Source organism: Microchirus variegatus (assembly GCF_963457635.1).
Source record: "Microchirus variegatus genome assembly, chromosome: 22".
NCBI classification, from domain to species: domain Eukaryota; kingdom Metazoa; phylum Chordata; class Actinopteri; order Pleuronectiformes; family Soleidae; genus Microchirus; species Microchirus variegatus.
The window spans coordinates 14210217-14282305 of NC_139823.1; positions in this window are offsets into that span (position 1 = coordinate 14210217).

The following is a 72089-nucleotide window of genomic DNA, read 5'->3' on the forward strand; positions in this document are numbered from 1 at the left end:
AGTCTTCACCCACCTTCTTTTTGTGGCTCATCTCATTGAAAAAGACTTTGGGGGGAAATCTTTGAGGATTATGAGGAGCCTGTGTGTGTTGTCATGAGTGAAATCTATCTCCATTTGTGGCCACCTTAATATTCCACTACTGTGTGTGATGTGCATGGCATAAATCCGTGGCTCGGCTCTTACCGAGCTCATTTCTCACAGCCTGCGCATAAAAAATTGAAATAGTCTGTGGTTCTGGAGAGTGAAGCCAATGTGTAAATGCATGATACATGTATTCTCTTGAGTGTTCGACTCCTTTAAGCAGAATAATGTGGTCACTTCTTCTCTGGACATGAACACGGTGATGAACACAGTCTACGCATGTGTGGAGAGCACAGTTAAGTTTTGAGAAGTTACTACAATGTAATACTGACTAAAACTAGGAGGGGAGTCAAATACATATTCTTGAGGGCTCCTTGTTTCACACTTACCATAGTTTGATGTGCTGAATTCGTATATTCATATCCCATGAAGAATCTAGGAAGGAGAAGGAACTACACGGTGTCCAGAATGAGATTGTCCTCTCTATATGCCGTGCTTTATTGTCTTTTCCCCTCGAAATGGGAATATTATTTATAAAATTGGCATCCAGTTCTATTGAAAAAGACCTGAAACAAGCAATTAAGACCGTTATCTCCTCAGGGAAATGTTACACATTCTATGAGAAGTAGAAGTTCCTTCTTAGGATTCACTTTTCAAACATCCTTTTTCTTATACAGTCTGATTTTTTTCAATCCTCTCTTATTCCCTGATGACATGTAACTGCAGCTGACCTCAGTGTATCCTCATTACAGCTCCCAGTGTCTCGTAGGATACCGATGCACTCGCTGTCCTTTTACGTCTGCTATCCTGCTCTCTGTTATTCACACCTTTCTAGCTCAAGAGGGCAGAGGTTACGAGGAGACAAACAAACTAGCGAGTAATTAACTTTTCATGTCGGCAAAGCTTTTCTCGTTTAATTTGGCAGAAAAAGCCTCGGCGGCAGTAAATGTTCCACCGACGGAACCAATTCCCTCTGGTATCACAAACAAACTGGACAATGAGCCTTTTTTTAATGAAGTTAACAATACCAACCAAGATGAGCTGTGGCAACAAACAGTGAGAAGAATGTCTGCAGAATGTCGTGTAAAAATTAGTGCTGGGCAACCGCCGTTAACGGCGTTAGCGCTAACCCATGTTAAAGTATGCCTCGTTTCCATGATGACTGACCAGACAAAAACGTGTGCGACATCATTTTTACGTGACTCTCGATTGTTAAAATGAGTCTCTAAAGTAAAGTAAAAACAGAGGTAAACACACGCAGTACATTGGTACGCTGGTTATTTGTAGAGCTGCTCTTTTCGTTTAATAAACGGACCACTCCAATTCGACTGTAGGCGTTGCTAACGGCGCTAAGGGAGCTAACGGGTAAACGGTGCCTGGAGTTTTGCTAAGCATGACGTCACGCACGTCTTTTTCTGGTCAGTCGTCATGGAAACGTATCATGCGTAGTATTAGCTCAGAGAGTCTGTATAAAGACGGACATGGGGAGTAGGACAGAAGTTTTCCACCAGGTGGCGACTCCACTGGCTGCAAAAATAACAACATTTAAATTCAAGTCTATGGGAAAATGAGCCTCATTCTCAATTGATTGTAATTGATTTTCCTGAGGAGATAATTTGTCTTAAATGACTATTTTCAGGCTTTCCTCAATCGAACATGATGCTAGTTTTCTAAATCATGTTCCCATTTTAGAGGAATAGATAATAAAACATGCCATATGAGTGGACAGCAGTGTGTTTAACAGCTAGGTGACGGTATTATAGCAAATCTCAAGTTTATTTCTCAACTGGAAGACTACGCACCATTTTTTTTTTTTAATACACTATGTATCTGCTTGTGCGTGGTCCAGTGAAGGTGGAGCACAGTGCATACTATTACGCACCATCATTTGAGGACGGTCATAAAATGTCAAAACCAAATTTAAGGGCTGAAAGCATCAGTTTAACCATGAGGTGCGGCTCCCCCATTATGCATATGCTAACATTTGTTTTATCTACAGTGTAAACACTAACGACGTTCCGTGGGAGAATTGCTTAATTTAAATTAACTGCTCAGTGGTTGTCCTGTTGCCAGTGACTTGAGCCAAATGAATGCCAATTGAAACATCATTTAACTAACTTCCCCTGACTCGCCTCTCATTCTGTATCACACACACACACACACATACACACCTGCATGCCACCTGCAGCTATGAAGTGTATCACATTAATTACATCCAAACGTCTGTGACAGAGGAACTGGTGTGCTTTAAAAAATATATATATCAGTGCTTCAGGAACACAGTTCAGATTTAAGTTCACCGCAGCAAATGACCACCGGTGGACAAAATGACTCTGCAGTTTCCAGACGTCGCTGAGGGACGAGTAGATTTCCAGTGTCCTGCCACAGAAAAGACACAATGCACACACAATATAGGACGCTGCAACACGTGTGCAATTTTTTTTTAAATGTTAACCAATGTTTCTAATTATAATCTGTATGTAATTAGGTCAAAATTTATTAAAGCAATGAACACATGACGCAAAAAAAAAGGTCATCAGAATCCAGATTTATCAACTTGACCATTAAGACAGATCCTGACTGAATTACTGTGGCAGTGCAGAAGCACTTATTATTGTAATCATCATCATTATTATTACTCAATAACGCAGCTATTAATGGACATAAACTAACAGTTATGGTCACTAAAATACTGTTTATTTTCCGTTTTCTGTCGTGTAATCTTTGTTTAGGGAATATCGGGAAAACCGTGGAGGCAATTCAGTTGACATAATCCCAATAGCATCACTAAATGATTGCATTTTGCCTGAATTAAGTTCCTCAATATTTTTCTGCAGATTACATAAGTAAATTGTAGTTTGTGCAACACGGAGTCTGTTCAAATCAAATCAGTGATAGAATAGGTGGTTATTGCAGAAAATGTGAGGTGCCTCGTCGTGTCCCCGCCCCAGTCGCAAAACGTGAATGAGCTCCAGCTCCTGGGACTGTTTCCATTTAAACAACGGGGACACTGATGGAAAACAAGAGCGACCGTGAACACATTTGCTGTATATTCCGCTCTGAATGGTGTTACTCACGACGACAATAACCCAAGGCGCTTCCCTGGCTTTCATTGATCAGTGTGGCTGTTGCAACACGGTGACCCTCGTGTTGTTTGCCGCAGCAGAGGGGGCCTCGGAGGAAGGACAAGAGATAACGTTTGGTCTGTCAAGATATGATGGGTCAAGACTGACACATTTTACCACTTGGAGGAATTCTCCCAGCCAGTGAAAGTTTGCACCGCCTCAGGCGTATGACATTTTCCTGGTGTGCAGTCTGAGATATGGCAAATACCAAGTGGACAATTATGTGTTGAATACACACGGAGTTAAAGCTGTGGTCCTTTTTCCTGCAGCGTCCCCTCTCCGTCTCCCTTATTACAATTCTTGAATATGCAGCACTTTTTCAAACTCTGGTGTTTACAGCACAGCATAAATGTCGACTTACGTCTGATTTGCTTCTTTACTGCATTCCTAACGCCGTATCTCTGCCGACATATCTCCTCTTTAATGCTCTTCTGAAATATTGCATATCTTTTTGGAGGAATGTCTGGTTGAAAACATCTCCAGCTGACACACACACACACACACAAACACTTTTCCTCACTCGACATGTACCCACCGGCCAGTGGCAGACTGGACAGACTTTGATGAAACACTGAGTTGCTCTGGAGCCTTTGTCGCCACACATGAGGCGGCCAACGTCTTGGGCAATTGATTTCCAGCTGACAGTCAAGTGGGCTGCCTCTGAAAGATGACCTGTCAGTGCAACTCAGGGGAGCATATCCAGCAAGGCATCACACTGGGACATTCATGCGAAGGATGGCAGGTAGACACACATCGGAGACCCTGAGCTGGGCCTTCTCAGGGAGCCTGCTTTATTAATAGCCTCAGGTCAATGAAAGCTTCCTAACAAGCCAAGCAGACAAGTCATACTTTGTTTTTTTTGTTGGTCTTCAACTGGGATGTGCAGACGATGGCCTGTAATGTGAAAGTAGGGGATCCCAAAAATCATAAATGGGGATGGGAATCGGTTTCGTTTGGTCCGATACTGGTCAAAATCACTGGATCGGTTATCGAACAGAAAAATCCCATATATCGCGTGCTTCACTATGCACAGACTGTAAAAATATACAAATCAGGAAACCGCAAATCATGTTTATTCTTTATTTATTCTTGTTAGGGAGAACAGTATTTGTACTAACCCTAACCCTTACAGAGTTGGAGAATTGTGTCTTTGAAGCTTCGTAGTTCATAAATGGTCAAATCTACAATCTGACTAATATTGGCATCAGTAGATATTCAAGTTTGTGAAAAAAGTGCTATTGTTCCATCCCTAAGTGTGGTTGCCAAAGTTTCCTAAGGAGCTGTACACCCATCACTGTACATGTACACATAATGTGTATTATGACTGTCCTACCATCTTATATGTACAACCCTGATAAAGAACCATTTGTTCTATTTCAATTTCTCATGTTTCCTCCTTCTCTCATGACATATATAGCCATTGTATGACTTAATAGACTAACTTTAGTACATAAAGCCCCTTTAAAATACACATTTGCTGCAATATACTACAATGGTATTTGTTATTACCCTCAATCTGCTGTCTTGGATGTAGTGTTGACTTGGCATAATTTGTCTTGGGAGCAGTCATCGTCGTCCTCCTCCAGTCTCTCACAGATACATCCTTAGGGACCAGAAACTGTCCCTCTGATACTGAGCCATGTGTCTTGCTTGGCAGCTCGAGTCAGTTTCACTGTTTATCACTCACGTTCTTACACTGGACTCTCGCCAGAGAGGTGAAGGATGATTCCTTGACTGTGAAGTTGTAGCAACTAAAGCAGAAGTGGGTTAAAAAAAATACTATGGAGAAAACTGTGTTTGATATCATTCAGGTTACATTTGTTGAGACCTTTTGTTCAATCAAATGAGCAAATATGATCTTGGCTTTCAGTCGCAGCACAACTGATGAATGCAGCCTTTGGCTAAATTGTTATTTTGAGAAACCTTTGTTATTATGGCACATTGTTTTAGCTAATATTTTATCTAACTTCAAACCAAAAGAAGAAACCCGGTAGCTTCAAGAGTGAATGGCGTGACGCAAGTACTTATACATTTTCAGCCTTGTTCAATAGAAATATATACCACGGGGCTTATTTACACAGTCACGTCGTGCTTCTTGGATTGATTGCACACCTTTCTGACGTCAAAAGAGCCGAGTATAAAGCACCGCCTGTGGTTTAGGGATTGAGGTGCCATGAATCACAACATGCCCTCTTTGAGTTTTTCCTTTTCCATTTCCACTTCTTCTGAGTTCAGGCATAAAATAACCTAAAATAAAATACAGAGCCAAGTCCAAGCTTTAGCGACATATTTCACAGCTACATTTTGCCCATCAGCCAATATTTCACATTTTATTATACGCGTTATTACATATTACCTGTAAGTAAACATGTCCCATATCTTGTTAGAGGGTTGTGGGAGATGCGGACCATTTTTTTTCTGCAGGTAAATTATTTTATTCGGTTCTTCACAGAGTGAAGGTTGACTTGCTTTGTTTTTCCAATGTTCCAGATGTGTATATATATATCTTCCCTCTTTCATCATAAGTTTTATTTTGTTGCAGTGTCTTGGTGCTGTTTTCAGGGTTCAGTGCTTGGTTTTTTTTATGGTTTTGAAAGGAATTGATCTCCTTCCATGTGATCTTTTTCCTCTTCACACAGCTGGGAATGTTAACCCATCTCTGTGTATATCTGTTGACGGGACTCGTATGAACATAAACTCCATATTGTTGTAGACAGAGTATACTCAGGGGAGTGTGTGTTTGTGTGTGTGTGTTGTGCCTTAATTAAGGGGGTTAAGACTGAATTTTCTGACTCATCAGCTCCGTCAAAATCAAGCCGACTCTACCTGCTGTTTGGTCACTCCCTGTCTCAGCTCGGTACGCCAGCACTGAAGAGGCAAGGTCGGCCTTTTTTAATAAAAACATCATAAAAATCACTGCCATTATCCAGTTAAATGGTGCAGAAGATTTGGGCTTTAACAGGACTGCTTCTTCCCCCCCAAGTGCTGATAAATTAATTACAGGCAAAGTGGGAGTCACTTTTAAGCTAATCAAATGTTATCAAATGTGAGAGGGAGAGAGAGACTGATGAAGGTCACTCATTTCAGTGATCAAGTAAATGATGGCGTAAATACGACCTAAACTAATTCCTTCGCCTGCTGTTACAAACCTCATGGTCGCTAACTCCACACTGTGAATGAGCAGATGTCAGAGGAAGGATTAACTTTTCTTCTTCCATTCTTTACCATCTTACCACTTATTCTTTGAGGTTTGCAAACTGTGAGGATTTTGCGACCCACATTTAAACGAACACCAAAACCCTAAAACACAAGATTATATATAGGATGGAGAACTTCTATACGTATTATTCATTCCACGGAGCTGGTGGAGACTTTGAACTTTGAATCAGGTCACAGTCGCACTTTTGGGAATCACTGCCGTGTACTCCATTTAGAAATGTAATGACTTTCATATGAGAGCAGTTGTTTGTTAGTCCTGGTCTGAAATCCACAGGTGCAGCCAAGGATTTTAACGTTGGCCCCATTCTATACGACTGTCCCAAATAAGTCATGCTGGTAAACCAGGTCCTGGAACAGTATCTGCCAGTGGACTGCAGCACCTTTATTAATGTTTATATAATCATGTACACCTGTGCCGTGGCTGCTCTGACGCGCCAAAACTGTCTGCCTGGAGTCGAGATAAAGGTTTGTGCAGCTCCCAGTGAGATAAGTGTGTTAATAAAGTTGCTTCACACCTGCAGTTTGATCCAGACCCCAGAACATTTTTTTTTTTAATGCAGAGTTTTAGCCTGTTTACCGTCACTGTGACTTTCAGTCTTGCAAACAAGTCAAGAGATATTAAATCAGGGATTGAGAGGCCGCTCTTGAGACTGAGACGTTCTGATAATTCTGCATCGCCAGAGCTCTGTAAACCTAGAGAATAAAATAAGTTTCTTCTTTTGTCTTTAACTGTCTGTCGCTGTTTTAAGGGGTTCAAGCAAAAATGCATCTATATGCCAAATATTCTCATAATCATAATTTACATTTCCTTATTTATGAAAAAGAATCTGCCACTTGGCTAAAAGTCAGACTGTATCATGACTTTAAGCTTTAAGTTTACTTATCACATACAAAGAAATTCTGTTCTGAAATGTTCCTTTACTTCATTATGCTGAGGAATTCATGCCTTAACATGTCTTATTTTTCACACACACACACTAATCTGTGACTTATTTATTTTACCTCTGTATTCAACACATTCTCAATATTTAGCAGACGTGAGCTGTTATTACTGGTAATTAAAGATTAAAGTAAGCTGTAATATCTTATTAGTTGGATATTATTTTCTTAAAATCAGATTCTTTTTTTCTTGGCCAAATCTCGCTTTCTTGCTACAATTTTTCTTTTTAGGCAAAAAAAAAAAAAAAGACAAATTTCCCAGAAACACAGCTCTTGAAAATCATTTTTTGTCACAGTACAGGCTCTAACTTTAGTTTCATGGCAGTTTTCTTTAGCAAAACATGGCATTTTACAGGTTTTTTCCTCAAAATAAGGTCTCTACATTTCTGTAATGTCTCAACTTTTCCTTGTGAAGTGTCTTTGATGCATGCTTGCATATGCCAGGCTTCCACAACACATCCGGTAATGCAATTGATTTAATAAGAATACAACAACGAAAAGGCTGCGCTGAAAAAACAGATTGTGTAACAACAAAACTGTTCTGTGTGACATCTTCTGGCAACAGGAGTGGATAAATATATCTGTAAGTGCAGGCGTGTGCATGCTGGAAAGCTGTCAACTATCAATTTACCCCTGCTTTTCCCAAGAGAAACTGTTAAATTAATAAGAATGGATAGCTTTCTTGTCATATATATATACAAATTCAATGATGAGTTCCCCAAACGTACATCATGCAGAATGTCAGTGGAAATATATACGGAAATATTTATCCTAATTAAAATGTAAAATAAATAACGTATTCATGGAAATGGCAACAAATTTCAGTCACATTTTATTTGATATTAATGCATTAATACATTCATATAATGTATTGATATACTCATGAATTTTAAGACATTTTGTAGCCATCTGTTCTACAGAATATTGTAATCTGTTCAGTATCACAATACATTATTTGTGTTTGGTTTAGTGTGAGTCAGGACTGCAAATTTATTGTACGATTATATTTGTTTATGTGGTATTTAAAATCACATATACAAGTATTCATTTAAATGTGTATTTGTTCAAATGTAGCTCAGAGTTGGACAGAAACGAAGACTCGAAATCACTGTCGGCACACTTAGTGTCTCCACTCACCTCACCTTGAGCTCTGAAATCAAGATTGATGATGTGCATGACTCGGGAGTGCAATGACACCCCCGTTCTCCCCTCCCTCCTTGTCTTGGAGTTTTCTTATAAGCGGATACCAGGCTGTAATATTCAAAGTGACACTCAATTAGCCGTGCACTGGCTGTCGTATGCAGATTGATGGGAAGACTTTGTCCCTGAATGTGGGAACAAAAAAATGATCCAGAAATGGATCACACACACACACACACACACACACACACACACACACACACACACACACACACACACACACACACACACACACACACACACACACACTGTGTTGTTAATGTTGTGTCACAGCAGTGTGTGTCTGTGTTCTATTATGTCGTTTCAAAACTTATTTTGAATCTCCACAGAGCTCGACAAAGTCAAAATCCAAGAAACGGTTAAATGTCAAAGTCAAAAATAGACTCAAACCAGTTACCTGTTTTAATGACATGACTATGCCATTAAATATGATGCCCTGGACTTGATATGGGGAGGAGAGAAACTGTTATTTGTGGCCACAAAACACTGATTATTAATATTAATATCGTTCAGTCCCAAGTTTGACTATCTGGAATTAACATTTTGGCTTTAAGTTCAAGATATCTACATCTTTATTCTGGAACTTCTAGATCAAGATGAGGACAATTAAATATATCCTGAACTTGAACTATGACTGGTCATAATGATGCTGTGGATATCCGGAACTGAAATTATAGATTCTTAAATTCAGTAGATGTCTATAATGATAAACCCCATACACATGAATGGCAAAAGTAACACATCGGAAGTAGTCCGTATTAGAAAAACCTGAATTGCAGATATCTGTAAGTGTAACTCCTAGACTTTGTGATATCTAGAAAATCCAAAAACTATGGACTGGCAATCTGTCCTGGGTGATAATGTCAGCTGAGATTGGCACAGCCCCCCACGTGAGGGATAAAGCAATAGAAGACAGATGGACCGATACCGGAAAACAGAGAAATAGAGCTTTGCGTCCATGTACTTGTCATTCCAGTAGCCCTCAGGACTTCCGTGTAACGATGTGTCCAATCACAGACAAGATCCACCAGAGCCTCACATGTTTGTGTGACATAAGCTTCTTCATAAACGGTTGAATAACTGCCAGATCTTGCAAAAAGCAAAAGTTATCTTGTAAAAAATAGAGCAGTGAATATTTTTTTGACAATTCTACAGCCATAAAATCAACATAAATCCAGACAGCCTGATTATCTGGATGGTCATAAGAGGGTTTAATCATCCCCAGGACATTTGTATTTTGAGTGTTTTTCTTTTTCTTTCAGAGAGAGTGACAGTTTTGCTTGAAGTCAAGCACGGATGTGTTTGTCTGTGTGTGTTCTCAGTCAGTGCTTGGAGGACCACTTCATCCACTATAAATGAATTAGAAGCACTTGGCTACCCAGGCCTCCAGAGGGAACCTGAGTGGCCACTGTTGTAATTGCACTAATACTAACAACACAAAAACACTTTCCCACTCACTCTCATAAGGTCACAAATTAAATCATGAGTCTTAATTAATTGCAGAGCCTCAGGTGTAGTTCACTCTTTTTTTTTTTTTTTGATTTGTCACTGTGGTCCGTCCCTTGTGGGACAATGAAATACAATTTTACAGTAAGAGTAGACGAGGTGCAGAACACGCTGCTGCCATTCAAAATAAAATCAATAGAGCCGTTTTACTGCTGTTCAGTAGGAAGGCTGGTCATGAAACTCATCCCCTACACACTGTGACTGGTGAACTAATACATTATGAGAGAATTTAGCAGAGAATAGCCTTTTGTGTCATTGTGAAGCCAGCGGACAATGTTGCTTCAACATTTTAATATTAATATGTGAAATTGTTTTAATATGCAAAATGATGCAGGGCATTTAACCCTTAGTTCTCACGTGGTATAACACTTATATTCTTAAATTGTACAAATCATCAGTTTATGGTACTGCAGTGTATTGGTGTATTGTCAAAAAGATGTACCCAAGTCTTTATTTAGAGAAATCTAAACCTACATAAATAAACAAACGGAACATTATTGCACACAAACACCGCAGGCGTGACATCAGTGTGTATTTGAATACAGTGTACGTGAAGGCGTGAAGATCTGATTTCATGTGGTGGCAGGAAACATATTCATATTCAGAATGCATTTTAATGTTTTTAATGCCAGGTGTGTAATGTCGTACTTGGCGCTGCGCTGTCTGCATGCAATCAGATCTCTGAAGGATGAATGTTGAAACCAGGTCTGATTAGGAGAGGGGTGTCGAACTCGAATGACCTGGGGGCCGATGAGCATATAGTCTGGTGAAGAGAGAAAAAAACAATTTTTCATAAAACCAAAAATTACAACACGCTATTCCGCCGTGATGTCGTAATAACGATATTCGTGATGATATTTCTCTGATTTTCAAAATAAAAGCGCTTGTTTTGCTATGGAACGATATATAATTCACAAATGGTCACATTTATGGTGCAAGATGAACCTATTAATATCAAAAACAGAGAAATTAATCTTAAGTCGAATAAATAATAACATGGATAACTGTAATTAAAACACCAAACAAGCTTATATGCAACTTAATGTATGATGTAATGCAATTAATGTCATAATTACATCTGTAAATGTCTTAATATTACTATTATAAAAAATATTGTGAGCAAACCTAATTTCTGAATATCCTGAGTAGCAGCTGTCAGAGTCGGTGTTATACCTGTGGAGAGCTACTGTACATGTAGAGTGATTATCTATGCAAATATACTGTACATTATAAGAAAGCCAATGATGTGTACGACGCCCTAATTAAAGCTCGAAAACCTGTGTAAACTGTAATGTCAGCACAGCACGGGGTGCAGTTTAAAATGAGACGAATGCAGCACAACGCAACAGCACCACTTGTTACTGAGCAAATGACACGGTGACGTGATGAAATGCAGCACTTGTGGGACACCTGTGAGATGATTAAGTCAATTTTCCGTGCCATCCATTAATTGCTGACAGTTTGTCAACCTCATTATGTCAGTTTGCAGTTTGTCTGCAGAAGCCTGCATGTGGTGTAATGTCCAAGCTGCTGCTGGTCACCTGTTCTATTACTTTGTTGTTGGCACAGTAATTAAGAAGCCCATTATTTCTGAGCCTGCATAATTAATAAATGGACAGCTACGTCCAGATGGCTATTCCGTCTCCAAACCATTACTCGGCTTGTTGGAGCAGGACATTCAGCGCAAAACGATAAATAAAACAATAAATGAAGTCATAATCTAATGTGCTGTAAACGTATAGTTTTCGTTTTGATTTCTACGTCTAACTGGTTCAGAAATGGAAATAAGAAAATACTTTCTTGCTGCATTATGCATTATTCCTCCTCCCCGCTCGTCTCTGCAGTCTAAACTCCCCGGAGTCCACACTTGACCTCAGCTCTGTTAACCCTGACTAAGCTCGGTGGCAGTTACTGTTTTATCACCTAAGGAAAGCGCCAACTTTTCCTTCAATCCTCGCTAAAACTAATTAAAGTTGGGGCATCTGCGGCGAAGAGGGGGAGACGGCGAGAGCAGGTCTGAGTGAGTGATGTTAAGAGGGGAGAGATTAACAAGTGCAGGCAGAACACTGTCTCTCAGCTGCTAATCCTTAATGTCACAGATATGCAGTGAAGCTGCAGCCTTTGTCAGTTAAAGACTGCCTTCAGATCTACCTAAGCCTTTGTCTGCTGCCCTGCATCCTCCTCCCTCATACCCGGGCACTGTCCCCAAGACTCCTCACGACTCCTTGGATCAGGGATGAACACGGGCGCACTCACTTTTTCCAGGCGAGATGAAAGGCTGCTTGTGGTTTGAATGAAGCATATAGCACCAGATGGATAAAATAGTACGAAGAGTATGTGCATGCTGTGTGTGTGTCACCCCTCAGTGTTTACATGTCACAAAGTTTTGTTTCCCATTTAATAAAAAGTTCCACTTTAGCCTTGAGAAGTTCAAACGTCACTATGCTTTATTGAAAAGTATACAGAACCCAACAAAGAGTAGGATTTAACTCTAACGACATCTGAAATGGAGCTGTGACGAAGTGTCCGCAAGTGCCAAAGAAGATGAGATTTTCTTTATTCCACCTTTTATTTAACCGGGGAAATCCCATTGAGATAAATAACCTCTTTTTTCAAGGCAATCCTGGCCAAGACTGGCAGCAGCAAATACAAAACAGTGAACACAGTGACACATTTACACAGTTAAATCACAAACAAAAGACAAATGAAAACAAATGTAGAAGCGGATTATGGAAAACAAGTGCACGTTGTGGAGTCGGCTTAAAGAACTCTCAACTCTTGATTTAAAAACACAAGAAGCCATTTTCACCCAATTCAGTAAAAGGTAATCATCTCAAGACTTCAGCACTTTTAATGTGTGATTTTAGACGATTGGTGGTATTTTGTTTGTGTAGTTTTTCCAGCAGAAAGACTCGACTGGAGATCAATTATTAGGTGTCCACCATTTTGACCATATCTATATTTACCACTGTTTTATTTCAACTAATCAACAGAGAGGTTTAAGACCTTGAAATAAACTCAATGTCGTACAAGTTAAAGAACCACTGTGTAAAAAGTTGTCATCAAATCCCGTTTCCATGTCAAAATGTGAAACACAAACTCTGGCTGGTTTGTCCATTCAGGCTTCTGTAGGAACATGGCTGCACAATATGTTGAACTTTGCAATGACCTTAACTAAAGTATAAAATGAAATGCTTATTCTGTGTACTTTGAACAAACAAACGCATTCAATTTAGCCAATAAACCCTCTTTAATGTTACATACCGGACCTTTTAAGTCCTCCTTCCACCATCTAAAAGGTTGAGTCTTAATGTCACACGTATGTGAAAAGCTGGGCTCAAGTTGTTAAAGACTGCCCTCAGCTCTGCAGTATCTACACCACTATCTCTGTAGCATGTCTGCCTACTGTGGCCAGTGAGAGGTTATTGGAATCTATAACATAAATGTGTGGCATATGAAGACATTTTGGCTCCAAATGCGAGGCAGGAGAACTAGTTGGCATTACAGTTTATAATTTGTATCGCTCTCCTTGACACACTGAGCATCAATAAATTGCTTCCGAGTCTCCTAAAAAAAAAAAAAGCCCCCATCTTCCTGCAGCTCACTACATTTTTCCTTTCCCACTGTCTCTCGCTCTCTTGAGACGCAGCAGAGTGAATTACCACCAACAGCAGTTAGCTAATTGAAGTGGATCTGTCCATGGTGCTTAAAGTGCTCAGGGTCAGTGCCAGAACAACGATACAATAACAGTCAGTCTCACATTAACCGACGGGGGGTCCTCATTTCCAGGTGGCTGCTGAGAGCAACTTTTCCCTTTCATTTATTATAGCTCTATCAACAGTGCTGGTGTCTTTACTGTACATGAAATCTCCATAATTGATGGTGCTTATTAAGGTGCCTGCCCATGGATCTTATCTACTCTGCTGACTAAGATATACTGGATCCATTGAGTGCATTATCTCACTATGAGATTGGTTTTGATGGCCTCACTTAATGGGTCTCAAAGTGCACCGAGTTAATGAAATATTTGTGGTGGCATGCGCGGCTAACTTTGTGCCAGTTTTAGAGCTATTTTGGTGTTAGTTAAGGATTACTCTACCGGTTAAAGTCACTAATTTGGATATTGGTGAAAGAAAAAAATCTGATACTTATCCAAATGTCCTAAACATCACATGAATGCTTCACTAAGCGCACGCTGTAATGAGTGTGAGTGAGTGCTGCCTGCCGCACTGCAGTATTAAAGGTGCCATATTATGCAATATCAACTTTTTAAAAGTTTTAATTCGTATATGTGGGACTCTGGAGGCCCTACCAATCGCTAAAGTGTGAACAAAGATGTCTTTGTGGTCCTCCTCAGTTCAAGTACAGGAGATAAAAGACGCAATGTTGACTTCCATGCTCATTGGGACGTCACCATGCACAGAATTACTGGAATTGTTGTCTCACGAAGCTCCGCTTTGTCCTTAAAACATGCGAGAGAAACGGCATTTGAAAACCGGAAGTCCGCGTAAAGTTCTATTCTTGGCGCCACAGTGCAGCACAGAGTTCTACACAAACTTCCAGCCTCAGAGGATTTATGTGTCTTGTGGATACATGTTATATATGACACCAATGTGCCAGCTAGAGTCGGCAAATGGTCACTTTTCCAAATGCTAACTGCCGGAGCCTCAGTGATACTCACGTAATTTTCTGTGTCTCATTTGTATTTAAAGAGACAGGCACTCAAAACCAAGCATACTGAATACGGCTGTTTTGGCAGGGTGATTGAACTGCTGTGGTGCTTCATTCTTAAGGTATTTTGACCAAAGCATGTCACAGACATGTTCATTAGGACACCAGGGAACTAGGTTAACTTGGAGAAATAGGGTTTAATGTGGGATCTTTGAAGGTCCACAATTTGTATCGATGTATTACTTTAAAAATGAAAATTATTTGAAAAAAGCCTTGCAGGGTCATCCCTTGTGTTCGATTCATATAAATTCAAATCTGCTTTAACAATATTGCTCCAACCAAAAATAAAATAAGCTTTGCAAATGATATGAAATGCTTCAAGGAAACAAAACTGACAAAACCAAACCCATGTCTTCCTGTTTAAAGTGAAACAAATAATTCAGCGGTATAGTTACTTTTGTGACGACCCAATTTTTTGACTGCTGAGTGCTAAATATAGTACAGGTGTCCTTGTTAGAGGAAAAAAGCTATGACATGGAAATATATGAATTTTAAGTGTTAATTTGTTTTTTTGCTGCCTGCTTTGCTGGTTTTGTCTCAGTCGTTTACACTCAAACATTGTCTGGTAACTTAATGAGCTAAAGTCTTACATTTCTATTAAGGTCCAGAGGCCTTTTTTTTTTTTAAATGAAATGTGAGACTTGTTTTTCGTAAACAAGATGTCGGAAGTGCACGTTATTGACTGATGCTCCATGTCTTGACACTTTTGAAAATATATCTCTGTTGCTTTTATGGCTGTTGTGACTGTTTTAGTCTCTGCTAGCAATCTGTGACCACTGGACGTGAATGCTATTGCTCAAATAAGTGCATTAAAATGAAATTACACGAGGAAGTGAACATGACTCGCACTTCGGAAAACTGTTCGGAAGCAGATGTCCTAATAAATCCTGAAACTGTTAATATCTGTGGTGTATGTTGCACATCCAGAGTGACAACCATAATCCCCTGCAGGCCCCTGCTGCACTCTAAATCTTGCACTTAAAATATGTATCTGTTGTAAAAATCTCCAACCAGAGAGATGCAATAAAGATTTACTTTCATAGAAGACTAATTTTAGACTCAAGTGTCGGACCAAAAGTTTGTGCTTGCATGGTTTATGTAGTTTGTCTCCTGAAACTTTGTCTGGTGATAGCATTTTTCTCCCCATCAGATGTACTGTCCAACTGTTGGTTAGTTCCTGTGAATTTCCAGCACAGTAGGTTTGAGATGAATAGTGGTTCTTTTCATGTATAAATGTGATGCATATTCCTTGGTTTAAGTCGGTGTTTTCAATAGCACAAGTAAGAGAAAGCTAAAGGAAATGGAAGACCCAGCCAAAGGTCTTCTCTCCTTATATCCATTAGAAACACATATCAAGCTTTGAAAAGAAAGACAGACGGTGCTTAAGAACTTTCCCAATAATCGTTTTTTCTTTACTATCAAAGTGGTCCAGACACGGTTAAACTCAGACCAGGAGCTGCTGCGAGCTAATTTGTTATTCTATTTACTGTGCCGCATTGCCAAAATAAAAACAGAAATAAGCCAAAAGAAAACAACACACGGGTGTCCAAAGAGAACCCAGAGCTTTAAAAGACATCGCATTTGCTTTCTGTCTTGTCTCATGTTTCTTTATTTTTCACTGATACTGGTTCTAAAATAGGTGTTACTGATCTGGAGAGGATCACCAAGAATCTGTGAATTACATGAAAGTCTCTCAGGATGTGATTTACATGAACAAAGGAATAGTTTGAAGCACTCAACATTTAAATGGTAGTGCAATATGTCACCAGCTGTTATGAACGTCTTTGTTTAGGGTTAGTGATCACGTCGCGTCTGTTGGGTTTATGGCGTCACTCGTCGCGTATTCTGTGAAACTGCTTGGGCTGATGTGGAGAAATTCGTTGTGGCCAGAACTTTGAAAGTGTTCAGCAAGTAGGAAAATAGAGGCGAGAGAGTGCCTCATCCTTCATTATCATTAGTACCAGTGTCTCACATAGTGAGAATTGTTCAATGGTGCGTGTAGTTGAGGCTGTCAGTACACTCTGGCCTGCTACTGAACAGCTCGCGGAGAGTAGAGTTTACAGCTGAGATGTTGCAGGCAGGTGGATCGTGTTAAATATGCACCATGGTTCATTGGATACTTGTATGCTGTCAGGCTGTGTACCGGGCTCAGCCATTTGTTAAATCTCTGAGCACAAGGTCAAAAGTCTTGAATAAAGCTGAGCTGACGGCACGGTGATTCATGATCCTGATGTGGTTTGACACATTCCCTTCCCTTCTATATAACATCTTTAAAACCGTTTTTCTTCTCCTACGTTCATTGCACTTACGTATTTGCCACTCACGACACACCACAAGATTCCCTGAAAGAGCTACTCTATAGGGTTTTTTTTTCTCATAGGGTGGGCAGGGCAGATTCTATGCAGCATTTTTTTTTTAAATCAACAAAAGAACACCAGATGATTTTCATATCTGACTTTTAAAAACGTGGGAGACCACAGACACAACAAACTTTGTACCCGATTTTTAATGTTTTAAGCCCTAGAAAAGCATGACTTGATTATCCAGTGAAGAGTCAGGGATTCGTGATCTCACAGAAACCCGCGTGATTTAACGTGATTTCAGAATATAAACAGACTGTCGGTGTCATCAGTTAATAGCTGCTCGAAACGATAGTACGCAACATCCGTTTGCTGGTCAACTCGCTCCCATTGCTGATTGCGGGGTTCTGCTCACATCCCCAGTAACTGGTCAGTCGTCTAAAATCAGAAGGTGCCCACGATTGTCGGAAGGGCCAGATCTGGACCGAAATTTGGCCAGTTGTCCTCCAGTGTAGGGGATAGTGCGGGTCACCACAGAGGATGGATGTTTTGGCCAATTTCAGAATCTCCAAGCTTGTTTTTCTGTTGCTCTGCATAGGTCTCCCGGATCATTGGTGTGATTGGTTATAGATCTGTCAAATTGTGTACCGGTTTTGGGTAGTATACGTCTGTTGGTCAAGGCTGTTTGAAGTTGGAGGTGACTACGCCCTTTCCAGACTGAATCGCTGAGACTGAGATGCAGTCTGGCGTTAACCATGCTACTTTTGGGCAGAACAGCTGGTCGCCCTCTCTTCCTTTCTCATATCAAAAACATACAGGTTGGATGAAGTGTTTTTTTATTAACTGCTGCTGTTCACTTAGAACACTGTCCCTCTTTCAGTCTTTGATCCGTTGCTTTGAAGCTGATTTAATGATACACATCAGAATCACTGTCTAGACAATATAATACCCTTTCATTTGCAAAGAGACAGTAACCCCGGATTTGTCTGTGTTTTAAAATAACCCTTCAAACTTCATCAAACAAATAGAAGCATAAAAAACTAACACAAAGGGACAGTGGGTGTCAAATGCATGTCAACTGAAGTGACACCATCACTAAAGTTTGAACACTAAAGTTATTGTCCATTTAGTCAGAGGAGGATTGAATACAGATGATAAGAAGTGAGCTGTGAGATTACATGGGAACCAATTGCATAACAAGCTGTTTGCACCATCTGAAACATATTCCAGCTAAACATAGGATACTGTCGATGCCCAAGTCACTAATAAGCTAAGAAAGTGGCTTCATTTTCAGTGCAAACTTTGGAAACAATTGATTACATAAGTTGATTCAACTGTCAGAGAAGTTTGCTGTGAAGCCTCCAGAACTTCTGGCTGACAGTTGTTTGTTCTCGTCAGACATCACTGCAGGTCTACTTTGAAAGAAAGTGACAAACCTAGTTGCATCAGTTTCCCCCAACACCAGTTGGGATATAGTTTTATCTCCATCTGTGTTCATTACATTTTTTTTTTTTAAGTGCGTGGAAAATTCAGTCCCATTTCCATTTTTAACTCAACGTTACATATGTTGGTTCTTATTTTGAGAGTAGATGAAGTGGTCAGATAACACGCTTTCATGTCAGTTTGATTTTTTGAGATCAAACGGCGAACAAGATGAAACATTAATTTAATTGAAATTGCAGAAAAAGTAATTGCTATTAGACAGCGCTGAATTTGAGGCTGATAAGAACTACAGAAAAGATGCTTTTGCATTTTTAGTGCTTGGCTGCATATCACGCTATCGCACTGGTGGAAAATGAAATCCATTTTGAGAGGCAACTGCAGCTCTTGAGATAAAAACATCCCCCAAAACATCAGCAGACGGAAGAAACTGTCACTTATACTTTAACACATCAGTGAATTATCATTCTACAGCACATAAGGCGTCATTTAATAACGCAAAGCATGAAAATGCAGACATAAATAATGCAACGAGTTCACCTTTATTTCCCCTGAAGCTGACACTGCTCTGACCAGCCACAGATCAGATTAAGAGGTAACCACGACAACAGTTATTAGATTTTGAACACATTTGATCAGATTCATAGAAGCTCTTGGGTTTTTTACTAAGACTTCTGATCTCATATATGCATCTGAACCAGGATACAGACATGAGCAGACCTCTGTACTCATTACAGTATGTATATGACTGAATTACACATATAGATGGTTATAAATGAATCAATTAGTATGTGTTCACCATATCCACTTTTTTATCAATGGTCTATAAATACACATACATGGTCTTGGTCTTGTATGGCCGTTAGCATCCATAGCATCACTACATCCATTCATCCATGACTTCCTTTCTCTTCAGTTGTAAATTATGGATTTCTGGAGGTGCATCTGACTCTTCATTGTGTTCGGATGGAAGAGGTAAAAATAATTACCGGCAGCCAGCAGTTTCATTGAGTAAACTGTTGCTCTAATTACTACCAGCACATTTTTCTCAACTCGCTCTAATTAACATAATTTTCTTCCGTGAAACTGACAGAAACACTTGACTGTTTTTCTTCTTCCTTCCTTCCTTTGCTGATAGTAAGATTCTTATTTACATTAAACAAGGGCCACAAATGATTGTTTCCCCTGATCAACAAACAATGTGTGCATTTAAAGATGACAAGGGAGCAACACAATGATTCAGCCTATAATATGTTGCCATGTAGTAATAGATGAGAATTAGGTTAATGGTTGTAATTTAAAGGTAAAATATGCACAATTAGGCAACAATTATTGGACCATTCATACAATTCCATACCAATTGTGTTGGAGAACCAAAAGCATCAAAAAGAACAAACTAACATTGGTGGTCAAACAAGACGGCCTCCATAGAACTGACCTGATAAAAGGCTCATTCTAGGACAATGTAAAAGAACACAATTTCTGTATGAAATTCAGCACAATACAGTGGTTTTATCTTTAGTTTCTGCCAAATTAAAAATAACTTAATCTAAATTTTACACACTGGACTGGAGAAAAACGGAGCGGCCTTGGTAGAGCTCTGTGCTTTCTTCTTCTATCAATTTGATTAAGTTTTAAAAAAAACGGCACGTTTTACAGCGTTCTGATGGCTGCCAATGCATTTACTCTAGACGACAGCAGAAATTAGCTTCATGCCTCGTAACATTTGGCATTCAAGTCAAACTGCTCATCGTGGAACAATGCACCTAAGAATGTGTGTTTACAATTCCTTGTAATTACTTTTATGTATCATCTTCCATAAACTTTTCATGGTGAAGCAGTTCAATCAATAAACCGTGTCTCACTCAATCTTTACTGCATCAGGGTCCAGTAAATGTATGTTTAATGGGCCATAGTTCAAAAAGACCTGAAAAAGTCTGCGTGGGTTGTTGGTCAATACCAGACACTCTGTGATTGTTTTTGCCAATAGCTGAGGTTTGGTGCCATTTTTCTAGCTGAGGCTGTATTGGCCACAAAATAATTCACACTCGCATGTTGAAGAACAACGAAGCAAACATACGTGTGTCAGTGAATGAATTTCACCCTCAATTCAAAATATACTCCAAACAAAGTCTATTTTTTTAAAAAACCACTTTCCCTCTTCAGTCTGTTTGTTGCGGCTCACGCTGCATAAAAGCTGCACTCACACCATCAATTATCAGTGTTGTGATTTTGGTTTTAGTTGTTTGGATGGCCCAATATTTATTGCACATTGGGGAAGAGTAAACCCTGGTCACCAGTCTACCACCATCAGCTGGACTGGATGTGTTGACTAAAACACTTGAAACTACATCGTGGGCCTCCCTTTTGAGGGTTGAACCTTTATATTCTAATATATTCTTACAATAATATACTAACACAGACGCAACCCCTAGTATAAGGTTAGCCCGCCTCCCGCTTAATGTGCACCCAGCAATGGTGGACATGGGAGACGCCAAATCATCAGCACTTGCCAGCTCAACCATGCACTTACAACTGTGTAGTCTTTCACAGTCCGTGTGACCATCAGAAATTGGCAAAGTGAGCTAATGCTCCACTCACTCGCTCACTCACTCACTAACTGTCACCGCTTTACCCTCCACATGAGGATCACGGGAGGCTGGAGCCAATCTCCGCTGTCCTGGAAAGGTCACCGGTCCATTGCAGGGCCAACATACAGAGACAAACAGCCATTCACTCTTACATTCACACCTGCAGTCAAGTCAGTGTCCCAATTAATGTAATCATCAAACTGCATGCTTTTGGACTGTGGGAGGAAGCTACAAACTCCACACAAGAGTGGAGAATGAAGCTTTTTCTATATACTACACAGAGCATTTTCATTGTTACGAACAACATGTGACTCACAAGCTGCAGAGATGCCCCAAATTAAACAGACACAAGGTTCAGAAATTGGTTCCAACAAACGGGATCAGCTGCAATAAGCACCAATTTATTTTTGCGTAATGCGATGACTTGCATCAAATGAGCAATATTAATTCTGCAGCTCTGCTGTCTGCAGGCAAGAAAAAGGAAATTGTGACTCGGTAGCGGGAAAAAAATAGTCAAGCAAATGTGAGAGTGAGAGCGAATGTGAGAGTTGTGTGAGTTGGTGTGATGAACTGAAATGAAAGAGAGTGCGAGCCATTGCTTGAGTCAACTTGATCTTGTAAGCTGTAAATCTTTAATGTAGGAAAATGTTCTGAGGAAAAACAAATGGCAGCTTATGATGCATGAGCAGTTAAAATAATGAATAATGAAGTCTAACCCTCTCGTATAAAACCAACTCCATCTCAAACTCCACAATATAAGTTTTGAAAGCTGAGGGTCACATTTCAGCATTTGCTGTTTTTGTCTGGTGAAACCAATGATCGTGGAAAAACTGCATCTCACACTTTTATAACAGTACGTTACTGTGTCTGGCTTTGGTTATACCATAACTTCTTGCAACATCTGTTCATACAAAGTCATCCATCAAGCACCATCTTCCCTGTAGATTCAGCACAGGACCTTGGCTTAATGTGGAGTTTTGTAGAAGGAATAGCTCCAGTCGATGGACCAGTTCTGGAAGACGATGTCAGAGTTGTTGGACTGTGATTGATTTACTGGACAGCTGCCCACACTGTGCAGGTGTGAATCTTACCAGGACGTCCAGCCAACCATCAACAGACATGGCTAAGAATGTCTGGGGTATGAAAACACAATAAGTCATAAAAGTAGACTGAAGTCAAAGTCGTAACTAAAAGATCAGAGATTGTGCGAGTCCCATTCTGTCCATTTCATTCATTATATGGAGATTTGCATTCAGTGTGGGTTGGTGCTTGCATCGCTATGGCTATTGATCTTTGGGTTTCACAGAAATAAAACCCCCTTTTGAGTCATTGGCTGAAATAAATAGGAAGGCGTAAAAAAAAGATAAGAAGGAAAACATGAAAGGAAAAGAGGCTTAATAAGAAGAGAGAGGTGAGCACAAACAGAGTCCTGCACTGGTCCATAGTGGAACAACTACAGCTGTAAACCTCTTCACCACCATTTCACAATCATTCATTTAATATACTCATAGGGGAATGAGTCACAGTTTGCTGCATTGTCCAAACGAGCGGTTTTCAATACTTCCCCTCACTGACACTCTAAATTGGTAGGACAGGTGCAGCATCAACCATGCACAACTCTGTGTGACCATCAGAAGTTGCCAAAGTAACCTAGTGTCTAACTCACTCAGTCACTCATGCTCTACCGCTTTTTTCCTCCACATGAGGATCACGGGCGGCTGGAGCCAATCTTGCACAGGTCAGCAGACCATCACAGGGTCAAAGTACACATGCGGTCAATTAAGCTCGTATTTAAGCCTAACGGTCTGACAGCCTGGGTACGATTGGGGACTGGGTTCATTTGGGAATAACTTATCCTCAAGTCATGACTTATCTTTTGTCATTGCACCTGATCCTATGGGTCATTCATTCTTTCACTTTTTGAATTATTTTCTTTACATACTTTTGTACACTTATTTATGTTGAATTATTTTCGTGTATTATTGTTTTATTTAGTTTTATGCGAACATAGGACACATTTACGCTACAACAATGGGCTCAGCCATTTCTCCCGGCTATCGTTCTACACACATGTATGTTTTGGTTATGTTTACCCACAATGCCCTGCGTCGTAGTCCACTTCATGCAAAAACGAGAACCGAAACCTATGTTTTTTTAGGCCGACCAGAGTTCACTTCTTTAGGATGGAGGACCAAACCTGACGTAATAATGAATAAATAAATGAGGTGAACAGAAATAATTAAATACATAAATACATGTAAGTGAACAGAAGAAGTTTTATTTATTCCTGTATTTATTTATTTATTTATTTATTTATTATTACGTCAGGTTTGGTCCTCCATACTTTAGTGTGCATCAGTTGAACCAGTGACCTTCTTGCTGTGAGGCAACAATTCGAGCCACTGCCCCTCTGTGTGATTGCTAATGTCCAAGTGATTATTTCATTATCATCACCATTTATCAGCCTGTAAAAAGTGGAATACAGTAAACATAAAGAGGAAAGACAGCTGGATGAAAAAAACAAACAAAGGTGTTTATCCCCCCAGCCCCCCTGAAAAAATGATAGTGGGCAAAGAATAGAGCGGAGAATAGGATAGAAAAAGTGCCATACTCTAAGAGCAGAGGGGGAAATGAGACAAAGTATGAAACAGGCACAGAAGTTGTGCTGGAGCGCCTCGTTACTGCTGAGCCAACTTCTTCTCTCTTGTCATCTCTGAGAGCTAATTGGCACACCCAGTGTGAAAACTCAAGCCTGTGTTCTCATTCTAACACACACACACACACACACACGTTAACACATCAGCACAGGCACACACTTACAGCGGGCGGGAAAGAAAAAAAAAATTAAACGCCTTATTAAAACAACCGTTACATAAATTACATCCAGCTGATATACAACAAAGAGAATTGCTGACAAGTTGTTGCAAAGGCTTTTAAAACATGAGAAATAATAGAAATTAACTGCTTATCGGATTAAGAGTGAGCGGTTAAAGTGAGCTGTAATGAAAACTGTGCGATGTTGCTATGGTGATCGACAGTTTCACTCTAGTGCACGTTCATTTAGAACGTAGTTCATCTGTCAGGTGCACGTACACTTATAATTATTAATAAACACTGTTACATCATCCTGACTGCAGTTTTCACACCACGCACAAACGCTACATTGAACAGGGAATAATATGGACTAAAGCTAAGTTAAATTAACAGACACATAAGTGTGTGTTTTTATGAGTGTATAATCACTTTAAAATACATTTTCATAAGCCTGAACCTTTTATGTGCAGGGGCCTTGCTTGACGGAGGCAGCCATCTGGAGCTGCCATGTTTCTGTAGCAGCCCAAATGCAAATAGCCACAGCATGGAGGAAGCTTATTACGCAAACTAAGATGAACAATATCCTCTCTGGCATGCAAAGGCCACTACTCCAATCGAGTTCTCCATCGGTTACACCATGCAGTCTCACATTTAGTTCACAATACCAGCTATTTGTCATTGTTAGGAAATGTCCAAAAAAAATCCTAATATAACGTTATGAGCCGTGTTCTCCCTTACGGGAATAAATAACTTTAGAATTTTTTCGAAAACACGCAACTCTGGCTCCGTTATAAATGTCCTTGTTTAGGTGACAGGGTGTTTCTATTACTTGAAACAGAGCAGCAGAGCTGAAGGCTGAGGGCTATCAGGCAGCGGCTCTCACCTTCCCACATCAAGGAAAATGAGACTTCCATTACCGACTGACACAACACCTGCTGCTCCCGCATTCTCTCTATTTCAAAGATGCCAGATGCTGACACCTCAATCTCATCCGGCTTCTTTCTTGGAAAATGTACCCAGCGACATGAGCAAAATTTCCCCCCAAAGTGATGAGGCTGAGACTGTTGAGCTCTGTTTGAGGATAGGGCAAATGTGAAGAGGGATGGTCTGACTAGACCGGCTTATCAGAAGATTCAGTCCTCAGGTGACTGTTCAATCCTTCATTGGTGATGCCTCGGTGTAGCTTAAAGGCTTAACAAAAAAATGCATTTCATTTCAAAGTCATCTCCAGTAGAGATGGAAAAAAAAAGGGGCCAGTGAAACAGATGTACCAGATGATCAGTGATATGAGTGTTTTACAATAATATATATAATTTCATTTCTGGGAAACGTGAAATATGCAATATCTGAAAAATTGTTTGTGTTTGTATGAAATCACAAATGTGCTAAACCAAAAAACTCAATATGGTCGTTATGTTTATGTCGACCTTGGTTGTTTGAAGATAAAATGTTAACCTAATAGAGGACACATTACAATAATATATATATTAATACGTTGTTCTAATTGTGATATAATTGAATTATAACTGCATTGTAATTAAAATGGCATCACTAGGTTGTCCTCTGAACTGGAGCTTTAGCATTACTTTAAAGCTAAACTTCACTCAAACAGTATATTCACAACTATATTGTCTTTATTGAGGTGTGTCTTCATTATATTATGAATCACCAATTACAATTTTTAAAAAAAATCCATATTTGAGGGCAGACTTTTACGAGAGATCTCGAGTTTCCAAAAAATATGAAAAACAAATTATGATTTAAAAAAAAAAAAAAAAAACTCGGAAAACGCGAGATCTTGACTTTGAAACTCGAGATTAACATTTTTTTTTTTCTGTCTTTTTTTTTTTTTTCTCATGTCACTTAGACCTTAGCTGCCTCCTTTCTAGATCCGTCTTTTAGTTTGAAATTCAACCCAATGAGGCCTCTTTTGACAAGATATTATCTTCACCTGTGTTAACTGAAGCCTCGACACAATATCAAAACATTTCAATTCTGCAGCGTTGTTGTTTTTATTGCCGTCGCTCAGCAGTTTGATGAACTCCTGTTGTTCTGCTGCGCCCCTGAGCTCCAATGTAATGCGATATTTGGAGGGAAAAAAAAATCAGAGATGCCTATACTTTAAGATATAAATTAAGGATTGCATTATCTTTATAATGATCCCAGTGCCCCCAAATGTTGCCCCCTGATGCAATCATAGTGTCCAATGAATGAAAATGAATCACCTCCAACTGGTATTACGTGTTCCTCTAGGAAACTTATTCATGAGACCTTAATAATTCATCAACACTAATGTAAATGGTTGATAAATGGTACTATGACTAATTTATTATTATTGTAATATTAGAGCTGGAATTGAGTAGATGTTGGAAAGGAGGTTCTATTTTAAGTGCAGCACAGTCTGAATGGTTTGGCTGCAGAGGGAATGTTAAAAAACATGTTGAAGAAGAACCACCGCAGAATCATTTGAAATGAACTTTCTGAACTTCATACAGGGATCAATGGCAGTCTTCAGAAAGACGGAAAAAAACACGTAGTTTGTTATCGATCCACGGTATTTTCATTCAGGAATAATCTTAGTGCATAGCTCTGCACAGAAACACAGCACTTTCACCTCAGCGTGACCAGTTTTTCACCTTCCAGCAGCTGAAGTCAACCAGGTAAACATGCAAACAAAAAGAAATCAATGTTTTCAACTTAACACTAGGATTGTTTACTTGGACCCGGATTCAAACTCATTTACATTTAACCCTCCTGTCAGTTATCCTGACACCTGAGGGCTTTCACATTATTTCTCCCCCACGTTGGAGCTGACCCACCACCAACAACAGGAAACTGCTCCTGCCTCAGGAACTCGGCCTTTAATGGTGTATTGATCAAAGGTGAATTGAGTGCATGAATGGAAAATGGCAAAGGACAAATATTACAAACAACCTGGTCTTGGTTAAATGAAGGTTTGATCAATGCAGGATTAATTGCATCCCCTCCCATATCGCAGTAGAATAAACATGCTTGTGTTAGATCCCACGCTTGTACAGGGGGATAAATAAGCATCGTACCAGAACAAATCCATCAGATTTTACTTGTAATCTTCTATTCCCATCAACTCTGCTTTAATACCCTGTAACCACTGAATTGAAAGCTAAGGATTTGGACTTTTCTTTGTCTGAAAAGCAAGATTAGAAGCTTAAAATGTGCAATGTGTGATGCAATTACTTAGTAATATTGTATATTATTATGTTATATTACAAGTTAGTGGTTTGATTCTAATGTCCACAAGCAAGACACGTTGACTCGTCATCAGTGTAACATAGGACAAGAATTTAGATATTTCTCAACTATCTCATTCATCAAATAACACAGATCCACAGGTTTTTAGCTCTGTGTCTTTGTCCTTCAGACGTCCTCGTCCTCTCTGTCTCTCTTTCACGTCGCCTCTATCAGTCGAATTCACCTGGAAGTCGCTCGATGACGATTTATCATTAATGTTCACAATCTATAATGCAGTCACGCCGATTGTGCACACTGCAGTTTTGTTATTGTTTAGAACACATATCAACTATTGAATGTCTGAATGATGGATCCTGTTCCTGAGGGAAAGAGAAGGTTTTTGTTTGTTTTTGGTTTTTTTTGTATGTTGTCCCTTGTCTGAGTGTAGTAATTGTAAAGTAAATTGTTAAATCACTTGAGGCCAAGTCCCCAAACATATAAAGCAAGACACTTTTATAACACTGTGTGTGTGTGTGTGTGAAGTAGTTCTTAAATCAATGCTCTGCTCAAAATTTGATTGTGGGTAAGAAAAAGAGGATAAGAGTGAAGGCTAATCAGAATTCCATTAAATGATCAGCGGTTCCATGTTTTTGTTAATACACTTCACTCCCTGGAGGTTGAAGAAATCTGTACTGCACTCATGCTGGTCTTCTAACTATAAAACTAAAACCCAAGATGCAATTTACTAAGCTTTACTTAAAGCAGACTTTCTCAATCCTGGTCCTGGGGAGCCACTGCCCTGCATGTTTTAGATGTTTCCCTGCTCCAACTCACCTGATGGATCGTTACCAGGCGTCTGCGGTGCTTGCTAATGAGTGCACTATTTGAATTCGGGTGTATTGGAGCAGGGAAACATCTAAAACATGCAGGGCACTGGGTCCCCAGGACCAGGATTAAGAAACCCTGGTTTAAAGTGTGTTCCACTCAGTAGACAGCGTTTAGCACATTCTCTGTGTGGAGAACACAGAATGTTCTTTCTCATTCATAGCAATATTTCCATTTTTCTTTGCAGTTTGCAATGATACCAGACATCCCCTTGAAACCCAGACAGCTGACCTGCTGTGATGCATAATACAGCTTTGAATTCTGCTGATTCTTTATGCACTTGTATATGACAAATTGATTACCCTTATATACCTCATGCAGCAAAAAAAAAAAAAAAAAAGTCCTCATTACATCTTGCTTGTATCTCTATTCTGAGTCATGTTAAGCTTCGCAGTAATGAGGTTCTCATAAAATGAGTCGAGCACTTTTTCCGTCTCCCTGCGAGAAGGAAGGACACATCAGCAAAGGTCGGGCCTAACATGTCATTCGCTGGAGAGACTCCTGCAGCAGGTTTGATTGTGGGTCACCACGGGTCAGCGCTGCAGCAGAATGTTCAGTGACCCTGCGGAGGCGGGGTTACCTCTTCCAACATGGCTGAAGTGTTTGGAGTTTTTTGATGCTAAAGCTGTAGTGTGTTAACAATTTTACATTCTATCAGAGGATTATCAGAGCACTGGTAGAATAGGACTACAAGAATATAGGTTTTATTTAAAGTGCTGGGTCTCTTGTCTCACGTATGACGTTTTGTGTAGATTGGTCAATGTACGGCGAAGTTACAGGCCACTTGTTTCGTGGCAATATGGAGGCCGCCTGTTTGGTCAATTTCATGTACAGCGTCGGTCTTGTATGATGTTTTGAACCAATCGGTCAATGCACGGCGAAGTTCTTGTTTCATGGACAATGGTAGACATTTACCAAAAAAAAAAAATACATATTTCATCATTTTTTGGAAACTCGAGATCCCTACTTTCCCAAAAAAATCATCTTTTTTTTTCTCGACTCAAGTTTCCGAAAAATTTGAGGAAAAAAAATTCAAATATTTTTTCATAATTTTTTGGAAACTAAACTCGAGATCTCAATATTAAAACTCGAGATTTTGAATTTTTTTTTTCGTCTTTTTTTTTTTCTCATGTCACTACGGGGGCTCTACGTACATTTTCAGGTACAAGGTTTATGCCTCAAAAATCTGATTATTTCCGGAAGAAAATGTCTCCAAGTTTATTTTGATGATACATCAACTTACAGGCTGAATGGCACCCATGTCAATGTCCTGAGTCGGTCTGCATCACCTGCATTAGCACCCGGAAACAGGTGAAACTAATGTGAAACGAGACCTTTAGGTTCAGGATTAACCCTGCTTCTCTGAAACTTGAGTGCGGTAGTGAGAGACTGAAGGAATGTTGACAGAGAGTGGTTGGAATATGGACTTCGAGTCGTCCTTTCAGAAGGTTTTGCAGGCTCACCTGAGGCGTGGGGTAATTCTTGAGTAATATGTAAACAACACTAGCAATGCTTTGGCACCAGAGGTTTGTCTGATCTTTCCATTAAATGTGTTTAAATAGATGCAGAGCCCAAGCAGACAAAGGCTGACGTCTCATAAAAACGATTAAATGCCCTATAAAATGAGTAATATTCATGAAAGTCTCTGACTGTTACTGAAATAATTTCTGTCCCGAGGATAATTTATTATCTTATTATTGTAGAATTAGGAAAACTGGATGGTGATCAGGATGTCTCTGAGGGAAAAGCCTTACTAACATTTCAGCTGTTCATTTTACATTTAACTCAGGGCTCCTAAATTTGAATTTGAAGTTGTCTGACTGATGCTAAAACTAACTGCACATGTTTTTGGCTCAGCAGGTCAGTGACTCAAAGCCTTCAGTCAAATCAGCTCCTAAACTTCATTTTAAGAGTTTTAATCATTGCTAATCACAGCTGACCTTCCTCTTTAACTGACTCACTAATCATCCTATTTGAAAATATGATAATTAATGTGATTACTCATATGTGGTTGTTAAACAGCATTGTGAGCAAATTATCCACAGCAGTCAGACGGTTATTTACAGTCAGAAATAGCCTCAGGCACAATGCTATTTCTTGTGTTTTGTTCTTTAAGCAAGGTGAGGGAAGAAGTTTTTTTTTATTTTTGCATTACTTTTTGGGGATCTCAAGTAGGTTATGCCCAAAACAAAGGCCTAACACACCTATCCTGTAGGATTCATAGAGTATTGCAGAGTGCTCCTGTGGTTTTGGGTGGAATATTCCTTCACCCAATTTCGCCCAGTGTTTGCATGAGTGATTAACACCTAATAACCTTCACCTTCTTCCTCGTCTTTTGGACTGTTTGCTCGGTCTATCTCCGCTTGATTTGACTAAAATAGAAGGTCACTCATCTGTGATGAACAGGAATCCAGTCAGTTAAAACAGGGAGCTTCTCAGTGATGATTCGGCGGCACTAAATTACTAGGTGAAGGACAAGTAATAATGATATCAATAAGATCACCTCACCCCTGTCTCATCCTTTCTCAGCATCTACACGCCGTCTCCTTGCCTGTTGAGTGTCAGTATTTGAATCGAGGTGGGATGACTCACTGCCTGAGATGACACAATCATAGACATATCCGTGTGGCGTCATCCCCTCCCTTGTCTGACCCTGCTGTCAGAGGAGCTGACGATCTACAACAGATTGTTTTAACGTGTATAACACGCTGTTTGGCTGAGTGTGAAACAACGAGGAGTCGCAAAAGCACAGAACCTAGAGGCCACTGATGTGTTTGTGAGGCCACTGTGACTTTGACCTTTCGCCCAAATCTTAGAAGTGAACCAGTGAGTCCACGTGAACATTTGTGCCAAATTTCAAAGGATTCTCTCGAGGGATTCTTATGACACTAAGGGCACTAAATGGAGATGAACCTCACATGCAGACACAGGGGACAATGATGCCATTGCAGTGCACATTCGTGATGGTGTGCATCCATTATGACAAGAATCTCTTTCATTGAGATGCACATCTGCACATCCAATACACCTGTTTTCCTGGGCACAGAGATGAAAAAGAAGAAGAAGAAGAAACTAATGTTTTTCAAATGCAGTGAGCACTTTCAGCAGCTCTTTTGATATTTGAGCCAGACAACAAGGTCTATTGGTCTTTGTCCGCTCTGAAACAAGCTTTGAACCTTCATCATCCAGACGAAGCCCCTGAATCAGTCAGACATAACCAGACACGGTGATTATTTTTTTCCCTTTTTTAACACACACACACACACACACACACGTTTGAAACACTGTTGTCATTGAATGTGTTAATTAATTCAGTCAGATCAGCTGCTTCCATGTTTTGGATTGCTTACTAATGCTGGATACAACAGAAGCAAAATCATACAAGTTGCCTTTAATCAAAATACCTCTGGCTTCTTCCATACATTTATTTTTTACACCGCATATACAGTAAATGTCCCCATACGCGGCAAAAAGAACATTCTAAAACACACTAAGCATGTTTTTCTAATGTGAAAGTGGCACACACATATTCACCCATTGTGAAATACCTGAATCTGCACCAGACAGAGCACCAACATCATTAGTTCCACAGTCAGATTGAGGAGAGATGTTACTTTAATTCAAGCAAAATGCCAGGCTCACAACACAAAAAAAGGACATTGGTCTGTTTTCTCTTTTAAAAGAAAAAAAAAAGAAATAACAAAATCTACTTATATATATGTAAATAGTCCATGACCTACAGTGTCAGAAAAAACATTGCATTAGACTGAAAGCTTCTTTTGTTGCAGTCCTTCACTAAATGGCAGCACAACTATGCAGCCATGCTGTCCTTGTGATCATTCTCAGGTGCTTTTATTTTGAAGAGATACCCAGCCATGAAACAACAGTGTGTGAATAAACTGTCCCAGCTTTATCTGGACTTCATATGGACTTTAAGTCTGGTCCCAATTTGGATATTTTTTGTCTCAGTTACTGGTGGATTTCCTGTTTTATTTTTTTAACACATCCTGTCGCGTTTTGATACTCCCTGGTCTTTGTCTGCTTTCTCGCCTTTTTGATTACCTGCCCCGTCCTAACTAGCTTCACCCGTGTCTCATTGTCTCTCTCTCTTCCTTGTGTGTGAACACATATATTCACCTTTCCCCTCTGTTCTCTGTCAGATTGTCTCTTTTGCTGTCTGTGCTGCTTTCACCAGGTTGTTGTTTTGCTCCTCGTGTCTTGTTTTCCCCCTTGTGGTTTTGAGCCCTCTTAAGTTTTTTTTATTTTTCACTTTTAGCCCTGTGCCCTTTTGCTTTGCTTTGTTCTCGTTTTATTTTTCCTCCAGTCTGCCTTTGTTTTCTATATTAAACATGTTTTTACAGGCACTCACTGCTGAGTTTTCCTGCACTTGGGTCCTGTATCACAAACCATGACTAATTGAGAGTCAAAGCCAATGAAGTATAAATGTAATTTAGAAATCCTTATAGATAGATAGATACTAAAATACTCTGACCATGCTGCTTTATAAATCATCTCCTCATCTCCAGTTATCACAAATGATTTTTTCATTTTCTCTTTCCTCCCAAATCCACTGTGGCAGACGTGTCAGATGTCCGTCAATATGAAGTATCTGCACATCGTTGATGAGCTGTCGTATCAGGAAAAGCAATGGCATAATTAATAACAGTAATGACTGTGTAGCACATGTGCTAACTCCAGGCCTCTGGAATGGTCCATTTTGGCTTTTTGACTTGCTGGGACATTTATCATCAGTGGGAATCTAGATAGAAGGAAGCATCTCTGATTCCACTTACGTTCTCACATTCTAGCTTTGGTCCAAACTCACTTTAAATCATCAACTCTTTGATTTCAAAAGGGTGAATCAAGGAAGTAGTTGCCCTGATTTATGATATATCACATTATTATTACTCATGGTTCTCTGATATTTGTTGACGTGGTTGTCCATGTGTATGTATGGTGTTGCTAAATAAGCCCTCGCAAAAGAGGTTTTAATATCAATTTGACTTTCTGGTGAAATAAAAACCCAGACATGAGCAACGAGAGAGCACAACATGACATGATAAAATTGTAGCCTTCATTTCTCCTTTGAACCATGTAATGCATTCCAACCCATTCACCTCATTGCACTGTATTGTGGCCATGCTGTTCAAGAGTGTCATTTTCAGCCCATTTTTCCTCAAAAACATGATTTTTCTGGTGGCACAAATGCATGCACTTTAACTGGATATCAAAGAGTAATAAAGTGATACTCTGGATCGTCTTTTAAAGCACAAGTGCATCCTTACTTGCTATTACACAAAATCATTGCGGTGAAGTTGCAGTTCACTTTGACACGTTTGAAACTATTTTGTCTGACAGCCAGGAGTGTGTCCTACAGCGATTGAGCAGCACAGATGGTTGTTTTAACAGCAGGTGAGAGAACTTCAAACAAAGCGGGTCCATGTCAGTTAGGGTCTAAATGTTTAAAACATCAGTTCTTGGCAGTGCGCTACAAGGTCGTTTTTGGATTAATTCATTATGGATTCTCTTTACGTGAGTCAGTTTTCGGGAGAACTTGATCATTTCTGATATTTTACTACACAGCACGTTCACGCACTCCCGCTGTTAGAATTCAACGGATATGACGGCACTAAAACACGCTTCTGTAACACAGTATTTAACAGTGCTATTGAGGTCATGTGTCGTCAGGTGTGAGATACATCTCCCCCATTGTGGCCTCCTTCTATTGGCTCCCAGTGCGTCACAGAATCATTTCGATTTGAAAATCATCCTTTTATTTGTGTATAAGTGTCTAAATGGTCTCGTCCTACCTCTTTGACTTCTTGCAGCCATATCTGCGCTCTTAGTTCTTCCTAAATTGCAGCTGAAGCTTAGAGGGGATTGGACTTTCACAGCATTACACATCAGAGAGGTCCCTTCACTCTTTAATTTTAAATCTCCTTTAAACACGCACCTGTTTTCCGTTGCATTCGGGACAGTGTGTCTTCTGTTTTGGACTTTCTTGGTGAGATACTAGTGTATTCACACTGGTTTTTATGTTTTATTAAACATTTTTATTAAATTATTCTTTATTAAATTATTTAATTATTAAATTAATTATTTATTAAATTATTCATTTGTTTGTTTTTATGGCTCTCTATACATTTAATGACTTTGGTCAATTGCTGTTGTTTTTAAATGTGCTTTTTGAATTGGGTTCAATTGGACGTGGTTGTCCGCTATTTGCCTAATATATTTCTTTATTTATTGAGCATAAAAACCAATATTTATGGTATATATGCTGTACACCACTTGGGTTGTATATAGATATAGATATATCTATATATATGCTTAGATATCTATATAGATATAGATATATCTATATATATGTAAACAAATGTCCTTTTATGGGCCCATGGCACGTTTTTATGGCGGTTTTTAGACATGCATAAAATATTTTAAATTTTCAGCCCAAGGTCCAGAGTCTCATTGTCACGCTTGGCAAAACACGCAATCAAATCAAGCAAGAGTCAGGGTTTACAAAGCAAAAACCTCCTTTTTTTTTTTTTTTAAATATAAAGCAAAAGGAAAGGCCTTATATTTAAATTTTATTGTGGATTTATACATGCATCACTTCTCCCAATCTGCCATTTTGGAGCCTAAGTCTAGCTTTGTAGTTGCTCTGTGAAGTTTTGAGCTAAATGCTTCACATGGACAGTGCTCCCATGTGTTATCATTGTGACCACCTTTCATTCTATTACATGTATGACCACAACAAGGTGTAGCCGACATGATGACGGGTGTTGTCAGCGCTCCTCATGCTCAGTTGGAAACCAAAACACAGTGCACAATTTGAAACACACACCAGACATGATTTAAGGGATCAGGCAAGTTGATTACATTCTTCCGTAGGGGTGGAAATAAAAGTCTGAAACCAATTCAATGGCAATCATTCAATTTCGGTTCAATTTCAATCAGAGTCACAATTACTACCAGTGTGGTGTTTGTGGAGGGAAAAGAAAATCAGTAAGAGTCATTATGTGGAGACAGGAAATGTACAAAAGCTCAATCCACAAAACAACAAGTCGAGTCATTTAATGTTAAACTAAAGTGGTGAGATGAGCAAAAACAAAATCACTATATCCGCCTGTGGCAAGAGAATTATATATAATATTTTACACTTGTGTATGTGCTGATGGTGAGCTTTGTAGAACGGCTGTGACAAAGATGATATTTTAATAGATAATTCCATCGGGAGAAACTTGACTAGCTGAATATGGGTTGCATCCAGATCTCTGTCCTGTACGGAGCCCCCGAAGTGACATGAAAAAAACAATGATGAAAAAAATAATAATTAAATCTCGAGTTTCACAAATAAATTTGCATTTTTTTTGAAACTCCAGAAAAGAAAAAAAAAAGTGTTTCTAATTTTTTTTTCATTAATTTTTTTTTTCAAAAATGTTTTTCACATTTTTTTTGAAACTCGAGATCTTGAGTTTAAAAAAAAAAAAATCAAAAAAAAAAAAAAAAAAAAAAAAAAAAAATGTTCATAATTTTTGGGAAAGTCGAGATCTCAAACTTTGAAACTTGAGATTTCAATTTTTTTTTTTTTGGTCATTTTTTTTTTCATCTAGTGTCACTTCGGGGACTCCATAGTTCTGATCCCCACCAAAGTCAATTTTAAAAAATCGTCAATAACTGTCCTTGTTTTAAGTTTAACTGCTCATGAGGAGACGAGCTGCAATCCAAAATCAAAGTCAGAGTAAAAATGGTTCCAGCAGAAACCAAGTTGAGAAAAAAAAACCTGCTGATGGATTTTGAGTCCATACACACCTGCCCCTGTAGTGTGTCAGAAAGCTCTGGTTTATGTTGCGGCTCGTGGTGCTGCAGGAGGATGTAGTATTTGCCTGAAGCTCAAAGAAAAAGCGTGAAGTTAAAGATTAGCACTTGCCGCTGCCTCATAATCACTGCAGTGTTGTCTGCATGTGAGCTCCCCTAACCCATAAATGCCCCACTGGTCCTGCTCAGTGGCCAACAGATCAGTAAGTGGTTTCACAGGGTAACTTCCAGGGGTGAATTTGTGAACACCGGTAAAAGGGTAGGTGTTTGTGGGAAGGGGAAAGATCTTGTTGCATGCTGTTCCTCTGGAGGCAGAAAACTCACTCAGCGGGAGCAAATGCCATAGATGTGTTAGATGTGGAAGATTCCTGTGTTGTAGTTCAAAATGTGCTCAGTGAGCTTTGCTTCATGCTGTATAGCGGTGTGTTAAATAAGCATACATATTTTTCTCTATATGCACTAAAGTCTGCCTGCCTGCCTTTCAGCATCATGAACAAATGTCATAAAATGGACCAGTCTAAAGTGACCTTTTCAATTGTGCAAATTCCAAAGCCTTTCATTCCCCCCTTATGTTTTTAATTATTCAACGACCACCTACACTAGTATTTTAGAATTAACTATTCAATATTGTGGTCACGTAGAGAACAGTTCCCATCTATTGTTTACCTTCCAGATTAACTGTTCATAATTGGCCACATTAGTCATTTACTTAGCCATTCATTGAACGGTAAGGTACTTTTTGTTGTCCAGTGTCTAAGGACAATCCATCACCCAGTGGTCAGGGCCAGTCTTCATCGCTTTATCCTCCACATGAGTCACGGGGGTATCCTGTATGAAGTTAGGGTAAACCCTGGACCAGTCACCAAGACGAACAATCCATTCACACTCTCATTTACACCTACGGTCAATTTATAGAGTCTAATTAACCTCATCTGCATGTTTTTAGACTGTGAGGAACTCCATGGAAGGCTCTCGGTTGGACCAGGTCACAAACCTGACAACAGTGCTATATCCACTACACCACTCTATACACTGCACCTCTATAAATCTATTAGTTTTCTTACAATTTTAAATTATTGAACTGAACAAAAAAAAAACCACAAAGCTGTTAAAACTAGTGCTGTGCAAAAGGTTAACGCACGACACGTTTCCACGGCGACTGACCGGGAAAAGACGCGAATGACGTCATGTTTACGTGCCGCGACACCGGAGTCCAGGCACCGTTTACCAGTTAGCTCCGTTAGCTGCATTAGCGCCGGTTAGCACACATACAGTGGAAATGTATCAGTCTGTTTAGTGTAGTACCGTGTAGTACCTGTGTACTGCGTATGTGTGCCTCTGTTTTCTTTGCATTTTGTATTATTTTATCTACTTATAATAACGACAATCAATGTTTGTATTGATTTTTTTTTTTTTTTTTTTTTTTTTTAACTAGAACCTACAGTATTTCAGATACAGGCCTCTACCAAACGGTTGAGACGTCTGTTCATAATAAACCTGGTTTTTCATAATTCATAAAGTACAACATTCAGAACAGGTCACATTAAGTGTTAGTGAGTTCAGTTTCATGCATTTTCAATGAGATATAGTGACTTAAAGTGTGGTCAACCAAATGGTTGAGTAGTACCTTAAAGGGTTAAAACATAAAGAAACAAGTAAAGTTTGTCTGACACACACATGCCCAGGTGAGGAAGAAAACAAAGCTTAGCTCTTCTTCCTAGCATTACACTTTATTACTTTGCAAAGAGTCCTGTGAGATTCTTTGAGAGTTTGAGGGGGAAAAAATAACCCTCAGCATATTTGCGTCATCCAATTGATTCCTAACATTAAAAGACAGACCATTGATCGCTTCATAATTTATTTGTATCTTTTTCCCTTTTAACCATTTTTTTTGTCGCAACCCATATTCAGTGACATTCAAGTTCCAATGTTCTTGAAGAGATTTCATAACAATATGTCTAGAGAGTTCTATTATGTGGGCCTTTTTCTGCCTCTAAGTTAGAAAAAGAAATTCCTACCAAAAAGCTGCACTTTATATAAATTGAGAAAAGAGGAAACAAGTCCTTCAAGCACCTGCATTGATCGTTTTTTTTTTTGCAAATATCAGTCAAATGAGATATTAAAACGACATTGCTTATTTTGAGCGATGATGCTGTCAACACGCGTTCCACCTTGGCTCAAAAATGAGACCTTGGGACCGAGAAGGCAGAGACAAGGGGGGCAGATTGGGGGGTTGAAGGTAGGAGGGGGGTGGGGGTGGGGTGGGAGGATGTCAAATCAGACTTCAGGAGAAGAGAGGCATGAGCAGATGAAGAGAAGACTCACACGGGCTGAATAACAAACAGTTGTGCGGCAAGGAAAGATGTGGAAGAAAGTGAAGGACGCGCGTGAAATGGTGCTAAGATAAAGACATGTGGGACCTCTCGAACGATCCTGCAACTGCTTTCTCTCTGTCAGGGGAGCGGGGTGGGGTTGAGGGTTTGGGGGGTTTGGGGGAGGAGGGCCATGCAGTTATGTGAGTGGAAACATCCAGCATGATCTGAAAGGATTAACAGCAGCGACAGCTGATGAGCCGAGAGGCACCTGTTAGCGTTGAATGACACTCTTACACCTTCAGTTCACAGCAGGGAAATGAAACAGAAAAAAAAAAAAATGGTAGAGTTTCAAAGTATAATGTTTGACTCCTGCATTCCAAGTTTATGTATTTATCAGTTTAATTATTTACAGCGTCAGTGGAGAGTGACGGGAAGTCGATAGTTAAAGACTTGACCTCAACATACATAAATAATCAGGTGAGCTTCTGGTGCTTCCCAATTTTCCAAGCCTTTTTTTTCCAAGCTAGTGTGTGTGTGTGTGTTAGCGGCTGTGACGTACGGAGAGCCAAGTCACCAGATGTTGACCTTTTAAGAGGGATTTTTTTTGGGGGCCCTCTCGATCAGTGATGCAGAAGGTGGAAATGCAAATCGTAATAATAAAGTCAGTGGCGACGCTCTGACATTCAACCCTCCACGGACAAGGACACAAAATCACATATAACAGGGAGACTCAGATAATTCATGCTCATGTTCAAGCTCTTTGTTGCTGTTTTCAGTTCGAGTGAATAGACTTTTTCTGAAACGTACCTTTGTCCTATAAGGGCGAAAAAATTGCAACAGGCTAGAAAAAAATGTCTCTGCTGAGGCTGTGGAGAAGAACATTAAACAAAGTCATTGTCATAAATGATAAAAGTGTGTCGCACAATAATGTCCTCGAAACACAATTTGTCCTCTCTGCTGCCGTCTCCTTAAGAGTTGTTTTTTTGGTTTGTTTCCCCTCTCTTCCTCTGACCTTTGGAGCACCAATAGTGCACTCTTTCTTTTGAGACTCAGTCGTCACCTTCAGAATATCAGCTATCGATCTCAATTAGGCGATTTCCAGGGATTTGTTGAGACGAGGTGAGAATCCAATAGTCCCTTAATTTGGACCCCATCATTTCTCTGATTGCTGCACTATCACAAGACTGAAACTGGTGCAGAGCACAAAGACTGTGAAGATAAAACGGAGCTTGAAATTCTGAGTTTGTCACATTTCAGGAGCTGGAATTTATCCGACATTTGATTCAGGTTAAACTTTCTATAAAAAATAGGTTTTCACAGTATATAAATATATATAAATGTATGTTGTCTTTGGGTTTCTAGTGAAGCCTTGGAAGTTTGATGGTTAGCTGTTAGCCGTCAGCGGGGCGACTCCGCTGGTTAAAAAACTCAATTTGAATGGAAGTCTATGGGAAACAGAGCCGTCTTCTTACTTGATTTATAATGGCAGTAAACATTTTCCTGAGTTAAGACTTGCTAGTTTTCTTCTTCATTAAAAAGTGATGTCCGTCCGTCCACCCATCCATCCATCTATCTATCCATCTTCTACCCCTTTATCCTCCACATGATCGGACACCATTGAGATTTACTTCCAGTATTGTCCAATATGTGCATGGTTGCACCTGACAAATGTGACTTTCTGGTTTCAAAAATAGACTTGTTTAGAAAGCAGAATACGTTAAAGGGTTCAGGACAGTGCATCAAGTTCATGACGACGTTAGGATGGAAGACATAGATTATCACCCACTGTATGAGTCCCCAAAGAGAGTCCTTCATGTCCTGATTAAGTGACATACATTGACACACTCCCCAGAAGTGCTGCAGAACAAAAGGCCTTCATTCTCCAAATGTAGACACTTTTGTGGGAGGATTTATTCTGCTCTAAAAAAAATGTGTTCTAACACCCACAGAGAGTACAAGTGTTTTTGTGGGTTGTTTCTATCAATGGGCTCTAACAAATCGTGCTTTTACCCACTTCATTATTGTGGTTTAAGGTTGCCAAGTGTTAAGAAAACTAATCGCGTTCCATCTAACAAATTTGATAGCACTTTGTGTGCAAACAAATTGGGGATGCTGTTGAATTGCATTGATTTTTTGGAAGCAGCTGACTGCTTCTTGGCTGGAAAAGCAAATAATAAAATACAGAGCGATACCCCCAACTGCTCCATCACATCAGCCAAACTGTCAGTTTACAATACTCTGACTCTTTTTCACCGATGGACTTCAGCAGGATGCAAATACTAATGTATTGAAAATAACAGCACCACATATGCATTATTATACATATTCAACCGTCTACCAGCTGCAGATCAACACGGATCACTTTATTCATCACTGTGTTGGTGCTTTCAATTAGTGTGATTAGGTATTAACTAACTCAACAAACAAGCTTTTTCAGTCCCATTAAAATCCACATGTACAGCTAGTGTCACTGGTTGTGTGATTTCCTTCCCATAGTTAGTGCTTAGTCTCATGCTGGATTGATAGATTTTAGTTTTAATCTCTTCGGTAAGACTTACATGTGCTCTAGAAATAAAGTTTGAGTTGAGATTGAGTCTGTAAACTTAAAATAAAAGTAAAAAAAAATGTTCATTTAAGTTCTATTCTTGGTTCAATTAGAAAGTGCTGTAACTGGCAGACCTTTCGCTTTCAAGGGAATGGCTGTCAGTGGCCTGTTGAACAAACAGTGATGACTTGAAAAAAAAACCAAGGGTTTTCTTCATTAAAAAAATATAAGAGGCTACTGACAGTGAGTCCACGCGTAGGTGTTTTTTTAAGACTTTGCTTTTCCTTCCTCAGTCTTAAAAATAATCCTGTCCACACTTGCTAAGTTCTCAACAACACATTTGTCTGCATGGAAAGAGAAAATACCTTTAAGCCATTCAAAAGCATGCCTAGTCAACAGTTTTATAGATGACAGCATCACTGTATAAACTTGTTGGATAATCAGAAGAGATAGACAAAAATAATGCTACTGTTTTGATAGGAAAACAGGAAAAATGTCACTCAATAACAACAAAATATGCCCAAAGTCTTAAAAATAAATGCACCAATATGGCCACAGGGGTTATTTTGTTATAAGTGGTGTGCACACTTTTATTGATGTGAGCAGCACCTTAACCCTAGAACACCATTCCCAAGCAAATACGTGATTTTCATGAAAACCAAGTTTTCATCTTCATAAAAAAAATTTTTTTAAACATTTTTTGTTCCCAAATTCCTAATTTTCCAGTAATTTTGTAGCATTTTTATATGGTCCCCTAATGATGCTTTTCTTTCATTTTACTAGACATGACACAGTTTAAAATAAAAGAACTCTACTCAAATTTGTCATGTATTGATATATATATTTTGATGACAAGTACTTTTTATTGGGTGTATTTAATATCTCGGGTAAAAATCACCCAGCGTTAGTGATAGTGTTTTGAATTTGAGCGATAGTGTTTTAGGGTTAATGTTAAGACATGGAATAAATTTGATTCCGGTTCATTAGAAACTGTAACTTATACACTATATACACTAAAGTGTTTGAGGAAGCTAATTTCTGAAGTTTCTGCAACGATGCCAATCAAATATTGGTTCCACCTTACAGACAGTCAGCATACAGAAGCCTGTTCACTGCTGCATTGACCCCCAGAGAAGCTAAGCTTCCGTGGAAGTGACGTGTTGCCACATTTTCACCGCAGTGAAAAACAGCTGATGCTGAACAAACTAATGACGCGTTCTAATCGCGATCTAGCGCATGTTTGGTATTGGAATGTAAACACAACACGGTACATATTTGATGCCATTTTAGAGGAAGCTGAGCTGTTTGAGTTATAGGAGCAGCTTTGAGCAGAACATTAAATGAGAGAACAATCAAGGTTGTTTTATCCCTGCTCAGTAAAGATAATTACCACATTATGATCTCACGTGGTAAATTTGGTTTAGAAGTGAACCCATGCAATGTCTCCTTTTAATTAATTATTCCCCGACGTCCTGACTCTCCCTCACAATGCGCTCAGAATAAATGCAGTGCAGCCGTAGCTTATGGGCAAGGTTGCAACCTATAGACCATTTCAGTCGCTTGTTTATCCATGTGGTGGAGGACAGATGGCATTTACCCAGCACTCACACTCTCTCACCATGCAGCCATGCACAGAGACACGTGTTCCACATGAACAATCGCGCTCCCTCGTTACACAGTGTCTAACACCAAAAGGTGATTTTGTTCCTTCCACTTCTGTGTGGTGATTCCATTACAACAATGACAATGCCATTAAGCTTGAAGGTCAATGACAAACATGGTCTCTCAAAACCCCTAAATGGGACTTTCATTTACCAACTCAAGTGACCCTGCACTTGTTGGACTTAATGGGATTTCATTTAGGAGATGCCAATACTTTAAATGTGATTTAGCAGAGGCTCAAAGGCCCAGTGTGGAAAAAAAATATTTTCATTCTGCAGAAACAGAAGATACAATAACTATACTTATTTATTTTGTTAGTGTGCAATCTCCTCTTTGTATGAATTGTTGATATGCATTACCCCAGAATTAGCACTGCTTTTATTTAATTTTAAAAATGAAATAAAAATGACTAGTTCTAGTTATGCCCCCCCCCCCTCCTTCTGTTCTGTGCTCAGTTTACATGTTGTCCACAATGAGCCTTTCTTTAGAAACTGGATGTGAATAATACTCATATTTTTCTCTCTTTTATGTTACTTTGCATTTTAACAAATCAACTGAAAAAGTGACTTTGAGAGCAACGGTTATGGAGGAATAAAAAAAGTGTTTGCACTGACTCTTGGCTGTAAGTGCTAGCAGGTGCCTCAGGTACAGTCAATAAAATCAAATGTTATACCTCTCTAATGACTCTTGAGTCATGTTGTTAGCATGCACTTATGCTGACCTTTACCTGCTGCAAAAACATAACATATTTAAAATGTAATTGGCCGCTGTCAGTGCTGGGGTTTGGAACTAACTAATATTAAGGGGAAAAAAAGGCCACTGAGTACCAAGGTGAACCTCCGTTGTAACACTTTCTGCGTCACCAAAAGCGATGGATGGATGAACGGGGGGGAAAAGTAGAATGTTTTAGTTCTTCTTGTGCCACAGATCTGAGACCAGAGGTTAAATAGTGCCAATGCAGGTGATGCAGAGGCTTTGACAGGGGGCTGCATCCAGTTCAAAGTCCTCTACGCACCTTCAAAGCCCTCCATAACCTCACAGAACTGCTCCACCATCCCTGCAGCCTCTGATCCTCAACCTGCTACAGCCACCACCCAGGACCAAGCATAACATTAACTCCCTCTGGAACTCACTTTACCAACCCATCCACGACTCATTTAAATCACTCTTTGAAACTCATCTTTGAGTTCGTGAAAAGTCGCTGTATAAATAAAATGTATTATTATTATTCACCTTGTTATAAATTATATATGTTGATATTATTTGAAGGTTGAAATCCTACATTGTGTGAAAGTTTTATTCAAAAGACAAATTCCTTGTAGTTCATTCAAAGCTTATGTCAAAGATTAACATTTAACTCTGTTATCATTATCTTATTCAATCTACAGCGTTTATGTTTATGAACAAAGTGAAATAAAGCAAAGCTGTGGACCTCGAAACCAATTTCGCTTCTGTAGCCTGCTTACAGAGGTGTGTATCATTGCACAGCAGTGATTTATAGTCCTTGTTTTTGTTTTCATTTCATTTTTTTTCTCCCCCCTTTATATACCAAGTTGATAAAGTCTTAGATCTCACTGCTTTCCACCAGGAAAGCAAAGCAGCGAGCAGGTTCTGACCATAACAATTTTACCCCTGAGCAAAACATAAATTCACAAACCTACAGGTGGACGGATGAGTTGTTGTGGGTTCGGATTATAAAGTGATATTAATAAGGTTACACCGGGTTCAGCGCAGCGGGGAGTGGAACCACCCTCTGAGCGAGCACACTTAGCCTACAGGTGCACGCTGCAGTCGAAGCGGAGGCTTCTGAAATGCTATATGACCACGAGAAGTTGACTGCTGACTGGGAGTTAAATCACGGCTTTAATGGCGTGGCAGCAGGCATTATGCTATCAGAGTTAGCGGAGCGCTGATGGATTAAATTCACTGGCATGACTGGATGTATGCTGGCTTTCGAGCAACGCCACGGTGGTTACTGCTCCGAACACAGTCGGTGCTCAGCAGCTACAGCTCAGGCGGCTCATGGCACAAACTCTGCCCACACGATCACAGAGCTCCAAGACCCGACAATCAGAAATGAACTAATCATCAACATAATGACTGAGAACAGAGAGAAGGCTCATCGAGTACCGACAATAACCACCATGGAAATTAAATGAAGATATTACAGTGCATGTAATTTGCATACGTTCACGGGAGCTTTTTGTTTATCTGTAAGACTCCGATTCTTTTCAAAACCTTTAGCACGATTCTGCTACGCCATCCCTCTCATCCCACTTCAAAGCTTTGAGCACAAATCAAAGCCTTTTAAAAACCTAACAGTGATATTGTGTTATGCAGGATCTCAGGTCATGGAGGTTTTTTTTTGATAATTCGTTATGGAAGTTGTCACGGTGACAATACAGATTGCAAAGAATGAATGGAGGACTCACCTTTAACATGTTCCTTTCCCAAAATGTATCGGGGAACTACAACAACGTTTGGTGGCCTTCATTTTTCGGGGTTGTGGTTTTTCAGTTTGTGCTGCCATAGAAACACATGAGAGCAGCATTCTGCGAAATAAAAAGGCTATTTCTAAGGCTATGAAAGCCAAACGATTACATTTTAAAGAAATTGTACACGTATACAACCATACTGGGAAGTATTCTTTCAACTACCAATGTTTTGGTTACATATTATTTATTCAATTTCATAGCTCAATGGCACGTATTTTTTGTTTTTGTCAGGAAAGGAACCTCTCAGTTGTGTTTGCAGCCAGCAAGGTACATTTAATGTTGTTTCTCTTCCTTCAGGCTCATTTGTGCACATTTACCTGTGTGTGTGTGTAACACTACATTTTGTGTTGCCATGTATTTGTTTGTTGGTCGTTTGTTGGCAGAACGGTAGGGGTTATTTCCTTGAAGGAGTGACAGTAGACCACATAACGCTCGTATGATGTTCTCTGCGAACTTGCATTCAGTTTTACCTCAAAGTCAACTCCGTTATCGTCGTGTCCTCTATGCCGCAGACCAGTTCATCCTAATTTTTCTTTTAGATAAAACTGGCCCGTCTCGGCTCAAACTGCCAAAATGACTCAAGCGGAAACACCAGCAAAACACAGAGAGTGTAGAACGGTGTGCTCCCAAACTATAATCTCACTGCTCGGTCTTATGATGCCTCCGGCAAACCTGCGCTCTCCACAGAGATTATGATTTCACATGTTTGATGACACAAGTAGAACAGCACTCACTATGGGCAAACTATGTTTATGGTGCAGGAAATCTCTTTTTTTTGGTCTCTTTTTTTTTTTTTAGCCAGTCGATTTTAAGCTGCAGTGTTGATTTCAAATGACGATTCAACACATCAGGAATTCATGCCCCGTTTCACTTGCTAACCCCACTGTTGTTATGCAGTGCACAATGCGTGTTTGTAGGTGAACTATTTCACAGACAATTTAAACCCTGAATGGTTGAGTGCAGTTTTAAAATCCAGGCACACAGTGGTGCATGAAACATAACTCAGCTCAGCTTAGAGACCTGTCACTGGCAATGTCAGGAATTTTCTACATGCAAATTGAAATTCACAACAAAGAACTCAAACGCTTTGTGTGGATGCTATTATGCGGCGCTCGAAAATTTGAAAAAACTCGTGCAAATCGTCCCAATAAATGAATTTTGTTGTCGCAGCCAAATGTGAATGGCACAAAGGCGGATGTTTGCAAAACCTGCTTGGACCTGGCCACAAAACAAACATGATGCCATAAATCTCTGTGAGCTTGTTAGTCTGCTGAGGTTAGCATTTATTTCCGTGGTCAAACCCTGAATGCGACTCGCAGAGGAGATTTCAATGCAGCCGTCGTCAATATCCACACTACAGCATCACAGGAACAATGGGCTCATACTGTATGCAACTGCACCAGTAATCCTGGAGAGGCTTAGGTGTTAGAAGCACATTATTGGGAGCCAAGATCGCGGACGTCTGCAGGGATGTTGGTTGGTTTGCAGTTGCAGAACAGGGTCACATCCAGCAACGTGTTTCAGGCATGAAAACCTGGACAGCACATCGACAAGCTAGGCACATTTTCTGGCAAAGCTAGCGGATTGAGGTAACACGCAGCCCAACTGGCTATCATAAGACACGACGATCGTCGTCATGAAGGATTCTCAAAATGATCCCCAACATGGACGCTCCTCTCAGGGGTTAGGGTTAGAGGGGTTAGAGGGTTAGGGTTAGAGGGGTTAGAGGGTTAGGTTTAGAGGGTTAGAGTTGTATGCCAGTTTTATGGCTCTGCAAACATAAATAGTTCCACAACTGGTCGAACTTCAGTGTTGCATAGCAACACAAACGGCAAGCATGTCTTGTCCACTGCTTTGATTTATGTACATTTATTTGTGTTTTCCCATTAGTTGTGCAACCAGAAGTCAGACTTTTGACGGTTGCTTTGGCTTGTATGTTTGTATGAATCGGGCGAGTTCACAACTTACGGTACGCTGCTCCATCGGTCAATGGTAGGGCTGCACGATATTACGGAATCATTCGATATGCGTTAACGTTGCTGAATAGTTTAATAGTAGATGGTCTCTGTTAACTTCTTCGTGAACTTTCAGTTCTGTAATACACTTTTTTTAGTTCAGGCTGTTTTTTTGCGTCTGCATCCAAAGTCCAGTGCCTGGAGAGTCTACGAGCCAATAAAAGAGGAAAGGAATGGATTAGTGAGTGTTAGAGCCTTGACCAAAACATGAAACAAGAGTATCCATAAATACATTAGGAAGAGTGCCTCAGGCTGCCGAAGACAGAGAATGATGAGCATCAAGGCAGAGAAAACATCATGGAAGGACTTGGTCTAGCAACCCGAAAGAGTGTGTTCACATTAGTGTGTTAACGCAGGTGGTTTAGCTGTTATTGCTTACCACTGCAACTGTGCTTAGACTAGTTCAGTTCAGTATACAACCACCTTGTGAGTGACAAGGTCATAGAATATGATATTCTAAATATTCACTTTGTTTTTGAATGACTGGCACTTTTTTCCTTGAGCAAACATGTAAAATAGCAACTTTTAAAGAGCTAATACAAGCACTTCACTGATGTCAGTAACCTGGGTCTGCCTGTTTTACATAACTAATAGAGCAGCATTCAAGAGAGTCATTGGATGCTAAAATCTCATTATACCGCCTGACGACCTTGGCACATGCGGTGAATGGGAAAGTAATGACACTTAAACACTCCCTGCACACCAAGACAGACCCCTTTTAGATGTGGTTCAGAGACGAAAATCTATGCAATGGTACGGGGATTGCATTTGTCTGCCATCTGAGAGGGGCAGAAACAGCAGCAATGACCTTTTTTGTTTAATTTGAAGAAGATCAGAATGTGCCATGGACAGCTGGCAGATGGAGGTCTGTGTCATGTTATTACAGTGCTATAGCAATGCAGATAACCTCTTCATAGACACTGCAAATCCTCAGGTCCACCAACATGACATTTTATTGTAAGAATTCACCCTAATGAATAATTATAACTCCATGAAGCAGGGTTTATGTGTCATTTGTCAATTAGTCCATCATATTCTTTCAGCTGAACACAAATCCAGTGATCTGTGAGAGACCAACACCTCTGCACCTCCTTTGAGTTCTGCTTACAGTCTTACAAGTAAATCGGAGGCATTGCAGTATTTGATCGCCTGCAGGAACAGAAAGCACTGCCTTAAAAATAGTCATGTGTGAAACAAGTGTGTTTGTCCCTGCCCTTCTGACGAGAGGAGCTGAAGACGGAGAATGGCAAACTGAAAATGTGAGTATTTTTAACCACCTGCTAATAAAACTCAACAAATAATAAGTGTAACTTGTGTGTATTGCTGGCTGTATCGCTGTGTTTGTGTGGCGGCTCAGCCAGTGAGATGACTGCACAGACAGTGTTAGCTGAGTGCATGTATTTGTAGAATATCACAGTATAAAAGATGTCAACCATGTAGTTTCTTTATTGTTTTCTGTAAGGTTATCATTAAAACTCCTATGACACATATTAAAGAATACAATTTGATGCTACTGAGTGTACCTAGAGATGGAGATGGAAATAGGGTAAAATCTTTGGAATATGTTTCCACCTTTTAAAGTTGTTTAACGGGTTACTTTTCTCAGATGATAACATCCATCTTCTACCGTTTATCCGAGATCGGGTTGCAGGGGCAGCAGCTTGAAAGGCCCAGACAGGAATCCCGAGGCGTTCCCAGCCCAGTTGAGAGACATAGTCTCTCCAGCGAGTCCTGGGTCTTCCCCGGGGCCTCCTCCTGGTGGGACGTGCCTGGAACACCTCACCAGGCCTGGCATCCGGCTCCTCTCGATGCAGGAGGAGCAGCGTCCTCTACTCGGAGCCCCTCCTGGATGAATGAGCTTCTCATCCTATCTCTAAAGGAGAGCCCAGAGGAATGATTCAAGATCACAACCAGGATGTCAGCATCAGGCTTTGAGAATTGATGGATAAATCAGACAAGCAGCAGTATTATTTTTGCTTTGAATGAAGTGATTGCTGTCTAACGTGAGTGGCAAAATGCAGCATGATCTGAGGGTGGGGGATTAAACCATGGGCTTAGATGGCACAGTTCAAGAGAACCACTTGAGGCCCAGAATGAACAATTTGGCAGATGTGCTCGTCATCATGGAGACATGGACTTGGCAGTCTTGCAGTTGGGTTGCAAAAGAAAGAATTCCCCATCCTCTCTAGGATTATCTGCATTTCCTTTGCCACACACGTGTATTGAATACATTGACTTATTAAACCTCAGGTCTTGTAGAACTACAGTGAATCAGTGAAACCACAAAGAGGTCTTTCCATAAAGGAACATTAATGTTTAATAGTAGTAAAGGAAAAGGTGTAAATTATGTAGTAAATGCTCACTGCATTATCTTTATATAATGTATCAGTATCTGTTTTTGTTGTTTGTGTGCAAATAATAACAATAAAAAAAAACATGGAATAAAACAAATATGATAAAAGTGTGACACTGTATGTGAAGCATTTGACTACAAAATGTAACTCAGCCAATATTTCATGCAATCTATAACAAAGTGGTGCTTAACTGTGAGCGTGGAATTGAAACCCCAGGGATTTATCTGTTGTCTCCCCAGCTCTGCAGTGAATCAGCATTTCCTTTCGTCCCTGGAGACACTCCCAAGTGTACACGCAACTGGGCCACAGAGCAACACAAACTAAAAAAGATCCCTGGTCTCTGAGGGAAACACCGCAATTTTTTTACTTTTCTGCAAACCGCCATGAAACTGAAAAATGTGTTGAAAGTTGTCTTTTTATTTTGGTTTTCAAATCAACATTTATAAAGGGACGCAGTTCACATGTATTCCAAGCAAGAGAGTGGAAAGTGCACAAGACCACACTGTGAGAGAGCAACATGTGAGCGTTCACCACACAAATTACACAAAGTGCACGAAACAAAAACCGTGCGACTCTTTGTCAGGTCAGTGAGTTATTACTGGGTTTTTCTCTCGCATCTGGGAAAATGGGTCAGAGCAGAGCGTCTCGGTTCATTCATGATATCTCCCCGTTCAAGGCATGGATCTGGCAGGGGGAAATAGGACGGACCTTGGCTCGTCCCTTTGACTCTCATTTGTTCCACTGTAGATAGCGCAGAGCCAGCAGGGTTCACTAAGTGTGCCTTAAATGCTAGGGTTTCATACTGACTGAGACTCTGATGCTCACCATCAAGACCTCAGTTAAACCTCTATCAAAATAGAGCAAAAAATGATTGCGTTACTTTGTCGTTTACCTTGTGTTCCTTGTGTGCTTACAAGACCACTGCTGCCATGACTCTGACATCATTTCGCACAATCACAGATACCTTCCTGTAATTTCAGAGCCATTGGGGAAAATGGCTTATTTCCTTAAGGCAATTATGGTAAGAAAAGTTTTTTTTTTTAACACATACAGTATACTACCACCCTATCACCTAGAAGATAATGGCTAAGAAACTCATCAGTTCTGCCACATCCATATCTCCCCAGCCAGACGGCAAGATAACTCTATTTCTGAACGAATCCCCCATGCCATGTATTTCACTCTAAATCCTCCTTTACGCTTTTCACTTCCTGCATTGGCCAAATTGAATCCTCACACTGGAGATATGGCCAGGGTGACTTTAGAATCTGTCCAAAGTGCAAATAGCCTCTTCCTTCACAATTCACCACATCTGGACACTGTAAAAGCTCTTTCCGGGGTTTTTTTTTTTTTTTTTTAAAAGAGGGACAGTGGACAAGACAAAGAAATGAGGCACACAATGCTGCAAGATAAAACACCACAGGAGGGGAAAAGTAAGAAAAAAGAAAACGCAATATTATTAAAGGTGCATTATGTAATAAATCTAAAACAACTTGCCATAAAATCCTCCTAATATGTCACAGAGACTCAGGAATAATGTTCATATAACAAACTGAACTCACCAACAACAACAGTACAGTACAAAATAATTGCATTTAAAAAAAATATTGTGCAGACTGCAAATCATTTTTATGTTAAGGAATCATGTTTTGGCATGTGGCGCCACCTACCGCCGTCTACCAATCATTGCAGTCAGAAGAGTCTCAGCTGCCGAGCAACCACGGGTTGCCAGTTACTTCAGAAAACGAAACCTAAAAGACCTCGGTATTTTGAATTTGAATGTAGTAACCGTTTTTGGCCACATTCTTACATATGGCAGAAAAACAGGTATTTCATTTTAAGTACTGTATTCATATTAAAGCACATTTCAGTGGTTAAAACGATGCATTTAATGTGTATGCTTCATATAGTGCCAAAGATGAAAGAGAATCCAAGCTTCGCTTATCTTTTCTTTTTTTTTTATCTCAAATCACTGACCTCCAAAAAGCTACTTTGTGACCTTTGTGAGAGAAAATAGTTTGTACACAAGCAGAGCTCCCTGTTACGGGGATTCAACAGTACAAAGGGAAAAAAACAACAACGTCTAAAGAAGTCAAAAAGAGGAAATTGCAGTGATCAAATACACACAGGCGAGACTTATTGGAAGGTGCTGTCTGTATGCTTTCACAGTCGTGTTCACCTGCCCACCAGGCTCTTTCCAGGGGAACCTGTATACTCTTTTGTTGCCAATGACACTTGATTTCATCTCTGTAGAGCTGAATTTGTCTGCCGGTGTGACCGTCATCGCCCCCCGTTCCTGCTGCTTTTAGTGCTTCTCACTCTCTGTCAGCTTGGCCGAGCAGACTAATTGCTTTATCTGAACATTTTGTCTAAGGGGTCAGAAATCGAGTTTACTTGCGGGGTGAGAGAGGGAATTATAAATCGAAAGGCATAGGGGAAGAAAAATTCAATTTGTGTGCAGCCCTTGTCAGAACTGCTTAGTTGCGTGGCTGTTAGGTGTCCAGATTAGAAGGAAAGAAGGGAGATAACGGCATTACGGCGAGAACAAACACACTCTTGTCTAAAGGGCCAGGCGAGGGGACTCATCAAATACTTGACATAGACATGTCCGAACAGTGTAGAGCCGCTTTTGTCAAAAAGTGATTTTGACACCGGTCACCTGACACGACACATTTGACATGCAAAGCCATTTAAAACGTGCTTTATTCTTATCAGTCACACATGATTCGTGTTCTCTCATTGATTGTCATTTTTTCTGGAATTGTTACTGTGGGAATGAAAAATGGAACCAGCGCCAGAAATATTCCAGGTCCCAATCCTTTTTGTCTGTTACAAATGCATCACCGTGTCACATTAGGTCCTCACAGAGCCATGAATAAATCCCAGCTGTGGCATCGACAACACACGCATGACACAGTCGTACTTGACCCAACCAGCCATCACCAGTGTGATGATGTGAAGAGGAAGAGGAGCTGGATGATGAGGGCGGGCCTGAAAGACACAAAAGAGTACTGTACACACAAACAATGGCGTCCAAAGCGGAGTGTATGATACTTTCTGTGTTGTGTTCTGAAAAGCCTTGGTTAGATCCATCCTTTATTGTCATTCACACTGACCTACATGTGGTTGTACAGTGGTAGAGAGAGTCGTCTTTCAACTGGAAGGTTGTGGGTTAGTCCAACGTGTCCTTGGGCAAGACACTTAACCCCGAGTTGCTTCTGATGGCTGTGTCGGCAGCGTGTGACTGGGTATCGAAGATGTGTGATATAGAAAATGCATTGCACAGATGTGTGAGTAAAGGAGCTAGTACTGGAAATGTGCTATATAAATCGAGACCCTTTACCATTAACCCAGACAATATATCCACTACACTACACCACAGTATAGTACAATAGTATTCATTATATAGTCTAGTAATTTGAGTTAGGTAATTATAATTGAATAAAATGTGTATTTTCCTTAATTGTGTTGATTGTGTGTTTGTATGCTGTCCAATTTACACCAAAACAATACAATTTACTGCTTTTTTGTAAAGAGATTACAAAAATATTAACATTAATATTGAGCAGAATTCAACAATATTTTGTGTTTCTCATGTGGCCCCTTACGCAAAATAATTTCCCACCTCTGATTTAACTGAAAGTGAGCCAACCCAAAAATCACATTTCTTTTAAATCCCCCCCGTCTTCTTGCTTCTGCCACTCTCTCCGGAGGTTTTCCACTTACAGCTCGAGTGTCTGCACACAAAAAAAAGAAAAACTCAGAATAGTTCCTGACTACACACAAAGCGCTTGTTTCGGGTTGAAAGGTCTTCTGCTTCAAAAGAAATGTCAGATACGTAAGGATCGATATTTGAAAACAATGGAAAGATTCCTGAAACTGTCAACACACGGTCAGCCCTTTGGGAAACATTTAGTGGATCAGACTGCAGTTATTCAGCCAAGCTTGAATTTGTGAGAAAGAAAGCATCACTTTTAGACAATGCTGATCACTTTTCAGGGAAGAATAGGAATATTCACACTGACGAGTTTGATTTGCAGATGACGTGCAACACGATGTAGATTGAATCAGGGATGTTTAGATGTTTATTAAAGAGGACTTGAATGAAAAAAGAGCGACAAAGAAGAAAAACCAGAGCTTGACCTATTGATCTAATTAATAGGTCACACACATATTACATTAAAAAGCTGCAGGAGCATCCAACATTTCAAAATCTCCTCACATTCTCTGTTCTCCCCATAGCTACAAACACCTGCGTGCAACATTTTTGTTGTACTAGATGTGTGGAGGCAGCGAGCAGAGCACAATGCATGATGGGCACTCGTGGGATGACGGTCTCTGGATAATCTTCACTTTCCTCCACTCTGCTCCACTGCAACTGAAACAAAACTACAGGTTTCTTCTTTTCTGCTGCAAACATGTTTGATTCTCTCACAGGTCCACAACACTATCGAGACGACATCCTCTTGTTTTTTTCTTCATTGTGATATTGTGAAACTGCAAGGACAATTTCTTTCTTAAAGGCAATCGTAGACTCTGTGACCAGAAATGTGTCGCATTTGTGCATTTGTGAAGCAAAAGCTTTTAAAAGTTACAAGTCCAAGTTAAGTTAAATCTCCTGATCATTCTACTATTTTCTTATTTATTTGAAGAAAATTGAGTCGGCCCCGAGAGTCTTTCCTGGCTCATGGTGGACATCAGTTTCAGTCTCTAGAAGCTTCAGACTTGAGAAGCAAGGCTTCACTTCAGCAGGCTTCAGTAGTGAGGGGCTCATTACTGCCCCTCACAGGTCAGTTTAGAACACAGCTTGTGTTGGTCAGTGTGTTTTTGATCCTCCCCACCAGTCAGAAGGGGCCCCATTAAGGGGTTTTTGATGTAGCAGTGGTGAGCTAAATATTTAAGGGCTTCATGGATACGATCTGGGCCCGCTTCTTATTTATGTTTGTTGGGGGCACTTCTGGGGGCACCACACTACTCATAAAGGTACAGCAGTGTAACAGTGGTGAGCTGCATATTAGGTACCCAGGGGGAGCCCCCTTTCTTCTGACTGGAGGTGAACCCAGGTGGTTGAGATGTTTGAATAAAGAGTTTGATGGTTTGGTCAGTGCATGGAATCCACACGTATCGGTGAACCTTCTATTTGCAACCATTTGCAGTGTCTGACAGAGAATCTCCTCCCTGCACATCTTCACCTTCATTAGTTTGCACAAACTGCAAAATTGCATGATACGTATTTATTATGGTTCGCTGGTTCATTCAGTTGCATTCTACTATTTTCTTATGTATTCTCTGTGTAGCCATGCTGTATGTCCTTAGACGTAATTAGAGTGATATTTTATTCCTTTATTTGTACCTCTTTTTTTTTACATCACACATCTGAGTCATCCGATTACATGAATATTTGCACACAATTGTTGTATCTTCTATATTTTATATTCTGAGAGTTATAAGGTGCCTGAAACCATGCTGCTAGAACACAACCATTTCCTGGTTTGGGGATCGATAAAGTAGGTCTATCTGTGTGTCTGTTCCAAGTCTTTTACCTGGATTAGTAACTCTCTTATATCTTAAAGGAAGCAGATTGAACATCAGTATTTTTCTTTTTTTTAATGGCTTCAGACTTGATGGGACTTATCCTCATCACCAGCTGTAAATGTACTCAGTATTCACTGATGCACTAATCGTGATAAAACGTTTGCTGCCTCCTGACATTCTGTCCCTGATTTAATTTTTGTAAACTTTTTTGTTTGTTTGTGTTTACTCAGTTTTGAGTTATGAATGAAGATTTGGTGTTTGTCTATCTCGTGATTTTCAATTTTTACTCAGAGAAATATTGTGTGTCCATTAATCCGCAGTCCTGAAATAACCTTTTTCCGCTTTAAATATTGAAAATCGGTGTCACCGCGGATAAACGTGGCATTTCCGTGGCATAAATAATACAGTATTTCATTTCAATAGAATTTCAGTTGACACACAATATTCATTTTTGCAGACATCGTTCTGAGAAGCAGGATTTAAACGGGGATGGTGTTGTGTCTGAAATGACAATGGAGAGAGAGAGAGAGAAAGAAAGAAGATCCTCACCATCACACTTCTCTGGAGTAAAAATAGTAACTTGTGACACTTATACCATTTTGTTCAATGACTTAAAATGAACCAGTTACAGAAACAGGTCAGGGTAATGGAATGTGTCAGAATCTGGATAAATCGACTAAATGTCGTCAAACAGCCAGATCCGAGGCTCAGACTTTCCTTTTTTTTGTATATTTCACGGCCACTCCTTGAAATCAGGGACAACGATGAGGACAGGAAGCATCAAGAAGAGTGAACTGTCACTACATGACAAGGTTTGGATTAGCAGGCCTGTCTTAGTCTGTTCAGTTAGCCTGAAACTTTGGAGAGAAGTGAGAGGGAAATTGTCTTGGGATGTCCCAGAAGTGATCAATTTGACTTCAAACAGATACGATTGCAGACAGGTACAGCCAAATGTATGTGTGTGTCCTTTTTACAATGCAATTTTGTCAAAAATTGATATCAGACATCATGGGGTTAACTGGAGCGCTGACTATGAGCAGGTCTGTGCCAATGCTGTCGTCTAAGTCCCAGAGTCTTGGGCAAAGCCTCTCTCAGAGAAAGGTCGTTGTTGTGCTTGGTTGACCGTGAACTTCACAGCGTTGTCCAGGAGCTGTCAGTAAGTATTGGACCATTGCTCTGACCACAGTGGGTTTTTTTTTTCTCCTAACCTGACCCAAGCTTAAAGGGACACTGTGTAGTATTTATGGGTTTATATAACCCAAAATCCACTTTTTTATACATATTATGTGCTCCTGCATTGTCTAGTCGCTGTATAATAGTTTTTGTTTCATTTGCGTAGTGTTTCAAAAAGTCATGTAAAATAACATGGTCGTGGGCCGCGGTTGCATTGCCACTGTTAGCCGCGAGACCATTAGCCATGTTTCTACCGGAGCCTGTAAGGACAAACGCGAGAGAACAAATCAAGCGTCTCTTTACTTGTAACGGAAGTCCCGCCTCCACTCTCTCCGCTTCGTCTGCTACGGCCGCGGTAGCTCGCCCTCTCCCTCGCCTCACGAACCTCATCAGCTGACACGGAGAAAGACGACGAGGACGACATTTGACCCGCTGGGGATACCGTAGCGCTCAGGGAAGGGAGGGGGTGAGCAGAGGGGCAGTTCTTTGTTGTAAATGTCAGCCTCTCCTCTAGATGGCACTATAAACTACTAACTTCACCTTTAAGTGAGCACTAACCGAGCTCCTCCCAACATAAATGATCTTTTTATTATGGATAAACCCAACTCCAAGCTTCACCGACTTTGTTATCCTGTCCCTGGTGTGCAGCCGTTACCATGGTTCCTGCTTGTTATCCCCAATTGTGTGAATGTGTAGATGATTCGAGCGAGATGTGTTATTAATAATACTGTATTTACAACCATTAAAGACAAACATGTTTGTCATTATCTTGCTTTATTTACTGTGCATAGCAAATAGAAATAATAATAAAAAAAAGACGATTGTGTCGTGATATAACAGAGTGAAATGCAAATGTTATGGCACAGCATCATGTCCATGCTGCTGATACTGAATTGAGGACATTGTCTCCTTAACGCTGCATCAATTTGAGATGTTCTCACTTGGTCAGAGTTTCAGTAGAGCAGGCTTCTGTGGTTCTGAATGATTCTACAATGCTGCCCACTGACCCAGACTTAAGTGGGTCACGTCACAGCGGTAGCACACTAAGCACATGCCCTTATTCCTCACGACTTCCTCTCCTTCGTTATCGGGGCCACTGAGGTAGAGGAATCTGTCCTGGTTTTGCGACCTGCGGTGTCTCCCATCTGCGTTTGTGTCGTGACGCGAGAACGCGGAGGAATCGCTCTGTTTAATTTCTGAGAAAATGTGGAACGAAACAAAAAAATATAAGAAGAGAATATGAGAATACAGGAGCTAACTACACGTCATACTTAAGATGAATTCTCTGATGTACAGCATGCAACAAAAATGGATTCCACAAAAGTAAAGAAAGGAAATTAACTTTTTAATAGATTGGAATAGAAACTTTCTATTCTATTCCCATTGCCTCAAATTCTTTATAGATTCTCCCAAATTAACCCTAACCCTGAGTCGGGAGCTCCCATATGCATTAGTCTGACTTACTTACAGGATAAGTAAAACAAAGGTAAAGGGTGAGGTTATATGTTTACAGAGTAAAGAGAAGTCTCAGAAGGCTACATACACATTTTAAAAGGGAATGCAACCACGGTGCGACTGTCACTATTTAATTAAGGGTTGTCCCTTACGGCAGTTAATTGGTGCAGTGTGTAATGTGAAATGTCTGAAAATAACTAAATGATAGAAGCAGTGGTGGAGCTTGCTTACATACTAATCATTTATTTAAATCCCCCGTGACATACTTTCAGTCCCTCGGGATCTACTGTAACCAAACATTGAAAAAGAGAAACAGAAACATTCGCTTTTCCCACGGGAATTCTAATTAAATCAATATGAAATCTAGTGGCAGAGCACGACGACGTTTAATAAGTTTCAGTGAATATTAGACAGTGAGATGAGCTATAAGATAACAAGGGGAATAAAGCTGCATTACATAGTGTTTATAAGAATATACATCAGAAAACAACAGGTTGGATCAATCATGTTTTGGCATGTGGCGCCACCTACCGCTGTCTACCAATCATTGCAGTCAGTAGAGTCTCAGCTGCCGAGCAACCACGGGTTGCCAGTGTAGAAAACCAAACCTAAAAGACCTCTGTATTTTGAAATTGAACGTAGTAACCGTTTTTGGCCACATTCTTACATATGGCACCTTTAAGACTCATACGTCAGCAAACAAAGTGTGTACATTACATTAATGTTATACACTACACTGTCACAAATACTTTAACTGGACATAAAGGATTTTATACATCCATACATTATCAGAAATGCAATTTTTGAAGAATGAAAATAATACGCCTCACTTGTTGAATATTTCACAGTCAGCAGTTTGATTTGATTGTTGCTGTATTTTGCAGGAAATGCTGCAATCGTGTGAAACGTAAATTAAATAAACAGCAGCAGAAACTATATATGTGGGATGAACTCGTGCACAGTCGTAGTAGTAGAGAGCAGCCTCACGTACGTACTCCAACAACAAAGTGAACGGTCAGTTTGTCTGCGCAAACTCTGATTTTCTCTCATGCTCTGTCAGACTGCATTGCATTCACTTGATTTAACACGACGACACAATAATTAAGAGAAAGCTAAAAAAAAAAAAATAGAACACATCAATTTAGAAACGCAGAGAAGACGTGGCACATCATTAAATCAACCGCTACCGCCGCAAATATCAAATGCATTTTTTTTGAAAAATCATCTGCTTGATCAGATTCCAAAAGTGCTGCAGTAATGGGCTGGAAAAACACATGAAAGCAGCAGGGAAGCCCTGATAATTAGGGGCATTTTCATGAACAGAGAGAGCAACACAACATCATGCTAAAGACTGATGTTTCAAGTGTCACCTTGCTTTTTTTTAAGTGGGCCCAGGTTGCACTGGGAGCAGATCAAACCAATCCCCCTAGCTATCTTGTCGTTATGGATCACATGACAAGTAATCCCCTAGTGTGTCTTTTAAAGCCTGGCCCATAATCTCCACAGCAACACACACACACACACACACCTTTGAAAATGGAACCAATTTTAGTGCGTTTGTTTTCAACATCACAGCTTTTCTGTCCCTGAGCAACAATTAATGATAATGCACCAGGGTGTGAACCTTAGATTCACTGGTGAATTCACAAGGTCACCTTCATGTTCCACACTCAGTGTCCTTGTTTCCAACCAAAGACACGTGGACGCCAGCACTGGCTTCTCTTCCTACCTGCTCTTGGAGTATGTTTTGCCATTTGTTGACCTGTTTACTGCTTCAATTCCTTTGCGTCACATCCCAAATCATCAATAAAGTCGAAGCATAGAGTCATATAGTCAGGGCCGGTCCAAGGTATAAGCGAACAAAGCCACTGCTTAGGGCCCCGTGACCACTAGAGGGCCCCAAAGAGCAATTAACTAAAAAAAAAAAGATTGTGCACATTTTTAGATTTTCAGACCTTAATATCTTAATGTTTTATTTATAAACTGTTTGTTTTTATGTATTGATTCTCTGTGTCGCCAGTAGGGGGAGTTGCTGATTTTGCCAAATAATAATTGAAATATTTTTCTGTAAGTTTGCAAATCTGGTGTCTGCTTCCATGCAACAAAAAGTTCTAACATTTTAGTTTTACAAGTGTATTCGTATTCATGACAGAGTAGAATAAGTAGAATACCTTTAGTATAGTACAGGGTATCCGCGGGGTCTTAAAATCCAATAATTTGAATTTAAGGCCTTAAAATGTCTAAAATTCGCAATAAAATTCTTCTTAAATACAATTTTGAATGGTCTTAAAAATCTATTAACATTACTTTTATTTAAAACATGCATAAACTTCAGCTTTTATCGAGCACTACTAGCTAGTTTGCTGTGCGCGCGCCGCGGTGTGTTACAGCTTAGCATAGCAGCGGAGAAAACTTAACGAAAGATGGGTAAGTGCAAGTTCAACGATTTGTGTGGATGTGAAATGGGTCTTAAATTGTATTGTGTGAATGATCTAAAATCATTATTATTAACAGAGGGCCCCAAAATCAAATTTTGCTTAGGGCCCCATGGAGGCTTGGGCCGGCCCTGCATATAGTAGATAGACAAATAGGAATAGAATAGTATCTCTCACAATTAGCTTGAGATTCACACACCTGCTCTTTTTTAAAAGGTCCAGGCTTGCGTTTCCGTCATGAAAGGAAACACCAATTATTTCCCAAAGTAAAAGGGAAATGCATTCTATTTTATAACAATCTTGGTGAGTCTCCTGAGATACGGATGTCATATATAAGTGCCCGTCTCTGCACTCATTAACGTGTCATTTTCTAATAGATTCATTTGTGTCATATCTTAGAGGAATTATGTTTCTCATCATGTGGGCACAATGAATTTGAACAGATATACATAAGTCATTGTTCAGTACAAAAAAAGGGAATGATTTGCTTGTTATACCGTCGATTGTGAGGTCTCACACACAATAGAGCAACTTCCCTGGCCCGATCAAAGATAATGGGGTTCTCAATTTTGTGAACACGGACAAATATGACATCCGTTTTGAGATTTCCACATGTTGTTTATACAGTAAAATATTCTCTTATTGTAGGCTAAATGAAAGGGTTTAAGGCTGTGTTTCACTGTTATTTCAGTTTGAACTGACAGGGCCAGTGGCATTAAAAACACTTTGTAGGTATCATGCAATCATGACATTCACACACACGCAGGTAAAATGGCTCCGGTGAAAGCGTCTCAGGTGATTGTAGGGTTGGCGCAATCCACTGTAGCTCACTTTGTGTTTAGTTTGTCAAAGTTGTCTTGTGGTTTCCTGCTTTATCTTGAAATTTCACTCTGCTCTTGTTGCAGGTAACTTGCCCTCTTCCCCTTGTATTTTACCCGCCCACCTTGATTTCCCTTATTTCCTCATATGAGTGTTTTTTTGTTTGTTAGCTTTAGCCCTCGTTTTGCTAGTTTTTCCCCTAGTATGAGTGTGTTTTTGTTTGTTAGCTTTAGCCCTGGTTTTTCCTAGTTTTCCCCCCATGTATGAGTGTTTTTCTGTTTGTTAGCTTTACCCCTCGTTTTTGCTAGGGTTTCCCCTTGTATGAGTGTTTTTTTGTTTGCTAGCTTTAGCCCTCGTTTTTGCTAGTTTTCCCCCTTGTATGAGTGTTTTTGTTTGTTAGCTTTAGCCCTCGTTTTTGCTAGTTTTCCCCCTTGTATGAGTGTGTTTTTGTTTGTTAGCTTTAGTCCTTGTTTGGGCCAGTTTTTCCCCTTGTATGAATGTTTTTTTTTTGTCTGTTAGCTTTGGCCCTTTTTTTTGCTAGTTTTCCCCTTGTATGAGTGTTTTTGTTTGTTAGCTTTAGCCCTAGTTTTTGCTAGTGTTTCCCCTTGTATGCATGGTGTTTTTTTTGTTAGCTTTAACCCTTGTTTTTGATAGTAGTTTTTCCCTCATGAGTGTTTTTTCTTTTTTAGCTTTAGCCCTTGGTTTTGCTAGTAGTTTTTACCTCATATGAGTGTTTTTTGTTTGTTAGCTTTAGCCCTTGTTTTTGCTAGTTTTTCCCCTTGTATGCGTGATGTTTTTTTTGTTAGCTTTAACCCTTGTTTTTGATAGTTTTTCCCTCATGAGTGTTTTTTCTTTTTTAGCTTTAACCCTTGTTTTTGCTAGTAGTTTTTCCCTCATGAGTGTTTTTTTTCTGTTAGCTTTATACCTTGTTTTGCTAGTAGTTTTTACCTCTTATGATTGTTTTTTTTGTTAGCTTTAGCAATTGTTTTTGCTCGTAGTTTTTCCCTCATGAGTGATTTTTCGTTGCACTTTCAAAATAAAATATTGCTTATTTTTTTTACTTAGTTTCCCGAGTCGTGTGATTGGGTCCTTCTTCAGTTGTGACGAGGCCTTGTCCACACAGGTGAGCATTTTTGAAAACTGGGGTTTTTCCTCCACTGGTTTTAAAAGGCATACTGTCCACAAATGCTAAGTTCTCAAATTATGTCAATATAGGTCCACACGAAATTGCTCACACAAAAAAACATGGGTAAACGCCATCAAACGTATGCCATAACAGCGGCAATGTAACCATAACTTTAAAGCCTTGTGTGTCAGTCAGAAGATACCCAAACATCACCACCAGTACCTGTACATCATTAGGCAAGAGCAATACGTATTATTAATTAACATATTATTAAAATATTATTTAAGGGTTGCACACAAGACAATATTTAATAAAGGCAATACTCACATACAGTATAGGCGTGAAATCCATCTAAAAATTCCTACGCTGAACATTTCTATAGTTGGTGTTAGAAGTGGGAACACTTGGAAAGTGTGATGACATGTGATTTCACCATTAGAGGTTATTGTTCTTGCATAATTAGTGCCAATTAACCACTTATTTTTTTCACACCATTATAGCTCATATAAGCTTTTACTGAAATCTATATAGAGTTGAGGTGAGAGGAAGTATTCTCACCAATGCGAGCATGCTTTATTTCACAATTCTTCTGCCTAAGAAGCTGTACAAGTGAATAGTATGCATTTAAAATTAACAAAACCTGTTGTTTTACATACTGTCAACCCATACACTCACACTGACTGATCATGTTTCTGTTTTCAGCCTCATTTGGTCCATATTTGGTCCAAGTTTTGGACATGGCAAGTATCCTATTGTGAGTACTGCATTGTGAAATATGTCTGTGTTGCACCCCACACCATTTGCCTCCATTTCTGTCGCAGTTGCATCTAATTTTTTTTACATTTGATCCCAATTAAATTTAAAAAATTGGAGGAATCTGTAATGCCGGTAATGCAGTTGGTCCAAGGCTAATAACTAAATAGTTTGTGCCAATATTGCTGCAAATTGGGCCAACAGATTGCCTAGCTTGGTTGCTCACAGTAAGTATTATAAGTAAACACACTGACAGCTAAGCAGAATAGTGAGTGCTCTGCCAGTTTTTGCAACATTTGCGCCAGTTCGTTGACCACCCACCTGAAGAACTGCCAATCATGCCAGTCAAAATCAAAGAACATCTTATTTGCTCTTGAGTAATTTGTCTATGACAGATTTAAAATAATCTGACAGTTAGTGATTTTTTTTCAAACTGTCCTCCAGTTAAAAGAAAACATCCCACAGCTCATCGGATCAGGAGCTTACCAGGCACAGTGCCAATGTGTTTTTCTTTCCCTGTGCTAAAAAGGAAGCTTGATAAGTCATGGCGGTGTTTAATCACTCGCAAATCTAAATTAAAAATCTGGGTAATGCATTTTGTGATTTGGCTCTTTACAAACAAAAAATTGATTAGATTAGATTAGATTTAATAATTTTCTGCATTGTAACTGCACTAAATCATTTCTTGTTTGCTTCTTTCGTGGATTAGATTTTCACTCATCATTGCATTTCTTATGTAGTCCTTTTGAAAAACGCCATGATAAAAAAACAAAACAAAAACCAAACAAACCCAGAACGTATTCAGCTGAAACCAATGTCAGACGTTTTCTTTTCTACTTTGTAACTTTGATGGTCAAACGCATCAGAGTCTGCAGGGATTTCAGGACCACAAGTGCTTGGCTCCATAATCAAGGTTGAACTGTCCTTGAGGTTAGCCGTTAATGCCTTTTGGCAAAGCCAGAAAATCTCCCACTCAGTCTCGGTGATTGTGCCATAGAAGCACCTGAGTGGTTTTCCACACAGCGTTGACACAGAGAAACACTGAGGTGTTTTCATGCATTTATCAGCACACACACACACATTTTTACACACTCATGGAAATTACCGTAAAATACACGCTATTCATCGATGTTCGTACAGCAGCCTCACTTTATCGCACACATTTTGCACAGGCAACAAAATGCACAGGCTGACCAGGTCTGCCTCTCCCGTTCTCCACGTTACTGAGGGCGTGCACTTAAACCTGTGCTCAGCCAATTAATCTGGCTGAGGTGTGTGTGTGTGTGTGTGTGAGAGCGAGCATGGCAGGAGGGGACCGTTTCCTTTTCTGCCTCCAGCTGGCATTTAAAAGCACATCCAACCTTTCCTCCTTGTGTCTGTTTACTCACAGTTTGAGCCAGTGTGTCTGCAAACAGTTATACTTACTTTGCAAACTATAGGAAGAACCATTTTGAGTTGGACCCAATTTGAGACAGATAATGGCTGTGTGGGCTGTTTTGTTGGTGGTGATGACAACCTCCCCCTTTAAATATTTAATTAGGTAACTGCTGGATGGCTTGGCTCGATGTTTGGCACCAATGGTCCCTGGAGGACTATATGACTTTGGTGGGCTGGGGGTTCTCACTGATGAGTGCTGCTATCAAATCAACATTTAATTGTACAGCACACATTTCATACCAAAAAATATTCTCAGATTTTTAGTCCACTATGGGCCTGTAGCCATTTTAACAGGTCACAGTAGGAATCTCACAGGTGTAAATATTCAAATAATGAAGACTCTGTTATAGTTACCTTCATTATTTTCAAGGTTTTTAGTCAGACTAAGACAATAATTTGGTTTTCTTAAAGTAATGTAAACAAGATAGTCCGACTAAAATCGAGCCAGTCTTTTAGCCAGTCAGATTAAGTTGCTGTTGCCTCATCTGTGTGGACCGAAAACAAATCACTTTCTGTTAGTGCTTCATCTGTGTTAATGGACCAGTTCATAGACAGCTGGTAGATGGTGCTATTATTAAACCAAAAAAAGCATAATTTTATTGTATGCATTATTTTATTGCATTATTATATCTCTGGTGAAAACCTTATTAAATGACACGACACTAACAAACTAAATATACATTTAAGTACTTCCATTTATTATGCAAATGTAATTATTGGTCTCAAATTTTGAGTGACACTTTTAATTACCCAATAATGACTGTAAAATGTCATCTTCACAGACCTGCGATTTAAATTCATACCTGTTTATTGCGACGATCGTCGCCTAAGTAATCAGATTTGCTGCGTCTTCTGTTTATAACTTGCTCAGGGAAATGTCACGCCAAATATCAACGTGATTTGCTTCAAAGTGACGATGACCCCGAATCTTACACAATTTGACTTCTTGATACATAATAAGCGCAAGAGGATCCGCAAATCAATAATCAATGGATTCCCTCCTTAATATCTCATGAGTCTGCAGAACAGTCCTGGGCCCATTTTCCATTCAGAATAAATGATTCCCATCATTTTCACAGCTGGGTGGCAGAGGAGAATACAAAGGTTTCAGTCCTGAGGGGTTTAATCCTTTTACATTCAAGGGACAGACAGACAGACAGGTGCTTTTACCGAAAATGTTATTTTATTTTTTCAGTGGCAGGCTGCAGTGACAGCATACAGACTGGCATGGCTCTTAACAGTTTTGACCTTTGTTACTTCGGTAGCCCTAATGGTGTCAAAAAATACCCTCTAGGACATATGCAGGAAAGTGCTCAATATTTGATGCCAAAGTTCACTTTGCTATGGTGAAAGGATTCGTCGGAGAAAACAGTCGCTGACTTTCCTGTCCTTTTCTTTTCTTAAAAGTAGTAGAAGTGTTTTTTTTTTTTGTATTTAATAGGATTGGAATCTTTGTATTAAAATAAGTAGCTTTTACGATCTATTATCAACGAAAAAAGGAAGCACTGTGAGATTCCATTAACATAACCACTTTTTTTTTTTTAAAGTATATTCCGTATAGCATCTCACCTTTTTATCAGCGAGGCATCAGCACAGACACCTTTTTCCTTGCACAGGAAATTACCATGCCACTTTGGAGATCATTTCATTTCAGACTGGCATGTCCGTATTCATAGAATAATAATTCATAGATAATGATAAAAAAGTGCATTTATTTGAAAATGCTTCCCATGTATAATTTTACAGTCCCCTAACCCTTAAAACATTTGACCTCCAGCTATGTACGCCTACTCCCGCACACTTTAAAACGGTCCATTAATTGATAATGCTGATTTTTTTCTTTTTGTTCATTCGAATTGTCAACAAATCGCCCACAACAAGACAGAAACCGTCGATAAACTGACTGTGCTAACCACTGCTGTATGTGTAGCCAAGGCTTTGGGAACAGAATCCTATTCCCTTGTGCCATATAGAGCTTATGTTGTCCAAGCTGTTTAAAAACCCATCAGTAAGCCACACGATTGCACTAGCTGACTCCAATTTATCCTATTCCGTTCACACCACCCTGCTCCTGATTTGGATCACCAAATGTGACAGGGAATTAGCTGTATTAATATATAACAACAGCAATAATGTAGTTTCATTTTATCATAGTTCCCTGTGTTTATCCCTGCAATACAAAGCTCTATTGAGCCATGGAAAAAGTTCTTTTAAAATGCACAACAATAACTAAACTATAGTAGACTATTGGGGCAGATTACCACAGATATTAGGAGTCATACTGTATGTGCGGGGATTTCTTTTTGTTTTGAGTTCTCAAGAAGGAAAAACAGTGGGAGTTCACACTTTTCAGATAGTTGTATGTAACCGGTCCACACACATTAACAGATTGTACAGTAGAGAATATACAGCGCTGACGCCACAGCACAAACATGTTCACTCGTGAATAAAACTGACGTAATTTCAGTTATACAGCAGCGGTGATACCGACATTGGCCAAATCCCTGTGAATGGGTGGGACATTTTTCATTTAATTTTCCCTCTTCTATACGCTCAGTAGCACAAGCCCATCTATTTTTCTTTTTTTATTCCATTTCAAATTCTCTGTGTAATTTCTCTTTTCTAGGTCTTGCTGGAACCTTGCTCCCATTGAGTAATGAGAACAAGGTGAGGGGGCTCTGGAGTGTAATTATTTTCATTTGGGAGCCAGTGGGGGGCTGCTCTACATTTGTCACAGCCATACGTGACAGTTCACTCTCTTCCAGTGATGGTAATGAGCACCAGGCTCTCATTATCTGCTGGGGTTGGCAGCTCTGAAAGAAAAGGCTAAAAATAAATGTTGCCTTTCACTGTCCACATATGACAAAGAGAAGAGGCGGGAAAAAAAAAATGCAGTGAAGTCGGTGTCATGAGCTGAGCTGAGCTGAGGGAGCGTCTTGTTGAAATGTTGTCTTTGGGAAATGTGTAGGACAGGTCAAGAATAGGTGCACCGGTGACTGGTGTCAGGGTGAATGTAATGATACATATCACGACGGAATCTCCTGGGTTTATTTATATCAACAAATGACACACACACCACCACAGGAAACACATGCATGCAGAGCTCAGTTGCCACAATGGTGCACTTGTGTATGTTTTTTCTGAAAACCACAGATACGTGTGAGCTCACATTTCTGAACCGAAATTGCATTACAGTACTTATTCACACGTCTACAGGTGTGCATAATATGAATGTGACGGCAAAAATAGGGAAATAAAGGTGATGATAATCACTTCAGCAAGCATCTGAGTATCTGCAGGTTTCAACAAGTCACATTTAAGACTTATTTTTAGACCTTTTTAAGACCTGTTTCATGTCCATGAGTTCCAGAATTACTTGCAAAATTACCATAACCACTCGGCACTTAAATAATCACCTCATAGTTTATGCTAGAGCTGGCAAAACTGTATTTAAGACTTTTTAAGATTCATAAAATCGATTATTGTATATTTAAGACCCCACAGATACCTTATCCAACCACCCCCTAAAGATCATGAAGCCGTTGACATCAGGCAATTAAAACAAATGCAAATATGAAGCTGAAATTTAGCAGAAACTTTTTTTTTTTGTAACAACGCATAACAGCTTTTAAAGGTGTGGTAGCACTGCATATTTGACTGCTCTGATCCTTGCGATACCCAACATTTGCCCCCGTTAAAACACACCAGAATGGCTGTATTACAGTATCAAAATGCTATTGTGCGTATTGATTTCATGACGTCCTCGCACACACACACAAGTGCAGCGTTTATTGTTTATTGTTCACCCCGACCTGTGGTCCACTGCTTTGCATAATGTCTCGCTTACTGTGTCCTTTTATAATGTTTTTTTCATTGCAAGCCATAACCCAGATATGTTTCATTGTTTAATTACCTTTATTGGTCACATTAATTATGGCTATATTTATATAGCAAAGAAGGAAATCAAGTGATATAGAGTGGAGGAGGAGGAGGAGGTTTGGGTGGATGATGGGTCGAGACAACAAAAGGGAACCCTTGTTTATTTGTCTCACAGAATCTCACATTTTAACCTCCTCCCATAAGATCAGCATGGACACATTATGTCCTTTTATTATAGGCCATCTCTAAAATGCTCCACCAATGCATGGTGATCAATAACGGGCAGCAGCGTCCTGCTCGGCACATCTTTCATGTAACCAAATCTAACGGGCCCTTTGGACATTAGCCATTTTGACACGTTTTAGCAGGAAAAGTGTAGGCGTTAATGGCCGCATTAATGATAACGATATAGTCGGTTCAACACGTCAGGAGCGTGTGACAATGAGCATGAACCCTAAAAACTGAGGAAGGCAAAACTGAACCGTCATTAATGTGATCATCTGCACCTGTGATTTTCCTCACCGTGACCTGTCAAAATGGCTGCTGGGCCTATTAAGGTAAAATGTTCCAGTGAGCCTTTTCAGAGGGGTAGTGACAAGTGTGCGGTTGTTCCAGTTGAATAACTTTTGCACTGTAACTGTCTTTCACAGGAGCTTCCACAAATTGGTGCCATCCACTGCATCGGCGACGGTGTTGGAAACGTCCGCAGAAAATGTGTATCGCGCTGCCTTTTAGAGGTGACGTGTTAAAATGTTCACACACTTGCCTAAAACAACCATCCTCATCCTTGACGTGGTTCTCCCATAAAACCTATAAATGAATTCATTGATTAATCCTCTATGTCCCCTTGGGGGTCAGTTGTTGGGTAAGCTGGAGCCAGTCCCAGCTAAAAGCATATTTTCACTTAAGCTCAGTTCACACCTTATTTGTGCAGTAAGTTTTACTTTTGAGCGGAATGAGTTGTTGTGGAGGTAAAAAAAAACCACAAAAGGATTGCCGTTGTCTCCATCCAACTGTCTGAGTATGTTTTCTGCTCTCTGGTTACAGGTGACGGTAATGATCTTGTTACAGCTCAGTGGACCAGATGAGGTGAAGAAAATGCTGAACTCTGTGACACTTACTGTATCTTCTTGGAAAGGATGTGCAAAGGTGAGATTTATACACAGCAGCACTGTGTTATAGTTGATGCAAGAGAAAAGACTTTATAGATGAAGTCTGACTTCGAGGCACATGCGGGGGAACTTTCCTACGTTTCCCTGAAAGATTAAAGGGTTTAATTCAGACCACAATGTGCTACCCTTGCTAATTTCACAATTTAATCTGAGGTTGTTTTTTTATTTTTTGCCTTTCTTCAACCATAATACAAGACATAATAGCCTTAGTTGTGTAGTAGTGGTTCCTGTTTCTTTTCTTTTCATACTCCGTAGGTGTAGTTTTGTTTTCAGTGTTAAAAACATTACAATAAACTATATATTTGACCTCAGTAGTGACCTGGCTCTGTTCCAGTTAGATAGGATAACACACATACTGTACCTTGCTGTGAGCAGTTTTCAAACGAAGGAGGCCGTGCCAAAGTAATGGTCCAGTGAAAACTGTCCTTGACACATTCATGACACAGCACACAGGGGAGCAAACAGGCTATAACACCTATGATGAGCGCTTAAATGTTGAGGGAATGAGCAAAAAGGAAGATATTCTCACATTGCAGGATCTGCAAACTGCGAAATAGAGCTTAAATAGGTCGAAATGTTTGGAAAGATGGTCCAGATGAGATACAGCTGTAATTTCACATAAGAGCAGCAAATATCTGAAATCGGATACAGGTAAAAACAGAACAACACATCATTTGTGTGACTTACATTCCCTTGGGCAGCAAACCTATTTAAGTGTTACATCTTTATATAACAAAGTGAGACATTTAAGGAAGAGTTTAGTAGGATAGCCAGTCAGCAATTCTCAGGCATCTGTGTTTAACTTCATGGATGTTGCTACAAAACAGTCAATATTAAATATTACTTCTATTTTTGAAGTATTAATACAATTATTGTGATTAGTATTCCATTAATTACCATAATAATTGCCAGTGATAGGGAGACATTGCAGCGGCTCGGGATAACTCCTGTTTCTGGAAAATAAGTTCTTACTTTTGCTGACCACACACTGCAGAGATCTAAACAGTATCGACTTCACCAATAATTTCAGGACCAATCAAACTTTGTTTTGTGCAAATATGCGACTGTGAATGTTTCTCTGTCGTACATATTACAACTGAGAAATAATCATTCCTGCATGTAGGCTGTCTTGACAAGTTTACAAGACAGTTTGCAGTGCAAACCTTTTTTTTTCCTATCATATAATAAATAAGTCCATGTCTTACATTTTTTATAAAGCAATGGAATCCCAAAAATGTGCTTGTTTGGATGAAATGCTTCTGCTGAATAATGCAGCATTTTGTTCAGTGTTGTATTACTTAGTGAGTGGAAATGTGTGCGTGTGTTTTTCTTCTTTCTTTCCTCTCGGCTTTCTCATTTTTTTATAATTAAAAAACCACCCATACAAGCAATCTGCAGCCTTTAGGTTGATGAAAAATTGATGCCTGTTATGTTCAGGATTTGAATAGTGAATTCCTGCTTTCGCTTGAAATGCGCCATTTCTTTTATGATCTTGTTTGCTTCCAAATTGATAAACTCACTCTTAGCATGAAAAATTGATGACCTTTCCTTTGTGTACCAACCCCTCTGCTGCCCTCTGTTTTGATTTGAAAGGTGAACGCTGGCTCACTGCCAGTGAGTCACTAATGGCCCTGGACATCTAGCTTCCGGAGGGTCTTGTGGCAGGTAAGGTGCCGTGTTAAAAAGCCCATTATGCTAATGCTAATTCTGCTGGGAGAAAGTGGGACGATCACCCTGACACTTCTCATTTCCATCATTAGCAGCCACGACACGGGGAGGGGATGGAGAAGCTCTTTACTGAAACCCGAGCCTTTTGGGAGGATTCCAGATGGCCTCCGGGGGAGGTGTGGGCTAAGCAGCAGAGTTTTGACAGCTAATTTTCATTGAATGAAACAGATTGTCACAGTTTAATGCTCAGAATACATTTTGCAGTTTTATGGCCCTTCCCAGACAAAACATGAGCAACCAAAGGTGGTGATTTATTTCGTTGTGGCTCATAATCAGTCCTACATTGTACTCTGAGAGAGGTTCAAAGAGTGCCGTTGTCGACAAAAGACGACCATTTCACAGTGCTGCTACCACAACATGTACGGATCAATGTGACATCTTGTGGAGTTGCAGGAGCACTTGCTTTGCTTTTTCAAACGCAGGGGAACTGCAGCGCCCGGCTGAGAAGTTCAGTCCATCGCATGCAATCTTGTGCTGTAACCTATGATTCAGGAGGCGTCATCATCGCGCAGTCTGCGTAGATCATACTTGATATTGATCCTTGTAACACAGTGTGATTTGTAATGATCTCATCAGCTTGATGGAACTTGCAGAGTCTGTGAAGCCTCCAGTTTATTGTCTTTAATGAAATTATCTCGCGCCGGTTTCGACCTGGTTTTAGGGTTAGGTTTAGAATCGATTTTAGGTTAGGGTTAGGGTAAGGGTTAGCCATTTACCCTTAGGCACTAGGGTAAATGGCTAGAGCAGGGGTCTGCAACCTGCGGCTCTAGAGCCTCATGTGGCTCTTCAGCCTCTCCGTCGTGGCTCCTTCTAGCTTTTCACACTCTTTTTGTCAAGATAAAGGCATAAATAAAAGTGTAAAACCCTCTCCCCGAAAGCCATTAAAGTGGCTCATTTTGGAGTCCTGTCCATCTTTAGATCTGTGTACTTACGCCAGGCAGGTTTTCTCGGACATAAACTACATGAAATTGTTTTATTTCATTTCAAAGTGGTTTTCCTACAATTTAGAGGTTGGGCATCAACTTGTGACAAACTGTAGTTCTTTAAATATGGTATATATGTGTAAAAAACAACAACTTTGCATTAGATTTTATCTTCATTTTAGGGATCAAATAGGTTTTGCTTAAAGCTCCAGATTGATTTTATTTGGGTGGCAAAGGGAACAAAAATGGCTCTTTATATTTTAAAGGTTGCAGACCCCTGGGCTAGAGAAACCATTGTGTCTGTGATGTGCCCTCGGAAAGATACAAAAACAAGTTTGTGTGTGTGTTGTGGGCGTGTCGCGCCTTTCTTTCTCCTTGATTGCTGCTGCTCAAACCGCACACCTGCAGT